General features: G+C 36.9%; 2 protein-coding genes across 2 annotated transcripts in view; both read right to left on the bottom strand.

Moving 5' to 3' along the window:
* Positions 1 to 8267, bottom strand: part of CPED1 (cadherin like and PC-esterase domain containing 1) — a 265972-nt gene extending 257705 nt beyond the window's left edge. Inside the window, exon 1 of the mRNA XM_021699370.1 lies at positions 8019 to 8267. Coding sequence (XP_021555045.1) covers positions 8019 to 8267 — 249 coding nt within the window. The remainder of the gene's footprint in view (positions 1 to 8018) is intronic.
* A 9518-nt stretch (positions 8268 to 17785) lies between these two features.
* On the bottom strand, positions 17786 to 44294 carry ING3 (inhibitor of growth family member 3). Its single transcript, XM_021699326.2, has 12 exons — positions 44128 to 44294; positions 43815 to 43886; positions 40907 to 41007; positions 39042 to 39107; positions 28807 to 28903; positions 27153 to 27224; positions 25975 to 26094; positions 25540 to 25697; positions 24785 to 24978; positions 23260 to 23452; positions 20089 to 20127; positions 17786 to 18338 (listed from the first exon to the last, which is right to left on the bottom strand). The coding sequence occupies exons 1-12, from the start codon at positions 44153 to 44155 to the stop codon at positions 18222 to 18224; spliced, it is 1257 nt and encodes a 418-aa protein (XP_021555001.1). The 5' UTR covers positions 44156 to 44294; the 3' UTR covers positions 17786 to 18221.
* Between the last annotated feature and the right edge of the window lie 17580 nt (positions 44295 to 61874).

The following is a 61874-nucleotide window of genomic DNA, read 5'->3' as shown; positions in this document are numbered from 1 at the left end:
ATAGTAAATGGAAATAGAATGGATATAGTAAATGGAAATAGAATGGAGATATTATACAGAAATAGAATGGAGAGTATATGGAAATAGAATGGAGATATATACAGAAATAGAATGGAGATATTATATAGAAATAGAATGGAGAGTATTTGGAAATAGAATGGAATATACGGAAATAGAATGGAGATAGTATGGGAAATAGAATGGAGACAGCTAGAAAACCACAGGTCTTAGTCTAATCTTATCATCATTATCAACTCCATTTGTTACTCTGAGAGGCATTTCCTTTCCGTGAGCTTCATTTTTCTCACTTATAAAATAAAGATCTTGAACCTAATGATCTCCAACTTGTTTCCAGTTCTACATTCTCATGTTTCTTCATTTCTAAATAATTATAACGAAAAATAGGTTTTATTAGGGATGCTCAAGCACACATCAAGTCATGGAGATAAGGTCTGCCACCAAGAGGAGGTGAAATTCCAGTTTCCAGAATGCTTTAAGAATGTTTGTGAAGATTTCTAGAGGTATCGATTAGCACACACTTGCTGGAGGTGCCTCCAGGCAAAGGCAGAGATGGTGGCATTTGGGAACAACGGTATGGCTTGCTTATGGATTACAAACAAATGCAGAGTGGGACATAAGACCAGAGGAGTATGTTGGAACATACTAGGCATGAGAGGGATGGATTCTACTCAATTTAGCGGGTTTAGTATGACAACTACTTAAGGCTATTTAGGAGAGATGCTATAGGAGTTATACATAGATGGCTTTGAATGTGCAGTAGATTGAAGGGGAACTAGTCAGGCTACTGAAAATAGTCTAGGTTAGTGGTAATGAGGACACAGCTTCAAGATTGTGAAGATAAACTCTAAATATTTGGAATATTAATTAGTTATTATCTGGGTTCATTTGGGGGACTTGGGAAAAACCCACTTTATACCAGTCATACAGGCTTGTTCTAAGGTGATACTAACTAAAATTACTTAGTATAATAAAGGGCCAAATGTGCATCGTGGTCTCAGAGAGAAATCAGAAGGCAGAGCTAGAAAAGGAACAGCATGTCTAAAGGCACTATATAAACCACAAAGAGGACATCTAGGAATAGGCCAGAAGCCAGGGAAATGGAGAACACACTGGGAAGCAATATACAAGTTGAGTTGGGTTGAAACAAATGGTTCTGAATAAGGGTTGTGAACAAGGCAAGAATGTTGTGGCCTTTACACAACATTATAAACATAAATATAGTTAGTACTGCTGAATTGTACATGTAAAAATGATGAAGAGGGTGAATTTTATATTTTGTGTTTGTTACCACAATTAAAATTTTTTAAAAAGGTAACAATCAAAGAGAGAAAAAGAGAAACCTGAAAAAGGTTTGGCCTTTCTAATTTAGAGCTGGCCATATGGATCAGTGACAGGCCTACAGATTTAGTAAGGAGCCAGGCCAGGTGGATTAGGTGGGGGCAAGGTGGAGAGAAAGAGCAAGTAGTATCAACTATAATTCTAGGTTTAAAGGTTTAAAACCTATTCATTCCGGAGAATGGGGGGTGGGGGAGTCCTATTCACGGAAACATAGAGGTCAAGAGGAGCCATTAATTTGGGCATGAAAATTTTGAAAGAAAAACATTTGAGTTTTCATAGTTCTTATCACTCCTCTATAAAAGATAGCAAGAAACTGGAGATGCACACCGGGGCTTCAAGAGTGAGATCCAAGCTAGAAATATACCTGATAGGTTATCTGTACAGGTTGAAAATTAACAGTGTACAAAGTCAATACAATCACCAAGGGAAAGTATAAAACAAGACAACTGAAGGCCCAATACACTAAATTTGGCAATGTCTAATTTTAGCATCAGAGGAAATGCACCCTGAAAGGAGACCACCAGTTATCCATAGAGATCAGAAAATAATCCCATTGTGTCACGGAATTCAAAGTTTCAAGAAAGAGTTGTTGTCTAATAGTGTAAGATGCTTCAGAGAAGAAGGATGTGGACTGAAAATAAATCATTCCATCTGATAGCCAAGGGATCACTGAAGACAAGTTTTGGTAGAAAAGCCCAAATGAAAAGGAGAAGGGATGGGTAGGGGTGGCCAGGAAGTGAATCCAAAGAGAACCAGCCACAGCTTCTCTGAGGGAAACGAGAGGGGAACACGCTGGGTTAAGTGGATTGCCAGGTACAAAGAAAACTTATTGTTATCAGTTATGAGTATGTTTACTGGCAGAAGGCATGGTCCAAAGGAAAGGTCTGAAATAGCAATATTGTAACAAAGAGAGAATAACTCTGGAACCAGTTCTAGAAAACGTGGAAAGGTGTTCAAGAACACAAGAGGAAAGTAAGATTTGGCAAAGAAGAAGCATTGGGAAACAGCCTTGCAACTGGATGCCCTACCTTCAATTCTATTCCCTCCAGTCCATTCTGCAATATGTGTTCTGGAATGTTCTCTACAACATAAATCTATTTATGCCACTTTTTGCTTACCACTCTTCAGGGGTTCCCTATTGCCTACAGGATAGAATCCAGACTCTCTATCATGCCCACATTTCCACATCTAGACCCTGATGAATTTTCTACCTGATTTCCTTGCCTTCCTGCTCTGCTCCCCCCAACACATCACACACACACACACACACACACACACACACACAGAATACCCTGCATCCTCCAAATCTATCATTTAATTTCTTCTTTGCATATGTGGTGTTTTCTGCTTGTAAGACATTTCTCTTTCCCCACCCTTTCTAACTCCTGCTCATCTTTCAAAATGCTCTATTAAAGTTATGGATTCCCCAGCACTGATTTAACTCCTGATCTGTCTCACAATGCCTTTTATTTCTGTGCCACCCGTGCCTCGTACAGTGTCTGGCACAAACTGCTCACCAGATAGTCACTGAAGGAATGAAGAAAATGAAAGAATGAACTGAATTAGGAAGACAAAGGGTAAAGATGAAGTGAGAATTGTTTTTTTTAATTTGGAGAACTCTCAGTGAGATAATTACAAACATTTCACTTAAAGAGAGTGATGCCATTTCCCAAGAGTAAGAGCACATTTTGACATATTCTGTGGCTTTTAGAAAGCAACATTAGCATAACTACTGTATCACATACCCCTCCGGTGGACATTACTTGTGGCATGGTTGTGGTAAGCCATGGACACCATTTTTACCACCATGGCCACCACAGACCTGGGAGTTCCTATGCGCCATACTGATTGAGAAGGAGGAACCACCTTTGCCCTGACAGGACTACACCCACTGAGGCCCTGGCTTGCCCAGTGGCCACCCTGAGAGTCCAGGTAACACTACGTGGAAGTAGCACGGGACAACTCTAACCAATGGAAGACAGAAGAAAGGAAAAGCCAAGAGATAAATCACTTGTCCCTCCTGCCCCTTCCCCACCATGCTTGTTTTGAGATGTAGAATTTAATACAGCCTCTCTGGTTATGTCTCTCATAAATGCACCCATTTGTCTTTGCTGTCCTTGTTCCCTTTCCCCCCTACTCTTGCATCCCTGAGATTGCAGCATCTAATGAAGTTTAGCATGTAAGTGCTTGCCTCAGGTTCTGTCTATAGAAAACCTGGGCTAAACAAGCAATTTTTAGAAATTTTCAAATGTTAAATATATTATGCATTATTGGAGACACAAACTAAGTTAAATAGAGCATATTTGTATGAAAACATTCAATTATTTGCATTGGATTATGGCTGTATACCAGGAAGAGTAGTTGTAGAGAGTAGTCACTTAAGGAGAATGGAGCGTCCAGAAGAAATGGAGAAATGAATAGTCAAGCAACAAAGAACTACTAATTCTCCTTGCGGAGTATCAACAGGAGATAATCAGTAACACATGGCTACAGTGAGTATAAATGTATTCTCCAAATAGTAAAGTTTCCATTAAAGGAACATATACTAAGGATGTATATTAAGCATATTTTCTTCCATTATGTCTGTTCATCATTTAATGTGCTTCCTATGTTGTGAAATATTAAAGTGTTAGATTCCAGGAAAACAAATAAATCTACTGAGTGATCTACTTCAGTGAAGACAAATGGAATTGTCTTCAGCTTACACATTAAATTGAAATGATTTTAAGACATGGCAGATTAGTAGCCAAAATTTAAACAACTAAAGTTGGGAGAAAACCCGAAGAAATGACAAAAGTACAGCTGCTTAGCAAGGTCCTTTGGAAAGTTCAAACGGAAAAAAGAATTAAAATTTGGCCAGAAGAGGGAGAGTACTCCCTCACTATGGAAAGTTGGCATATACTAGACCATGATCTCAATCTGTATTGAAAACAGTTTTAGACAGTGAACCAAGTCCCAGCTGTAAAGGTATTAAGGGCATAGTCAGTCACCCACCTTTAAATATCTGCTACTACAGAACCCTCTGTCGCTAGGCTGATGAAGTACAAAAGGTCTTCTCTTGGAAAGAATTGCAACCAAAGAGACTGGGGAATAGTTACTGCTCATTCACGAAAGTATGAAAACTATGATTCGAGAAAGACTCTGTGAGTGTATTTTAGTTTCTGAATGTTTATCCCTACAGCATTCATCGAAACTCTTTTCCAAGTGTCATCACATGGATTCTTTCATTAAGATTTTGTTTTCCTTTTACAGATTTGTAAATCCAAGCCCAACTTATACTTCCTGGAGGAGCAATTAAAGTTTAAATGCATTGCTTTTTAATCATTTTGTTTGTTCTTAGTATTTCTTTAGGTCTGAATATCTGCAGGGGATCAGGATTTTTCCCAGACAAATGTGTACACTCATATACACAATATTTTGTGTGAAATGTCTGCGTTTGGTAGTCATCTTATAAATCCAAATACTTCCTGGAGTCCATGAACCTTAGGTCAAAATCAGTTATTTTAAGTAACTTTAAAAATCACTTTAAAATGGATGGATATCAGTAAGGGAAAGCCCTAGAAAAATGAACATTTTGGTTTGTAAATAAAAGTAATACCAAAACCTAAAATTTCTAGACAGAAACAATGCTTCTTCTATAAAAGCTAATTTTAGGTCTTGAGGAAAATCTACACAAGCATCTCATCAGTGATTTTTTTTTTATTATGTTATGTTAATCACCATAGATTACACCATTAGTTTTTGATGTAGTGTTCCATGATTCATTGTTTGCATATAACACCCAGTGCTCCATGCAGAACGTGCCCTCTTTAATACCCATCACCAGGCTAACCCATCCCCCCCGACTCCCCTCTAGAACCCTCAGTTTGTTTTTCAGAGTCCATAGTCTCTCATGGTTCGTCTTCAACTCCGATTTCCCCCTTCATTCTTCCCCTCCTGCTATCTTCTTCATCAGTGATTTTTTTTTTTTAAGGATTCTTTTTTTTTTTTTTAAGATTTTATTTATTTATTTGACAGAGAGAGACACAGCGAGAGAGGGAACACAAGCAGGGGGAGTGGGAGAGGGAGAAGCAGGCTTCCCGCCGAGCAGGGAGCCCGATGTGGGACTCGATCCCAGGACCCTGGGATCATGACCTGAGCCGAAGGCAGACGCTTAACTGACTGAGCCACCCAGGCGCCCCATCAGTGATTTTTTTAATGAACTTCATAAGGTAGCTCATTTTGAGAATGATCCATATACACTGATCCCAAAGACATTTGTTTTTTCACTTTAACTATCTTACAGAATATTTAATCCTTAAAACTGGATTATTATTGGATTCTTTTTTCTTGGAACATGTATTACAAGGAGAACTAAGTTATATCTTGTTTTAACTAACTTCCACATGATTCTTTCTAGTTTCCTTTCTATCTCTAATAAAAACTGGCTCTAAACCAATGGCTGACACAAATTAGTTAAAAATAGAAATACATGGCAAATGTTTGGAAATTGACTTCTTATATCCATGGGCTTTTGAATTATAATTGTGAATTTAGAATCTTGTTTATGATTAAAATATTAAGATTGTGAATAATTTGGGGGAAAAATCATGTGATTGGCATTTTTTTTTTTTTGGTGAAGAAAATTCTAGAGTGAATGTTTTACACAAGCAGCCAATAAGTTTCAGATGGTTTATAAGTAGCAGGAGATCCAAAGCTGAAATGGAATTTTCTGTGACAGCCTACAAATAACAGTTAACATATGCCTGTGTTACAGGCAAAAGCAGGAGTCACATAAAGTCAAGCAGGGAGTATGAAGAGCTGTAAGTTAATGAATAAAAAACCTTTTTGTCCAAAATTTTTAGCACCAATTTTTACTCCGTACTTAAAAAGCAAAACTAGCTCAAAAAAAAAAAAAAAAAAAAGGAGCAAAACCATTTCAACTACTTTTAAAGAAACTGTATTTATTAATATTGGGGGGAAAAAAAAACAAGAAGTGACTTTCCAAGTCATAGTTTACACCCATTAGAAATTTGATGTATTGGGCGCCTGGGTGGCTCAGTTGGTTAAGCGACTGCCTTCGGCTCAGGTCATGATCCTGGAGTCCCAGGATCGAGTCCAGCATCGGGCTCCCTACTCAGCAGGGAGTCTGCTTCTCCCTCTGACCCTCCCCCCTCTCATACTCGCTCTCTCATTCTCTCTCAAATAAATAAATAAAAAATTCAATGTATTAAAAAATGCAAATAAAAATTAATGCTAGTACAAATGAAGAAAAAACACAGATTCTTCAGTGATGTTAGAACATTTAGTCACTGACTCGCACTTGCAGTTGGAGTTTCACCTGGAAGTGTTTCTAGTTATATTATCTGCTATTCTTTGTAATGTGTCTTGACACTGTTGATAAACTAAGTCACTCACTTACAAGGTTTTAAATTTTTTTTTTGTTCTAACCTATTATATTTCTTACAGTTGTGGTTTCACCAATTGTTATCAGAGCCTTGAACTCACTTTGATTTCAGCACCAGTGCTGTGGTAGGAACCAGGTGGGTGTATCAGGTCATCCTGCTAGCCCTGTGGTCTGCCTACACACCTCTGAGCAGCGGCCATCTTACCTGTGCATTGATGGCAAGCATGCCCACCTTACTTATCTCACAGGGTTATGAGTCTAAAGGAAGTACATAAAGGAGTTCTTGAAACAAGATGGTAGTCATGCTGGAGGCGTTAGAATTTCAACAGGAAATTCTGCTCCAAACAATAACCACAATCCTAGGATCTACCTGAATTTACTGCATATATAAGATAGTACTTATAGCTTCCTAAATTACCTTGCTATACTTTTTGCTGGAGCACAGAAGTCAGTGGCTTTGCTGCCATGAATTTTTGCATGTGTGTTTTTCTTTTTCAGGCTGGATTATTTTAAAGGTCATCATCTCATTGATAGGCATGAACAGAGTGGTATATTAAAATAGAAATCCTGTGGAGTTTTTTGTGTGTTTTGTGTTTTTTCCAACATTCACAAAATTAGTAAAGTTAATTAGAATAGTAATATTAGTAATAGTATAGTAATATTAATAATAGTAAGTATAGGATAATCAATATTTCCCAAATTCTATAAACAATAAAATGCAGGTATCAATTCTTTTGAGGGAACATATTATACTATTCCTTTAAATGGTTCAGAAATAAATACGTTGCTTTAGAAATATCTTCACCAATGAAAAATCGATTTAATCAATTATAAAATGGCATTCTGGAATATCTTTGAGTCTGGAATGGTCTGGGCACTCATGCTGACTACCTTGTGGAAACACTCAATGTTGATCAAATTTTATGAATCTATGGTTTATGTTCCTGAACTGGAAATCTTCAGATCTCTCAGAATCCTAATCCTTTAGAAAGAATTCACATCACTCCCACCAACTCCAAATTGTCTATTTCATTCAGCTGAAAAGAAGTGAAACTCTAAGAGAGGAGATAAAGGCCAGGACTTTCTGGAAGTAAATAGAAGAAGCTGAAGCTAACATGTGTCTCACTGTCATAAGGTCACCCTCTGGGCCGTTGTATACTCTGGATCCCTTTCAGACCTCATGGAAGTTAATTTTAGTTTTACAGAAAGGACAGAGAGAGGCAGACTGCTATCTTTACGGAAAATGTCAAGGTTAAGCTCGTGACCATCTTACCTTTCTGATTTCCTGTGCATTACCGGAGGGAAGGAAGCACGGTTTGTCCGGGGAGAATCCCTTCTCGCATCTGCCTGCCTGGGTTTCGGGGGGTGTGTTCGGGGCAGCCCCAGGGACAGCGGCTGTGAGCTTCCTCGACCCTCGGAGTGTCAGGGTCTGGTAGAAGAGACAGATTGCCACCACCAAGCCCACCAGGAAGGGCCGGGGACAAAGTCGCCGACGACAAGGGAACACTGGACGACAGACCATGACCAGTTCAGCTTCACTTGGCCCCTGTCCACGTTGCCGGAAAAGTCATAGCAGCTATTTTTTGTCAGCATGAAAAATACAGATCAGCCTTCTTTATCCACAACTGAAATCAAGATTGCTCCATCCCCGCTGAAGAACTTTCCGAAGGGTTCATGCCAAAGAATCATAGGTCCCAAAGTCTGAGGCGGTTAATAAGATCTCTTCCATGGATGACAGTGAAAAGTGGCTGGCCTGGGTTAAAAAAAAAAAAAAAGACATCCAAATAATAATAGTTGTAACTAATAACCTGAGCGTACCCCAGGCTGCCAGACTGTTGCTTCCGGTAATGCCTTATTTCCACAACATCCTTAAACTCACAGCAAAGACTTCACAGGAAAAAAAGAAAACAACCCCAAAGTCAGTCTGGAGCCTGGAAACAGCACTGAAGAGCGCAATAGGCTAAAACCAAAAGCGCCTGTTGCCCCGCGGGATGCAGGCCAGCTCGCCTCAGCGGTTCCTCATTTCTCCTCCGAGTTTTGAGCAGTCCTGCTTTCAGCCTTTCGTGTTTCTTCGCTGCTTCCCTTCCTCCAGTTTTAAATTGCCGCTGTCCCGTAAGCGTTCACGGCTTTTAGCATAAAAAGGGAATGCCCGGTGTGAATGGACATGGTGACTGTTAGGGTTCTGCTTGTACTGGTTTCTTTCCGCGTCAAGTTCAAAGTTCTATGTACTTACTCAGTTTTCATCCTTTTAGCCAGAAAAAAAAAGTTGTCACGATCCCCTAATGGACTGCTGGCCAAAAGCCCTCGTAAGGAAACAGCCAGTCGTGTGACTCCAATTCATCTCCCCCGCGCGGACGCCCGGCCGCAGGCACGCCGCCCCCCGCGCGCTGTGGCTCTCCCGGCCGGGAGCTGGGCCCGGGGACTGCGGCCGCACGCGCCGGCGGGGAGGGGCGGGGCTACGGCCGCGCGCGGTCAGCTCCCCCGCAGAGAAATGGTGGGCTTCCCCAGCCTGGGAACCGCGCCTCTCACTGCCCTGGAAATGTGCCTGCCTCCCCGGAGCTGCAGAATTTTAAATACACGTTTGATCTTTGGCGCGTGGTGTCATCTCTTTTCCTTAATACTGCATTGGAAAAACAAATAGCCCCTCGTCAGATGATGACAAAGGTCAAGGATGAGAGGAAAGCAAACTCCGGGCGTGAATTGGAAGGATCTTTACTCGAGGGAATTGTGGTCACCCTTATGGGGGATAAAAGGGTCCCAGGTATTGCCTGGACCGCAGAACTTGAAAGCCTGAGTATGTACCAGGATAACTGAAGTCATCTTTCTGCTTTGGTACCTAACTCCTATCACTTACTGCTCCTTTCCTGGGCTAATGGCTAAGTTTTTCAAAGGCTGGTTGCCTGATACTTTTTGCTCCTATAATAAGTGGATAGTAGCAGGTAATTTTGCTTTGCGGAAAGGGATAAAAAGATACACAGCAGGCTTTGTCCACAATTCAACTCAACCTAACGCTATACACACCGCCACAAGGACAATTCTGTAGGGCAATTCTGCAAACTCCATCTACTTTTGCTGAGTCAGCGGAGGGACAGCCAAGGAGAAACGCAATCTGTCCAGTGCCTATTGCTCACCTCTTTCCGCGCTTGCTTTGCCAACTCTGGATACCCAGGACTGGCTTATTATAATCATAGCAGACATTCTTCAAAAGCTCTGAACCTAAGTAGGTTTTCTAACGCAAAATCCTTCTTGTGGGCTGAGGTTCTTCTGTGAGCCCACACCCCTGAAATGATCCCTTCCGTCTGTCATGCTCGGGTCAGTCACTTATATTTTGTGAGACGGAGCGCCCCCTAGAGGTGCCCTGCTATTATAGATCCAGGGAAATGGGCATCTATGGTTCCTTACTTGAAAGAAACTACTTTATAAAACAGATTAATTAAAGCTTTACAGAATAAGTATTCACACTAAAGCTAGATTTACCCCAATTCTTGCATATATCCCCTCTGGTGTGTTTAATATTATTTGACTTATAGATTTAGAGTCCTCAATCCCATGACAAATGAAGAAGTATAAAAAAAAATGAAGTGGCACTTGACTTTAAGAAGCCAAGAGAGCTTTAAGAGAAATGGCTGAACAATAATGTTGGAAGGTATAGTTTTAGTGGATGCAATGTGATTTGGGAGATACTAGGAATTATGAGATCTTTAAATTGCAAGTGTTCCTGAGTTGATGAGATTGAGTGAGATAAAGTTCTTTACTAGGAGAAAAGGAATGGACATGCATTTCTATTAAGGCAAAAAGTGTGAAAAACAGAGTTTGAGGAATCTGGAGGGTCATTTTTATATATCATTAAATTGTTGACATAGTGTCTTTGGGCTGGGAAACATGAAAGACAACAGCATAGATAATTTTATAGCTAGACTTTAAGTAACAGGAATCAGAAAGAAAGTGGAAGATTAATGTTCTAGAAATGACACCGGTGGCTTGAAAAACCCAATTCCCTGTTCCAACCACTGAGTCTGAGGGTGTGGGAGAGGATGGCGATAGATAAATAAATAAATATTAGAGTTAACCCAGTCTGGGTAGTAGCATGATGCTGCGTCTTAACTGTCTTTTAAACAAGTGATCTGTGAAATGAGGATACTTATGCCTTCTTTGAAGTGTTGTTGGCATGCCAGATAATATAATGTATGGAAAACACCTAAGCATTCTGTGTACATGTGTTGGAAGAATGCATGCTGAATGCATGTCTGTTATGTTTTGGATGCTGAGGCCGAGCTCAGGCTGGAGTGGTGTCAGACACACAAACAGATAATTATCAAATAATGGACCTCTTGGAACCCAGAAGCCCCCAAAGCAAACATGAGCACTTAGTATGTTCTCTTTCTTCTACTCTGTGACATGGAGGTTGGCGGCAGATGCTGGTTTGGGAGAATGAGAGCAAGAGTGGGATGAGCGTGAGCAGTAGGTGGAGACAAGTAGTGGGTATTCATGGCCCAGTTGTGATGGAAGGCTAAGTAGGAGCATGTGTTAGAGTCCGAAGGCGTCAGAACAGGGAACAATGAGACAGAGTAAGCTGCTTCAGCGAGGGGAGTGGGAGGGTGACATGCTGTAAGACTACGCATCTATGGGTTCTGGCAGTGTTTCAGACTGTTTTTGTGCATGTAATTTCATAAAGTACCCCTTCTACTCGATCATTTCAGTATTCAAGGGTCTGTATTTAAGCAGCATTAATCTGGGACAATAGAGTGACAGACCTTTTAGAGTTCTATCATTTCAAGGGTGGACAAAACAGAACAATCTTCCTCCTCAAGCCTCTCCAACACAAAATATACTCTCCCATCACATGTATGTTCCATTTTGGGTTTTTGGTATGGAGTACGGGGTGAAAGGAGAGGGTGAATTTAGTGATTGTTGAAGCAGGTATTTTTAAAATGTATTTTATTTTTCAAACTGGACTCAAGTTTCTAGATGAATCAACAGTCCAGATAGATCAAATCCTGTAAACTAGATGCTTTTCATTTTAAATTGTCCACTAGACCAGCATTTCTGAGCATGCAGATCACCTGGAGATTCCATAGGACACTTGGTGGTGCCTTTTTAAAATGGGACATATGTCTCTAGCTCTCCATAATTCTCAACTGGTTGCTTTACTTATTTTTCACAATTGCCTTTCTGTATAAGCACTTTGAATTTGCTTGCACTAGAACCAAGATGACTTTTATCATATTCTTTACTGTATTCTAGTGACTAGTTTACTTGGGTCTTTTTACAGTATAAACTGCTTTGTAACAAACTATTTTACTCATCACCATATCCTTACAGCATCTAGTAGTGTCTCCTGGCAAGTGATTTAAAAATTCCTATTTGTGGAGGTTTATACATAATAGATTTAAATATTTTCCATACTATTTCCATTTTTCCCACGGGAAATATTTCACATCTTGGTAACATGAAACACAGCAGGGGCAATTTTGTCCCCCAGGAGACATGTGGCAAAGTCTAAAGACATTTTTAGTTGTCACAACTTGCAGGCCCAGGGGGATGCTCCTGATATCTCGTATGTAGATGCCAGTGATGCTGCTAAACATCCCACGAGGCACAGGGCAGCCCTCCACAACCAAGCATCATCCGGTACAAAATGTCAAAGCACTGAGGTTGGAAAACTGAAATTTAACCAAAGAATAGTTACTGCATAATTTTTATATGTGGCTGCCTGATTGTCTGTTACTTAAGTTAGAATAGTGTGTACCTGTGCAGCTTGTGGTAATGACATTGGGATTTTAACCACTTCCTGAATGTGTAATTATACCACTCCTTCAAATAAATGCAACTTTACCCATATAATTCCCTTTGAGCCTCCCAGATTTGCTTTAAGATTTGCACCCTCTAAAATATATATGGAGGGGGCGCCTGGGTGGCTCAGTTGATTAAGCGACTGCCTTCGGCTCAGGTCATGATCCTGGAGTCCCAGGATCGAGTCCAGCATCGGGCTCCCTGCTCGGCAGGGGGTCTGCTTCTCCCTCTGACCCTCCTCCCTCTCCTGCTCTCTCTCTCTCATTCTCTCAAATAAATAAATAAAATCTTTAAAAATAAATAAATAAATAAAAATAAAATATATATGGAGATATATGTATACACACACACACACATATATATCCATATTAATGTGCACATTCTAAAGGAAGGAAGGGAGGGAGGGAGGGAGGGAGGAAGGAAGGGAGGAAAGGAGGGGGAGGGAGGGAAGGAAAGGGAGAAAGAGAGAGAAAGAAAGAAAAAGAAAGAAAAAAAGAAAGAAAGAGGGAGGGAGAGTGGGGGAGGGAGGGAGGAAGGGAAAGAAAAGAAAGAAAGAAAAGAAAGAAAGAAAGAAAGAAAGAAAGAAAGAAAGAAAGAGAAAGAGAAAGAAAGAAAAGAAAGAAAGAAAAAGAAAGAAAGAAAAGAATCACTTCAATCAGTGAGCACAAGGTGGCTGGCAAACATTTAATACAATGAATTACACTATTTGTTTTACTTTTTTGAGGGCACAAATTTATACCTTGGCATGGAGCCAGAATTCCTGTTTTTATCTATCATTCTATAAAACATGAACAAATTTAGCTTTCATTTGTTATAACATAGTCTCAAATTATGTTCTTTAAATTAGAAATCTCATATCTTCTCTGTAAACCTGCAATATAATATTCCATGGAAACCATAATACATTCAAAAAATTGTTGCAAGATAGTCACATAATTTGGTTTCTTTTTTTAAATGTAATTACAATTCAATCATCCATTCTTATTTTCAGAAAGTGAAAGGTATTTTGAAACTTTTACAGCATCAAATTTACTACCTAAAAGACTGATGTTGTTTAATGGGGGATGGAAGGGAGGTAGATTTTATCTTATCACTCCAAGGAAGGCTGGTAATCATTGAGCTAATCTGGGTAAAGACACATTCATTGATACAGTATGGCTCTTTGGTCACGTATATACCACTTAAATTCAAAAGATTACTCCTGTATCTAAACCATATGATCTCTAATATATAAGCTTATTTTTGTTTGTTTGTTTTCAACAGATAACTGGACTCTTCTTCAAATATTTATAAATGATAAGACTGGTAAAGTAAAAACATCTTTTGGCACATTTGCAAAACCCATTCAAGAAAACAGTCATTTGCTATAGTAAAGATAAATATATAAGTGCTTCAAGGATATGAACATAAATTTTTAAAAGTTCTAATGAGGAATACTGGGGAGAGGTCATACCAAAACTTTCTGCTAGCTAGATATTATGATATTAGCAAAATTAGTAAAATATTAGCAAAATTCTAAACAACTAACTCATATTTATATTCAGGGTTATTCATAAATATTTCTGGCTGGCCTCCTGTATTACATTTAACCTAGGCAGCTTTTTAAAGTAACTTAGTACCTATTACAATTGTTCTTATTTTAATGTATTAGCATAGAGGGTCCCTCTACTGGATTAGATTCTACAATGCAAAAAAAAATTCAAATATGACCACCGTTTTTTTCCTTACCACTGATGTTAAACTTGTGAATGTTTTAAACTAGCTCACCATTAAAGACTAGCAGTTATACGCTTTTCTAAGAAAAACTACTCTTATTCATTAACATAGGTAAGCGGGAATAGGGGATGGGAATAAGCAACATATACAGAAGCCTATACATTCCCTACCCTCATTTCCCACATTGGCTTCTGAGTTTTTAATAATTAGCAGGGGAGAAATGAATGATTGTAATATTCTTTTATGGTCTCTTCTGCCAGGAGCAAAGAAAGTAAAAGGTGGCTCTGGGTTAACCAAAAACTGGATTATATGATCCTGAAGAATTTATTAAGAAATTGTTAAATTTTTTTCAAATAAACATTTTAATAATGCCTAATAATTTATTAGTTAAATACTGACTTACAAAGTATATATACTTACTACTTTAAAATGGAAATGGCCAGAAAGGAGTATACCTCTTCTTTATGTCAAATTTCAATCAAAAAACAAAACAATTCTGAAGTCAGTTCATGTTTATATCACTTTAAACTTTATTTTTCTGTAGCAGAATCAAATCATGAATATTAAGACCCTGGGTTAGAAATTACAGTCTGGGTAATGTAGATTTTATCATCTAAATAAGGAAAACAAAAATCTTCACTAGCAATTCTAATTTGTAGTTTCGAAAACTAGAAGATTCACCTTAAATTTAGAATTTTTTTTTTTAGCAATTTCCAAGTTATAGACTAGTTTTGTCATCCCTACATTAAAATAATAAAAGTGCTATAGTTTCATTAAACTGTAAAAATAATCAGAATGTATTTAGCCAACAATATGTTAAATGCCACCACCACTCTCCTTAACAAGTAATTCTATGACACGGTGTAAATTGCTCGTGTTTAGACTCTTGCTCAGTTTTCTGGCTTTATTCTCTGAACTTCCGTCTCCCTACTGGACGTCCACTCATGCCAGAGTACTTGTAAGTTACCAGAGTGTACGTGGCCCTTGCACAGTCTCTTGCCTTGAAAAACCTTCCCTACTTCGTGTGTCTTTAAGGAATCAGTTCAAAGGAAACCTCCTCTGTGAAGTCTCCCGGTGTCCTCACAGTGCTTTGTGCATCTGCCTATCACAGCACCCTTCCAAGTGCCGCAATTACTTAACACGCTTGTCCTTTCCACACCCACACCCAAATACCTTCCTCTGCAGGTTCAACAGCTAGGTGCTCAATGTTTGTAAAATTATAAAAATAAATGCTTCTGACGGTATTCGTTTTCTCTTAAAACCCATTCATTAAAGATTTCTTTTAAAAATATGAGTTGAAGGAAAACACTGCAATGTCTACACAGATATTTCACCTCTCACAACCCAAGTGTATCAGACTTTTGTTTTTTCCAAGATTAATATAATTAATTAGATCAACAAGCCCATTTCTGAGATCGAAGGACAAAGGGCACTAAGACTGCACAAACCAAATACGGTTAAAAATCTGAAGTATGTGGAATCTGCTTTAAAGGAGAAAAGAGCAAAAAAATGAACTGCCCTTAAAAAGAATGACTGTATGTTTATCAAACACTCAGCTTCATTTAGGCATTTAATTAAGCCATTTATTGCTTCAAATGTGTCACCATGAACATTTTAATGTACACTCCACAGCAGTAAGGCCTCAATTTTCACCACCTATAAATTGTGAACCCACATTTGGACTTTTTTTGTGTCACCAATTGTTACATGAGTTTTACAGAACAAAGATTTATTGGTATTTTGTAATAGCAAAAAATGCTTATCCCACCCCTTGGTGTAAATGTCTCAAAGAATATTAATAGTTGGCCACATTTTTTTTTTTTTTTTTTTTTGAGGAGCCATGCTTGGCCCATTTATATATATATATCTCTCAGATACTAACAAGTTCTACCAATTACTAAATAAGTGAACAAAATTTTGGTTTGCTTCTTTACAGAGGCTTCATAAAATAGTCAATGTTTGAGGTTAAATTTGGTCAAATGTTTCCTAAGTGATTTGGTAAGCAGTGGAATTCACACGGGAAGGGGCTGTAGCAGCTGGAAATAGGGATGTTCCTGACTCAGACAAGGAACTTTCTCTTAAAATAAGGCTGTACATAAGGCTTTTTCCTTTGACCAATTCCTAGAAATGAGTGAATTTGGAAAAGTCATTATATATAATTAGAAGACTAAACAATACCACAGAGCATCTCCAGGCAATGTGCATTAAAGCTAAGTGAATGCTACGTTATATATTATTTCTTTAAGGTTTAAAAAATCTCCATGAAAATACTGAGTGTTACGGAATCATGATACTCATGATACTGTGAAATCATGAATACCCACAAACAAACCAACTTTGTTTTATGGGCTGTCCAGCTATAAAATCAGTCTGCAACAGCTCAGAATTGAGGATTTGTGAAGCTAAAAGAAATCCCCTATCTAATCCATACCCTTTGGGTAGCATTGCATAGATTTTATAGTTTTCTGAATAAGTTCTAAGAGACTCATAAGTGGTTTTGATTAAAGCAGAAATCTAATGGACCCAGTAAGTTTCAACATAAAAGAAATGATGTAATAAGTATTTCTAAAGTTTCAAGGATTTTTCTACCAACCTGACTTGATAGTATACTTGAAATAAAACCTCCACTATGCAAAATTTATAATTTAAATAGCACCTATAGAACAAAACCTTAAGAGTGCTTACAGACATCCTGCAGCCAACATCACCCTGGTTTAATAAGGCCCAGAGCGGTTCAAAATTTGAATTAACTATCACACCAGTATGTGGTAGTACCCAAAATAGAACTGAATTTTAAGCTCCAATCCAGGAGGTCTCTTTACTTAAATTGGCCACACTGCCTCAAGTCAAAACATCTATTACCATTATTTTCATTTTATCTACCGTAATTAGACTTCTTTCATGTCTCTTAGACTGAAGGAAAAGCCAGAGAGATGTTCTAGAAAAATACATTTGCATTTCAAATTTACATTAAAAATGTCTTTCCCTTATTTTCACGTCACAAATGCCAAGCACTGTTAAAAGAAATCACAGATTACACAGCATTCTGTGTCCTGGGACTCTGTCCTTTTTAGATTATGAAAACTGGAAGTTAATTGGAATTAAGAAATTTTCCTTATTAAGTGTGTAAAGTATAAATACAAGTAATTTTTTAAAAACTTTATTTTAACACCTAATACAATTCCAATTTTAAGGATTACTTGCACAAAAAAATAAACACATTTGGTATAAAAATGTATCACTTTAACACCCTTTCCCCTTCAGCCCCTCCCATGTCCCCCCCTCCCCCCCATGAACTGCACTCTATCTGGATGCAGAAACATATAAAGACTAATGGCACAGATTCATTTTTACCTACAGGAGTTTCTGTTTATGTACCCAGGTACTCTAGAGGACACCAGCCCACTTTATTACATGAACCATTTCCTTCAGCCTGCTGAATTTAGTTTCACAAAGAAACAAAGCTTATTATAAAGGCATTTGAAAAACCATTATCTTAAATTCTTTTTAGAAGCACTGACTTTTTTTTTGTTTTGCAACCATTTATATACAGTGTTACATAACAGCTCTGGAGTACAGTACATGCAGCAGAACATACCTGTTGAATATAAAATACTTTTCTTAAAATCTTCATCGTTGGAATTCTCTGAAGTCTAAATTATAGAATGCCCATTACTTTGAGAAAATGGTTGAGGAGTACAAATGTCTGCATATGTTGGCCACTGAAATAATCCAAGGCTAACTGGAATAATATTCATAGCACACCAGGAGTGCATAAATAATTTACTTACATTATTAAAATACAACCCATAAAATTCAAGTTCAAGATCTTACAGGATTGTCTATGTAAATCCTTGAAGTGGTTGCCTGGAAATGCATTGTGTCTTCTTTCTCTTTTCTTCTTTTTTCAAGTCCTATATAAAATGTTTAGTTGAAGTTTTTTCTTCCTCAAATGAAACGACCACCTTTATTTGTGCCGACTGCCTCTTCTCTTCATTGCAGCAGTGCACTGTGGACAGTACCATTTTCCTTTTGGTGCTTCTGTCAACCCAACACATCCATAATGGAACCATTCGATTGGGCACTGGAAAGCAAAATGGCAGAGAAATAGTTTTTAATACCTCCAAAGACTACAGAGTGTAATATGCCCACTAGACTGAATATTAATAATATGATTCATGGAAACAGAACTTTTAGATCTAGGAGCTGATTTACAGATCATTGAATCCAGCTGATAGGTTTCAAAGATAAGGAAATGGAAGCACAGAAAAAGTATGCATCTCTGTTAACTCAGAGGTTCATGTCATCTATTTCCATGATCCCAAGCAATGAACAAAAGTTCACTTATTCTCGTTAAGCCAGAGTAAGCTGATACCAACTTTCAAGGACAAGAAATGAGATGGGTCTCTCACAAAGAAGGTAAATACATTTTACAGATTTTATTTAATATTCAGCCTTATTCACTTCCTCATAAAGTAGAATAACCTGGCTGCAATGAAAAACAAAGGGATGCCCTGGATTTCCTCTCTGGGTAGATCTATTCCGAGATATGCAGAGATAAGGGATTCTACTCTATAACATATTAAGCAGTTCTACGCTTCCACGGAAAATCTTAGCACTCAGAAGAGCGTAAGTGGGAATGAGAGGGATCAGAGAGTATGATGGGGTATTCACAGAAATGCATCATTTTCACTAACTGCCCGGGAGGTTACAGTAGTGGTCTTGGAATGATTGGGCAATACTGTTATACAATAATCAGCCCACAAGTGATTCTAAAGGAGGAAGTGGAAGGACAGTCTTTCTCTTCATGTATGAACACATTGTCGGGACCCTGTCAGGTCAGGAGAGCACAAACTTTAATGTACCAAGCCAACCCTGCTCAATCTTCAGATTGGTTTAAAAAATTTTAAACTGCTATTTTAACCTTAGGATTCTGACATTATGGATTCTTCTTTAGAATTCCTCTGCAGGAAAAGATGAACAAAGGGGGCTGGAAGTTTGTGAAGGTGAGGAGGAAGTGAAATAACTAGAAAAAAGATTCTCAGCATCCAATAAAAATATATCTCTAACCAAAATTAAGCTACCTAAAAAAAAAAAAAAAAGTAGTTCTTTTCTTTCAAGCCTCCTTTACTTTTTATATCAGAAGGGGCTCTTATCAGCTGACAGCTGCAGAGTACAATAGAAGACACTACACTGATAGGAGGAAAATAACCTCATATACCCCTCCCTACGCCCGCTAGCGGCAGGCTTCCTGACAGAATGTACTGTCTTAAAATGCCGGTTTTTCAGGGCACCTGGGTGGCTCAGTCATTAAGCCTCTGCCTTCGGCTCAGGTCATGGTCCCAGGGTCCTGGGATCGAGCCCCAAGTCAGGCTCCCTGCTCCGCGGGAAGCCTGCTTCTCCCTCTCCTGCTCCCCCTGCTTGTGTTCCCTCTCTCACTGTGTCTCTCTCTGTCAAATAAATAAATAAAATCTTAAAAAAAAAAAAAAAAAATGCTGGTTTTTCACCGTGACAAGTGAACTGGATTCTAGTAAACACAGTATTATTTAGCAAAGAAGGTGGAGGATGTTTCTAATTTTCATACAACATAACACCTTTTGAGATTTATAATGTGCACATGAAACCATAAAACTAGCTTTTAGAGAGTTAAACTGGGAACACATGAAGTGACACTACCCTGTTTTGGAGAGAAATATTCTAGCATTAATATAATATAGTTAATGTAACTGCAGACCTATTTTCTTAGACTGAGAGATACCGTAAATAAGAAAAATGTTCAAGTAATAATAATCTGTGATTTTTTTCATTCCTAAATAGAAAAATTTAATACTTACATCTTGGTTATCACAGCCCACCATCTCGCCATAGGATACCTAGTTAAAATAAAAGTAAATATTTTTTATTATGACTATACGATAAGCACCTAAATCCAAATTGTTGATGATACTGTTAGAAAACAGAGGTGAATATACAATTGCATTAAGAAATAAGGTACATAGTTTTTTAATAAAGAGTTTATAAAGATTTATAGCTTTTTACTAAAAGATATTTTTGGGCAGGGGCACCGAGGCAAATACACAGAAATTATGTGCCCTTTGAAAATCTGAAAGAACCTTGACAAATTACCTTTGTGGGTGGTTTCTTTTGTAAAGACTTTAAGTTTCTTTTTTGGTTACTTAAGGTTTTTACTTTTTCTTTTACTTTGCTTTACAAGCAAAGTATTTATAATGTACATGACATTTCTTGGGTCATGTTGGGTCATTTATATTTTTGCAGTCAACAGTTGAAACTTCTAAACTTATAATCAATTTACTATCTGCCCTTTCTCATTTTTCTTTTTGCTGTTCATCACCAGCACTTTATAATACAACTTTGTAATCCCTGAATTAATTTAAGTTCTCAATGGACTGAGAAATGTTTCAGTCAGAATTATAACTAGATAGTATACTACCTGATTCTCTGCATGAGTGAGCATATCTGTATATGGTTCTATACACACGAACAACTTCTCTGGTTAAAAATTTGGGGGGCGGGGCACTCAGATTTTTCCCTCAAAGCTCTACAGATGTATTTCATCAACTAGTTTTTGGTGTTATAGATGGGAAATCTAGGGTGAATCTGATTTTGTTCTTTTGTAGGTAATCTACTTTTACTGCCAGAATCTTTATAGAACTTTCTTAATAACTAATATTAAAAAATGTTTGTCAGGGGCGCCTGGGTGGCTCAGTCATTAAGCGTCTGCCTTCAGCTCAGGTCATGATCCCAGGGTCCTGGGATCGAGCCCCGCGTCCAGCTCTCTGCTCAGCAGGAAGCCCGCCTCTCCCTCTCCCACTCCCCCTGCTTGTGTTCCCTCTCTCTGTGTCTCTCTGTCAAATGGATGAATAAAATCTTTAAAAAAAAAAATGTTTGTCAGGTGACAGGAGAAAACCTAACAAACTTCTAAATGGCAAATTCTTAGCAGCAATGTCCACAATAGCCAAAGTGTAGAAAGAGCCAAGATGCCCTTCAACAGATGAATGGCTAAAGATGTGGTCCATATATACAATGGAATATTACTCAGCCATCAGAAAGGATGAATACCCAACTTTTACAGCAACAAGGATGGGACTGGAGGAGATTATGCTAAGTGAAATAAGTCAGGCAGAGAAAGTCAATTATCATATGGTTTCACTTATTTGTGGAACATAAGGAATAGCATGGAGGACATTAGGAGAAGGAAGGGAAAAATGAAGCGGGGGAAATCAGAGGGAGAGATGAACCATGAGAGACTGTGGACCCTGAGAAACAAACAGGGTTTTAGAGGAGAGCGGGGTGGGGGGATGGGTTAGCCTGGTGATGGTTATTAAGGAGGGCAGGTACTGCATGGAGCACTGGGTGCTACACGAAAACAATGAATCGTGGATCACCACATCAAAAACTAATGAAGTATTGTACGGTGATTAACATAACGTAATAAAATAAAATTAAAAAAAATAAATGGCAAATTCTCAAAAATTCCATTGCCAACTTACACCATTAAACACAATAAACTGCAGTTGGATTAAGTTTTTTTTTTTTTTTTGCAGATGGATTAAAGATTTAAATGTGAAGAAACTGAAGTATATCAAGAGCTAGACAAAGCCATTTGCAAATGGGAAAAAAATGCAAGATGCATTTATATGGGGAAAAGGCAAGGAGGTAAGCATATACCCCACAGCTGACTTCATAAAGAAAAAGACTGACAGTCATTACTCCATAAAACTGGAATTTCAGAATTAAAAACAAAACAAAAAAACCTAAACCAAGCAAAGTATTTATAATGTACATGACAAAAATGACTGAAAAATTGGCCAACACCAATGAGTTAATTCATAAAAGAAAAAATAAAAATAGCCAAAAAAGCATCCAATTTTACTACTAACATAAACTGAAATGATTGTGTGATATAAAACTATCAGATTGGTATAGGGTTTTCAAGACAAAATAGTATCCAGTGCTGGACAGGGTTTAGGAAACAGGCATGCTCATCAGATTTTGCTAATGAACTTCAGAAGGTAATTTGGTAGTCTCCAACAAATATTTTAACTTAATTTTATTTCTAAAAGATTATCTTAGAAATTAGATGTATAAAATGGGTTACATAAAAAATGCCTACCATAATGTTATTTGTAATCTCAAAAAAATTAAAACCACTAAAAAAACCTATAGCTAAATATTGGTTTAAAAAGTTACACACAGTATAACACATAACTGTGAGAAGATTAAAAAAAATTAAGAAAAATGATGTTCAGTACACATGACTTTGTGAAAATGTGTTACATATACTGTGATCCAACTCATCAAATTCACACACATACATACACACACACACACGTGTGCATCTGTGTGTACACAGGTGTAAGAGACTGAATGTTTGCACCTCTCCCCCAAATTTCTGTGTTGTAGCCCTACCCCCCACTGTGACTATATTTGGAGATAGGGTCTGTGAGATGATAAAGGCTAAATGAGGCCACAGAGGTGGAATCTTCTTTCAATAGGGTCGGTGCCTTTATAAGAAGAGACACCAGAGCTCTCTTCACCATGTGAGGACACAGCATGAAGGGGGCCCTCTGCCAGCGAGGAAAAGAGTCCTCACCAGGAATGGATCAGTCAGCACTTTCATACTGGACTGCCTAGCCTCCAGAACTGTGAGAAAATAGAGTTCTGCTATTTAAACCACCTAGTCTGTGGTATTTTGTCATGGCAACCTGAGCAGACTAAGACAACATGCATGTGGGGTATACAGTAGTGATAAATCAAAATGTCTAATTATAGGTTATTTCCGAGGGTTGAGATTATGGGTGACTTACACATTCCTTTATACTCTTTGTATTTTCAGCAAATGTGATTTTATAAGAAGCAGAAGAAAATTATAGAAGAAAGCAAAAGAATTTTAACTGGAGAAAAAGAGCACGTTAAAAAATGAAATCGCTCTCTGTTTTCTATTTTATTCAGACTATGCTTGTATAGACATATCAGACTTTTACCTGATTGCAAATGCAGTATCGTGGTTCATTTGGGTCATAAGTCCAATCGACCTGACTGTTTGAATCAGACTCTGGTACTACTGTTGTTTGTTGAGAGATTTCTTGTACGACGGTTGATGAAGAAGAACATGATGACAAGGAAGAGGAGGAGGAGGAAGATGATGACTGCTGACTTGAAGATTTGTTGTTGTTTCTGAAAAAACAGCATCAGTTTTATTTGCTCAGCATCCAGAAGAAGTTACAGGAGAGTAACTACTAAATTAGTGGTATGAAATGAAATGACATTAAACGTGTAAATTAACGTTTAACATGAAGTTAAAATAACCTGATACACAGATTTAAAGGCACAACTCTTAAGAGCAACAAAGAGCAACTTTTTTCATAACAGTTTATTTTTGTTTGAGAGTTTTGTTTATTTGTTTTCTGGAGAATAAAGATATTCAAAAACTTTCTTTCAAACTATGTTTTAACGATAATTTTTTAAACTGTTACTACTTAACATTGACTTAAGTTACAGGTAATAGTTTTAAGAATTAGTACTGGTTATGCCTTCCTGCCAGACATTCTTTGTATTTCTAAGCAAACTGAATACTCTTCATCAAAATCTAAAATACAAATACACAAGAGAAGTTGATGAAAATGATCATGACCATCAATCAACATGTGAATACTTACCTGTGTAAGACAGGAAACAGTGTTAAAATTCACAAGTAATTTACTAATATTTATATGCTAATTATATTTTAACAATAGGGAAATTTATTATCAGCAGTTATAATAAATTTGAGTCATTAAGAGGAATTACTTTTTAAGATATCTAGCACTTTTGTGATAATTCTAGATTGATCATTCCTTAAGAGATTTACTCACAGGAAATACAATACATTTAAAAATAAATTATGATGCAATTATTAGGTAATCTATTCTGGTCTACCATTTGAGCTTTTATTGTGTCTGAATATCTAGCAAATGCAGATACCTGAAATAGATGGTACTAGATGCTGTTAAATTTTCATATTTAAGATAATGCAGACAATCATCCTAAGAGTCTCATATACAAAATCTAGGGGTAGTTTCATAATTTCAATTTTTGGGGCATAAGACCAAGAATTAAGACAATTTACTTTTAATAAAAATGAAGAGTTTTATTTAAAAAAAAATTCCCAGGATAAAATTTGTATTTTATACATTAATTTACATTGAACCACATGACAAATAAGAGGTTATAAAGGAAAAAAGCTCCATAAAATGGCTTGTCTTAATGAACAAAAGAAAGTAAACAGAAGTCATTTATACCCAATATAAGACTCTAGAAAGATTAAAGACTTTTAACACCTTTTAAAGATGTTACTCCTCCAAAGTATGGCAGTGTGAATGAAAATGTCATGCCTTCCTGCCTCCCCAAAGTTCATCCTGATCCATTATATCTACCTGTTTTGTATATCCAAGCCCAGCTGGATGCCAAGTAGACTGGTACAGGGCATACTTAGTAAAAGTACAGGGCTACTGTACCAATGCAACTTACTTGCTCTTTCTCCCACTACGTGAGTCGGCTGCTGATGAACTGGCGTTCTGTGTTAATGTAGTCATGAGTGCTGAAGATGATGAATAGCCAGCCGCTTCTCTGGGCATTGAAAATTCTTTTCCCAGCTGAAAGTCATTATTCTTAAACGCTTCATAACTGGCTTTCAGACTTGATGTTCTTCGTCCCTCTTTCATCTTCAATAGACATTCATTGATAATATTAATAGGTGTATTATATGCAGCTTTTCTTATTCAGTCCTACTAGTTACAGTGTTATGTTGGTTTACCCAATATTATTTTGTTTAAACCATTAATTTCATCACTGTAATTTAAGCTGTTTTATGTAAAGATTTGAAATCAGTTTTTACACAGGGAGGAGCTACAGAATTGGTAACTTAATTTGGAATATAAACTGTACAGCAGTGAACAAACGTAGGGTGGAGTGAGTTGTGAGGCACCAGGAGGGAGGACGAAGTACTGTCCTTGCAGGTGTGTGGCTCACTGTCAACACCATGCACATCACGAGCCATCACTGTGTGAGGGGATCTGCGTGAGCTTGCACGAATCTATTTGTTACTTTTCATGATCAATCAGGCAAACGAATGCACGTAAGTTCCATCAAAGAAAATGTCAGATATCATAAAACCATGATTTAAAAATGAAACTATACAGTGTAAAAGAACTCCTGTTTCTATTGGAGTTTGCCCACGATTCAGACAAAATGTACCTGCTATTTCCAAACCTTTTCCTTCTTACCTGAGCTGTGGCTTGAACTGCTTGAGCGGCGGCCATGGTAATGGCCCCTGCACCAGTTCCTGAAGATAACGAGCCGATATTGTAGGATGCCAGAGGTTGGGAGGAATTCACACTGTAAGCATTGTTGGAAGAGGCTGTAGAATTATTATTTCGACATCCTATGTAGAATTAAAGAAGACATAAAAATGGTTGGAGAGAACATAATGTTAGTGAGCTTAAAATACATTATTTCCCAGTACAGATATAATCATTAAATTTAACATTTTCATGTCACTATAAAATTTTCATGTCCCATTTTTCCTTTTCTTCTTTCCCCATATGTGGACTTTAACCAAGTAAAAAATCTGTATGATTCGTTAATCCTGAACACTTTCATTTGCCCTTTCTTTAACACAAACAAAAAGCAAACATTCCTATTTGAGATAATAAACTTACCTAGTGTATTTTCCTTAGAGGCATCTGATGTAAGCGTAGATAGAAGAGCTTCAGATTTAAACTTCTTTTCAGGAATATGATCTGTTGTTGTATGGTGAGAAGTCGGATTATATTTCCTTTCTGAATATAAATAAAGAATTTTTGTGTTTTTAAACTTTAGAGGACTATGGACAAGATATGATACTTCCATTCAGTTATAAACAAGTACAGTTATGTTCTGAGTTCTTCATGGAATACAGAACAGTATGTTTTCCTGGAGGACAGGACAAGCAGAACTCTCCGTGTCACCTGTTTTGTTAAGAGGAGCCTTCCTGGGCGCCTGGGTGGCTCAGTTGGTTAAGCGACTGCCTTCGGCTCAGGTCATGATCCTGGAGTCCCGGGATCGAGTCCCATATCGGGCTCCTTGCTCAGCAGGGGGTCTGCTTCTCCCTCTGACCCTCCCCCCTCTCATGTGCTCTCTCTCTCATTCTCTCTCTCAAATAAATAAATAAAATCTTTAAAAAAAAAAAAAAAAAGAGGAGCCTTCCCACACATTTAAAAAAAAACTTCAGTAGCAAAGTACTACAGATAACCCATGATGCACCATGATTTCACATATAACATAAGAAGAATTTTGTTTTCAAAACATTATCTACAATTTTGAATAGTTTTCAATCAACCCTTCTTTCATATCAAAGTGATCTGTCACAAATTACACTGATACAGTCTTCTAGCTGGCTAACACCCAACCAAGCATTCATTTACTCACCAACCTACCAACCATCTGAGGCCTTCTTACATGCCAAACAGTAGGCTAAGCACAGGAAAAGCAAGGAGATAAAAAACAAAGAGCCCACCATCATGTAGTTTATCATTTGGCTTGAGTTATAACACTCTCTAGAGAGAATCAGGTGTCTGTATGTAGGAAGTATATGCTGCTATTAATACCATACATTTGTCCTCAATGTATTCCAGGAAAAGCAAACACTCTACTCCCAAATCAAATACACTTTTCCCAAATGATGAAGGTAAATTTACCAGGAACTGTAAGGAAAAAGTAGATCTCACAAAATAAAAGGAAGGGAAGGATATTTTTTTTCCCTCAGTTGGTTGTATGGAGCTAATTAAAAAGAATATACAGGTAATATAATGAATTTTTAATTGTACTGAAAATTTTAGCTGCCCTAAACCAAACTTACTTTCCACTGGAGTATGTGAATGAGCATGATGATTGTTCACTGGCTGTGAAGGAGTATCTAATTCCAAAGACCCTAAAAAAGAAATGCAGAGAGATACATCTCCATTCAATGTCAACACAGAACTTTACAGGTCAATCAAGTACAGGCACTCTGTACCCTCACCTAGCAGAGGACTGGCAAGCCCTAATGCATATGCCTGTATCATTTTAGTCAAACACGTTAGAGAATCACCACTGCCAATTTCACCCTGAGCCAATTTCATCCTCTCTCTAAATAATATGTAATCCACTCCTTACTATTCACCTTAAGTACAAAACAGCTCAAGGCATGTCAATGTCTATTTGGGGAATTCAGGACAGCGGGTACCACATAAGTGGATGAATGGATATTATAAGTCCATTACCGATAAGATCTGAAAAACTCAAACTAGTTATACTGGGTTGAAGATCTTTCTATGTGAGATCCTAAAGTATCAGGTGGATGGGACATTACTTTATGAAAGAAAATTCTTTGATCACTAAAATAATATATGATAGTAAAGACTTCCTAAAAGAAGTTAGGCACAGAATCTCTACCGCCAAGCATTAAAATACTTTTAAAGAAGTTTTCTGGGTTTATCTTGATCCCTTGAGATGAAATTATGGCAGGGCATAGGGTGGAGCAGATTTTATAACTTGATTTCATTTAGTTTTGTGTGTCTGTGTCCTTACAGAGGATGCTTCATTAACCTTCCTGCAGTACTGAATAGGCATGAATTATGTTATTCACAGTTATTATTAGCATTTCAAAAAAAAATTAGAGTAGCTATAGAACATTTTGTTTCAAAATACTTACTAATCTCGGATAGGGTTTCCTTGGAATAAAAGTATCACAAATAAATTAGATTATCATCTGAAGTGATAGATCTACTTTTGAATACAAAAATGCAACTGTGGATACCAAGATGGATTCATGACTAGGTTGTTCCCCTATCCTAGGGAGTGTGTAAATATACACATAATCTAACGCCATAAAGAAATTTTTCATCAGTATGTAGAAACAAGTACATGTTCTTGCTGAAGAAATGCATCAAGAAAAAAAAAAAAAGAATAAAGGTAAATTATAGCAGGAGATCAAGTAGAACCTTACAAAGAAATATTAAAATGGCTTCTTACTGATAAGAAAAAGTTTACTTCTTTGAGAAAAAGAGGAAATGCTTTGGAATCAACTAAAAGCTTTCTTACTAACACAGTTGAGGAAAAGCCTTAAGGCAGTTCTTAGGAAGAAAAAATAACAGCCTTGCTCAGAGTTTAAGTGTATCCAGCAGGCAGTGCAAAGTCAATACATTTAGTGACAGATGGTTAACTTGTTTCTAGATGGTTATATTTCTTTCAGTCTTCGTTCTCACCACTCATCTTACTAACATATACACATATGAAAAAATGGAATGACTTAACATGTGATTTTAATAAAGAGTGAGTGTACGATATCCTGTATCATCTCTCTCCGTATCCATAACCCAGACAGTTCTAGCTGCTAGAGTCCACGCTGTCCGACCCAGTTGCCACCATCCACAGAAGCGCAGGATCTGAGAAGTCTCCGTGGGACAAGCGTCTCCTCCGTGATTTGCACATGGACTGTCCAACATTGATGGAAAACTGTAAATTTTACTTACGCCTCTCTAATATTTCTGTAATTCCAGCATTATCAGCTTCCAGCTCCATTTTAAACTTAGCCAGTTCCTGATCCAGCTTTCTCAAGTGTCGATCTACCTGTTTCAAAGAAGATCAAAGATAACCACCAAAATTTGGGACACTATTAAAGTGTCAGTTTAATGAGGAAAACTAAATCTTTATTTCTTTTAGTGCCTCTGCTTAGTATCCTTGAGCAAGTCAATTAACCTACACCTCAGTATTTTAATCTATGAAATGAGGGTGCTAGATGAAATAATCTCTCAAGTCTCCCTTAATAAATTTGAAGTTTTAAGAAACCAGAATCACAATTTGTTAGAAAACATTCAGAAGAAGTGAGATGTGAAACTAAACAAAACTGATACTTGGGAACTGCGGGGGGGGGGGGGGGGAGGAAGTGCAGGAGGGTTGGTAACTTTTTATAGTATACCCTGGGATTACTTTCAACCTAATCTCCTCCTACTTATAATAAGGCTATCCACCACACTGCCATACTATAACCGTTACTTAGAATGAAGAATGAAAGATCCTTAGTCTATAAACAAAGAGGCTACTATATTCTATACATAAATTTCTCTAAGGCAGAAAAGTAAACCATTATACTTGTAAACATTTATGTAGAGGGTTCAAACAAAAGCGGTTTTTAGATGGAAAACTCCATTCCCCAAAGAGCCTGGTTTAAATGGTTTTATTGCTAATACTACCGCCCTGGTGAAGGTGGTAAATTTTATTTTCTCATTCAACTAGAGATCTCTTGACTGACTTCAGAAAATTATATAATACCTCAAACTAGCAACAAGTCTTAATTTTTTAAGGTTTATAGTAAATATTTTTTCAATACTTTTTCAAATTTACCACTTTGAAGTGAAACAAAGAAAACAATTTTTTTGAAAAATATTGTTACATTATTGACATCTTTTTTCAAACTCTAGATTCCCAGTGGATCATTGTTAAATAATTAAGAGGGACTTTCTTACAAATATCAAAGTGTCTATGATACATCATGAAAGCAAAAAAAAATTAAGTAAGAATGAAATAATGTGTACCTAAATTGAAGGAGAGAAGTAGCACCTAAAGAAAAAAGTAGCAAACGGCAATTTGTGTGTGTTAGATGCCATATAATGTGCTTGGTGCATTAGATGCTCTTCTATCTTTTCTAGCCCTTGCTCTAATCTTTTGATATAGGTTATTACTGTCTCCATTTCATAAGTGAAGAAACTAAGGCTCAGAAGGGTTAAGTAATATGCCCAAAGGCAATAGCTAATGCATTATGGAAAAGGGATTTAAATCTGATCTAGTTGTAAGAAATTGTTCTTCACCATTTATACCTAACATTGCCCTCTAACTTCTGCATGCAGCAGCCAACTGTTTTTTAGCTCAGAATAATATAATTCAAATTGAAAAGTAAGAATGTTTTCTTGTTACTTGTATTTTGTATATTAACAGCACCCAGTGGGGTACTGGTTAGTGATTTTTCAATAATTTAAAACCCAATTTTCTGTCCATTTTCACACACAACTTATTTTTCAGAGCTTGGCAGAGTGCGTATTACAATATTTAAAATCCTGTAGAGGCACGTATTATGGACAAATGCTCCTATTCAAAGAACATGCAGGTAACTGAGCATCCTTTAATGGAACCTCCCTTCCAATAATAAAGTGTGAACACAGACCTCAGTTATTCAAGAATATCTCTTACGTTGTCAAAATTTAATCTCAAGGGAAGTCAGAAAAAATACTCATATTTAAATTCCAAGACCCCTTAATGCAATGAAAACATTCCACCACCTTTATTACCTGCAATATTGAGAGTTGTGCTTGGCATTGGGTTAAATGGAAAATACATGAAAAATGAGGGAGGATCCCTGCTTTCATAGGATTACAATTTGGCTGACAAATTAAGATTTATGTGAGCTTTTTAACGTAATAAATGTTTTTACATATATATACCCTAGACATAGCAAATAAGCAACAGTTGGAAAAGAGTTAGAAGTAGTACATAAAAAAATACATATATAACCATGGGCTGTGGCAGACACAAAGGAGGTCAATGAGGTAGAGGGTGAAGAATGTATTGTTTTCAAATATATGGAAAGAAAAATTAACAATTAAAGAATGAATAGAGACAGGAAGACAAACAAGATTCCCAGAGAAAAAAGAAAAAGCAAAGTATGGTGTGGCCTGTAACAGTTATATACAGTATAGACAGGCAGAGTGTTAGAATCTTGGTCAGGAGGATAGAGTCAGAGTGAGATGAAGACATCATGTACCCTCCCCTAACTCCTTCCACCCCTGTACTGAAGAACTGCTTCAGTATATTAAAGACAGGACCAATAAGGGTTATTACACATGAGAGCATGGAAAATAATCATGGAATTTCCAATACTAGCAGCTCAGAAAAAGGAATGGAATCCAAAGATTTAATAATTCTAAAAACAAATACATAATTAAAATAAACAAGAAAAGCCTAAACCACATTGTGGTAGGCAGCTTTGTAAGACAGCTTCTAGTCATTCGTACCTCTGGATAGGTAAAAAAAAAAAGATGACGAACTGATGAATATTAGAAGCAATTATTAGGCAACGAGAATTGTTTTTCTTAGAGTCACTGCTACTGTACTAACTCAAATCAGAAGTTAGAAAGCTGACCACATGTTTTAACTCAAACTATGAAGCAGCAGAGTACTTCAACAGTATTAAACAGCCATAGCAAGAGCTCAGCTGGACTTGCCTGAAACCCGCAGAGCGCATCTCCTCCGCCCCCAGGATTCTGAATGGGGGAAGCACCTATTCTGGCAGATTGCCATAATGGCCCCACAGGTATCAGGCAGAGCAAAAACCTACATTGCCCTACTCCTCCACACACACCTCGTAAGACTGATTTATCGTCCTAGAGAGGGTACTACTCCAATTGAGAGTTTCCATTAACCACAGATTCCTAGCACAAGGCTGACCACAGAGTCTAATTATTGATTTGTTCCCCACTTAAGGTCAATAAATACCAACCACAAAAGCTTCCTTATTCTACAGACCCAAATCATATCTCATAACCCCAAATATAACTGCTTTAATTCTAAATCAATTCTCTTTTTTTCTGACCTCTTCAGAGCCAAAGGAAATTCTGTCAACATTATTTGTTAATCTTTGTGATCTTGATGATCACAAAGATAAGTAAGTCACACTTCATGCGTCCTCCGCATGAAACAAAAAAATCCTCATATTTTAACATTTTAGCATAGAGTTGTAATCCTTTATTCTTTCCCTTTTGACTTCTGGTCTCCAATTTTCAAATTTTAACATGTGTCACTGGTGGAACCAAACTGAACTAAATACAGCTTTTCAAAAAGTTTCTACATGATTGATGGCTTCCAATACCATCAAATTCTAAAATTTAAATGTCTAGCTTGCCCTTTCAGAATGAGCACAAGTTATTTTATAAAGTTCTAAGGTGAAATCAATGGCAATGAGAGATAAATTTCTAACTGTGAAAAGATCTGGTAATAGTGAATAAAGAGGGTAAACTGGAGAAGAAAAAGCAACCATGATGGCAAATTATTTCTCTGATAAATCATGAAAATGATTCTTCACATCTCTGAATTATAATAGGTGAAAATTTGATCCACCTTTAGGCTGAATCAAATATTTGAGGCCTTAGCATATAAACTACATCTAATCTTCCTAAAAGACAATAAGGATAGGAGACAAGTCAAAAGGTCAAACTCACATAATATATTTCTTTAACCAGAGTATCAGATGAAGAATTCTCAAATTTATAGGTAAAATGTATACCTGAAATATAATCATCTCAGGTATAGGCCAGGATATAAAAAAGAAGCAAGTTCAAGGGTACTGAGCAGTGTAAGAGACTGCTAAAATCATTCAAGCATTAACTAAAAGCTCAAATTTTATCAGAGTATACATAAATCAACTTTATTAGGTATTGTAATCTAATACAGCCTGATGACAGTGACATCTGGCTGAGAAACACAAATAAGTGTTTAATGACTATGAGTATCAGGATTCTAGAAGGAAATTATTTTAACAGGATAGCCTTTCTTTGGTTGCTCATTTCCACTAAAACAACTACTGAAATAAATTTTCAGTTTGTTCTACTGAACCCGTAATTCCACCACAATCTCTTCATTTGTGGATATTTATGCAATCTGGTTTCTTTCCTTAATAAATGAAGTAATCTGTACAATACTAGTCATAGGTATAAAAAGTGTATGACTGATTTTAAAAGTAAAGTATTTCAATAAAAATAATACAATGAAATACCACGCTATGTAAAACACTGAGGGGCAAAATCAAACATAATTATATACTAAATTACTGTACATTAAAATCTGTAAAAATAATACATGCTTACTTGAAATTACCATAACAACAAAGGCATACAGACAATTTCCTCTAAGGTATACCTCACTCCTCTGTTTAAGGTGGCCTCCTACTCCTTTCAGAAGAAAAAACACACTGTTTCCATTGGCTTAGAAGACCCTGCATGTGGTGGTTCCTGCCTGGCTCCTTCTCAGCACCACCTTTCTCCTTCCTTACTATACACCAACCACACTGGCCTCTTCTCTGCTTCAACCCTCCAAGCACTCTTCCACCTCAGACGTGGCACTTGGTCCACCATCTTCCTGAAATGTTCTTCCTGATGCTCTCTTCCCATGGCTGGCTCTTTCTCATTTTCCAAGTACCTCCTCAAATGTCACCTCCTGAGACTACACCACTCCTGCTGACTACATTCTTAACAGCCTCCCCTAGTAATTCCTTCTTTATCCCTCTCTCCGCAACATTTCTTTTCTTCATAGCACTTATCAAAATCTAAACAAATCTTTACTTAATAGTTGCTTATATTCATTGCTTCTCTGTGTCATTACTGCCCACTTAGCAGCAGAGACTGCTATTGCTGGAGCTCTAGAATATTTGCTGAATGAATGAAAAGTTACACTCTCCCACTATGTAGAAGTATATAAATAGAAGTACCACTGTCTATTGGATAAATTATCTATGATTAAAAATTACTGTAGTTATACATTTACACTACTTCGCACCCACTCACTTTTGAAGCACTTAGCTTTCTAAGCTCTCAAAAGTTAAATGTTATAGGAATTTAATTCCTCTTTCCTATTTATAAAGACTTTCACTTGGATATTTACTGTTGATATTTTGGGGAATATAACTAATATGAGATGGTAAATCCATTTAGTAACCTCCCTATGAACAAGGCAATTAATTCCCTTATGCTCAACTGCAATTACTTGCGAAAGTAAATTTCTTACCCTCCAGCATAAAGTGTTCAAATACCACCAGCCACCCTGCAATGTGGTGCAGCGCACAAAGCACAAGCATTCCATGGAGGCTGTACGTTGTTTTTTAACATTTTATAATTACTTATTTGTGATAAGTAATACCAGTTTTTCATTTATGTTAATAGCATCAGATTAATAAATAAATTTTCCTCTTAAATAAATTTCATTTAAAAATTTACTTAGTAAATAGATGTACAGATGATATGGATAATCTAAAAACCTTGAAGGTGGGATGCAAGTATTAAGGTCTGGGAAACGCTGGACTGGATCACCTCGAAAGTCTTTTTTGTCCTTCTGTTCACTGCTCAACTATCTATTGGGCCAGGCTCTAAGTGTACAGAATGATTAAGAATCTCACATACCCTCAAGGGCCCTGGTTAGGAAATCTAATATTTTTTATTTTATGAAAATAATACGGTTATTACTTTGTATAGTAAGGTCTAATAGTGTTTCCTGAATGTTTTCATAATTTAAAAGGAATCTCTTTAAAAGCAAAGGAACTGAAAATAGCCAAAAAATATTTTGTAATTATAAAGTGCAAAGTATTTAAATAAAAAAGGTATTTAAATAAAACATGTGCCTCACAATAAGTCTTAATATTTAAAAAAATGCCCCTTTCGCTGAAGGCACATCTATACAGCCTGTTTTAGAACTTCCAAAATGAGCTTATGTATCAAAGAAAGAAATCTATCTAAACTAAAGAAACTAAAAAAATGGAGAACAATTTAAAGAGAGGGATACTGAAAAGATCTGAGCAAAGACATAAATTATAGGATTGTTTGGTCTCCTAAAGTGATTCTAAAGGAAACTAAACTAATTTGAATTACATTACTTTCACTTCTCTTGGTTTAAAGTCATACCTTGAAGAGAAGGGGCTATTTGCACTGTAGCCTACCCTTGTTTGTCCATCAAAACCAAGTCAATCTTAGCATACTAAAATGTGACTCTATTTAATCTTTTGAGAAAATGTCACTCAACTACAATATCTCACATAAAGGACACCACTAAACTATCCCTAAGACTCATAACTTGGGAATCATGTAATGCCTTTTCTTTTCTACTAACCTATTCAGGCGATTTTGTTGAACAAATATTTACTGAGAAATAACTACCATAGAGTCTGAAGACACTAAAATCTAAAAAAAAAAAAAAAACATAGTTCTTGACATTTATAGTAGGGGAGACAAACATACAAGCAAAAGGTAAATAAATAATTACCATTTAATTCAAATAATAATAAAATCATGGGGATAACAACAATTTGGAAGCTGGTATGATTCTGTTGAGGGGTAGGGTAAGGCACTAAGTGCTAAGTACCTACTCAATAGCCTCCTTCGTTACTGACAGACCCCCACACCCCTGGGATGGCAATGTGCCCTGTTAAGCAACATTTCAAGAAGCAGCTACAGGGAGCCAAGCCTAAGCAGAAGTCAGTAGGTAAGATTTCCAGAAAGACTCTTTAAAGGAACTGCAAAATATGCCCTTTTGAGTAATCCCTTACTGCAATTCTTCTTCTACCTGTCCAAAAAAGAGGAGGAGCAGATTAGAAGCAGCCCGGGACACTGATGATGTCGGGGTTGTCATACGAGCCCTGATCTACCTCCTCCAACAAATACTTTATATGAGAGGAAAATAAATCCTTTGTTTAAATCATTCTTTTTTTTTTTCATAATATCAGAGTCCACATTAGGATCACCCATTGTAAATCATTCTTGTGTGACTTTTCTAAGTGATCAAATCTCTTCTCCTAGATATAAATGACATGAATATCAAGATTATTAAGGTGATTTTAGTAAAGAGACTGCACATGCAGGATTATGAAAGATGAAGAAAGTTTCCCAAGCAAAGACTGAAGGAAAAGCATGTCAGTCAGGTTTTTTTAAAAAGTTCCTGAACTGTGGCACGCTGCAGAAATGAAGAGGAAGGGGTAATGAGAGATATTTAGAAGATAAAATGAACAAGACGTGTTGATTAACTAAATGTGGGGAGGCTAGGAACAAGGAGGAGACGAGGATGACTTTCAATATCCCAATGTGAATCACTGGAAGATCAGTGGTTCCTGTGAGAGAAGGAAAAGAGGAGACTAAGAGTTAAATCTTAATATTAATACACTGAGTTCCGGGGCCTGAGAATTCTCAGTTAAGATGAATAGGCTCAGAAGAGAAGCCTGAGCTTGAGGAATCATTAATGTATAATTCCTAAAACTAAGAGAACACCCGGATAATTAATGGAGGAATGTTTCACAGCTTGGGTTGTGTGTGGGGCAGGGGGGAAAAACTGGCATTTGACAGAACAGTTCTTCACCATGTGGCATTTGGTCTTCCTGGCCTCTGGAGTTGGGTAGAAGAAGGGAAGGGAGTTACCACTGAGTGAGATCACCTGAATATAGTAAAAAACAATGCAGGTCAAAGACAGTGCCCTGAGGAACAGTAACCTCATTATGAGTGATATCCACAGAGAAGGCAGAAGGTCACAAAGATGGGAGGACAATATAGACGATTAAGTCTCAAAAAAGAATGGATTTTTATATTAAGGATGTCATGATCACCTGAAATAGCAATTTAATATGGAGTGCTAAAAGAGGAAGGAACAGAAGGAGGGAGAGGAAAAGAAAAGTCACAAAAAAAAAAGGGAGAGGGAGGACAGAGGAAGGAATGGGAGAGGGAGGAAGGAAGGAGGAAGAGTAAAGGAAAGACAAAAGGCCATCCTGGAAATAACTGGGGGAATGGGGAAGAAACCGGTGCCACTTGGAAGAGCTGAAAGTGAAGCTGTGCTCCAAGAAAATGAAAAATTCCTCTTAGAGAAGATGGAGAGAACCTTTAAGGAAGAAGTGCGCATCCACCGTGTGGTGCTCTCACAAGCTAAGATCATTTTATAGACATTTGTACACATCCGCCTGTAAGGCACACATTAATATTGCTATTTTATAGATAAGAAAACTAAGGTTTTGGGATTAAGTAACTTATCCAAAGTCCTGCTGTCAGTGAAATGGCTGAACTCATGTCTGTCTGGATCCATTATGGACACTTGCTTTTTATTACATTTCGTTCAATTCATTACATCACCTTCTACTACCTCACTCCCTAGCCTAAAAAAATCTATCCTCCTCAAAGAATTTACTAAGTTTTATTTTCATTCTGTGTTTATCCATATCTCCGAGTGAACTGCTTTCCCCTCAATACAACACCTAATCCAGGCCCCAGAGCTTCTGAATAAATTCTGTTCAAAACTCATCTCATATCCTCTAAGAAACTAACAATACTCAACATGAGTTAGTTCAGTTTTTTACCAGATACTTAATATTTAACTGCATTCATCTTTATTACATGTTTCTATACAGGCTCTTCACTTTAGTTTGTGGGCGTGTCTTCCCAACTAATTTACCAACACCTTGAGAACAGAAGCCATTTACAGTATTTTCATTTTGTTCCTCCGTTATATGCAAATAAAACTCCATTATACAAAGCACAAGAGTGAATAAACAGTGTGGTTCATAAATAATGGATAGATACATACCAAAAATCCACACATATTTAGAAAGAACATACTTATATTATACATATTTTTCTAAATGTATGATATACATTGAAATTTTTTAAATGTATAAAAAGTACTAAAATAACAAAATATGAACAAAGAGCATAGCCAAACAGCTATAAGATTTAAAAAGCAGGTAGTCTCTAAATAAAGACTGACATATATACTCATTAAATATGAGGAGCAATGTTACTAAACAAATTTCTCTTGGATTCAAATATAAATGTCTTTTTCTGTGTTTATAGACATAATTCAAGACCAAAACAATTAAGAACTTTTCTTTCCAATTCCATAGTAAATCAAGCTATAGTTTACTCTGCCTTTCTAAAGGCATTTTATCTTTTATCAAATTGTTTCAAAATCACTGCATGAACAAAAGAGCCTAGGTTATTATAGCCATTAAAAATTTCCACTATATGAGAACAAGGAAACATTTCCTATGGCATCACATGACAAATGTTTTCTAGTTTTCTATAAGCATTTACAATGTACACCATATGTGGTATGTACCTTTTATCTTGTGTCTTACCAATAACATTTATATTTATATATACTTGTTCAGTAATGAGACTGTATCCAGATAAGATTACAAAAATAGATATGAAATCTATATGCTAAAGTTGGCCATAAGTGTCCATTTGTTTTTAGCTTTAACTTGCTTTGAGGCAGAACCAGAAATGAGTATTTCCTAAAGTATATAGTTTAGAAGATCCTTTACATAAAAGAGAGCATCATAATTATACCACTCTGAGAAATACTGCCTCTGTCTTACAGTGATTTCAATCTTTTTCAAGTACTACTACAGCAAAAAAGAACCTTTTTTTAAAGTTTAATCAAGTGTTTCCCATTTTTGCCACCTGAGCCAGTTGGTGAGTGCTATCTATTTGACATCACTTTATAGATAGTTGAGTACTATCTCTTAATACGGACTCAAATGATGCTCTTCTTCATTTAATTAGGCAACGAAGAAGTCTTGTCAAAACAGTAATCTTATGTGTATTTTACCACAGAAACAATCTCAAGATGATTTATCAGGTAAGTAAATATACTACCTTAAGATAAGGATTAGTAAAATAAATTTAAACACCAATTCTTGTTAAAAAAAAAAAAGTCTAACATCAGCTAAAATCTAACAATGTAAATTTGGCTAAAACGTAAGGTTTTTAACTGTTGAGTAAAACTGTGGACTCTGACTCTTCTCCACAAAGAAACCAAAAAATAGACACTGAAACCTCAAATGAAATGGGATCAAGAAAGCAATACTTCAAATTTAGTCTATTCTTCCTATTAACATTTAAGCCAACAAAACTTAAAACATAATCCATAATTTAAGTACTTATGGCATAGTATGCACATTAATTTTACTTACCAAGTCATATATCTGATTTGCCAATTGTACCTTCTCATCTGCATCTTCCAAAGCTTTATAGTAATCCTGAATAAAAACATTTTCATTTCAAGAATAAATTAATAATTTAAAAATGTGTATTCAGCACATATAACTGCATTTTCATTATCATACCTTATACTCAATGTCAGTCATCCTACATTAGCAATAAAAACCCAGTTAAGGATAGGATGGGGATGGGGTAGGATTAGAAATTATGTACAATGGCCAAGAATTAAAGGAAGATGTTCAGCATTCCTAAAAAAGATATAAGCAAAATTAAATACCAGTCCAAGTCTAGCCTCTAAACTAGTAAAAGTTATGTGAACTAATGAATAGTTCTTTTTCTTTCAAAGAAAATGTTACAATTTATTTAATTTATAAAGAACATTTGCTCTCCCCATTTTTAAAACTTTTTAATCAAAGTATAACTACTGAAAAGATTCTGGTCTTCATGTCCCTATTTTCCAATTGTTCTGGAACTCTCATTTTAAGTTAGGGATTAATTCATACAATTCAATCTATACTTTAGATTTCTCCTCAGTATAAAGCAAATCATTTAAGAACAAAAACATGATTCTATCAATTTACATGGAGAACTAGACTGTTAAGATAGACAAGCTGTACTACACCAAAAACTTAATAGATTAAAGGGATGAAGACTGACTTTGGGTTGCAGAGCTGACCCTTGAACAGTGTGTCCCCCATGTGGCTGAAAATCCATATATAAGCTTCTGACTAAAAGCTGAACTACTAACAGCCAACTGTTGACTGGAATCCTTCACTGATAACATAAACAGCAGATTAATGTGTATTTTGTGTATTATGTCCTTATTCTTACAATAAAGTAAGCTAGAGAAAAAAACGTTATTGAGAAAATGTATTTATAGTACTATACTGTATTTATCAAAAAAATCCACATGTAAGTGGACCCATACAGTACAAACCCGTGTTGTTCAAGGGTCACCTGCACAGAGATGCTATCTGTACTCATATACACCAGGCCTCTTCCAAGCCAGGACCAATTATGTGCTTCCCCCCATGTGGCAAAATAAAGAAAAAATTCTCTAAATCTGTAGTTTCAAATTTCTTTCTCAGTTGATTTTTGAACAATTCTATGAAGGCTGGGGATGAGGGAGCCATTATTACTCAGAGATATTAAAGAACCTGTCCAATGTCACACAGAAAAATGGCAGTCACAACCAAACCCAGGTCTTTTATGTAGTTCTTCCAATGTATCCCAAATACACTAGGTTATACATTTAAAGCAAACCTTGGGAAGAGATCTGATACTCATTCTAATCTGGAAGAGACCTGTAAGTACTATAAGACTAATCAAAATTCAAGGAATTCTGTATTTCTAGGCTCCATTCATATACAGATTTATAGTTTTAAACTAAAAGACTTTTTGTGATCCTTTCAACACTTAAGATTGTGTTCTTCTGTGATTCTACCAACTTAGGTACCTAGCAATATGTAAAATATGCTTCAAGGTCAGCTAATTCTCACCCCAGTTTGTGGCCAAAATTGGAAGACAATGTAATATCTGTGAAGACAAGGCAACCTTAATTAGCTGTAACCAGAATAAAATAAAAGAAAAAAATGGACTTTTTTTATGATTCTGTAATTCTAATAAAAGTTGATAATTTTTGAAACAAATTTTAAATTTCCAAAATGATTAAAAATTCCTACATCTGAAGCTCTAAAACACAACAAATTATTTAAATCCTAAAGAGCCACTGATAACTTTCCCTCATTTTGATATCCAGAAAACAATTTCATTTTAAAATATCTTTCTCAGAGGACCCCAATATTTACTGATAGATCATCCAGAGTGTTGAACATACTTTTTTGATGGATGCCATTTGTTCTTCTCTCCACTCCGGTTTATTTTTCTTTGCATTCATAAAGAATTCACTGACTCTTTGTTCTAGTTGATCCATTGCATCTATGACATAATAAAAACATTTCATATTTAGATGACCAAATTCATACACTAAATATACATGCTTTGATTTGGGGAAAGAAAAAAATATCTGACAACATACACTCTTTCACTTGGCCAATAACTTAAATATGTCATGCTTTGATTATGTAAATGCTTTAATTACTCTAGTTAAAAAAAAAGTTACAATTTTCTCTGACAATTTATATTTGTTGTTATGTCAAAATTTTTCCAGTAGTCAAAGTAGTCAACAACATATATAGGTTCTATACCATAGTATTTCAATAGTACAGCCTTTGGGTCAAAAGCTAATGGCATTAAATCAGCCAAATGTACCAAAGCACAATTTCTTATTAAGAGTACTACTAGATAATCCTCACGTTTCTTTTAATAAGAAAAAGTAATAAAAAGATTTTAACCTCTCACTATATGGCATTAAGCACCCCATCATCTCGTATCATGACTGACAGTAGAAAGTACATCATTTGTTCACTTATACACTATATTATTTATTCTAGATAAGTTTTTCCCTAAGTGTGTGCCAAGAATAGTCATCTCATTCCATGTCTGCTAAAAAAGGAAAAGTTAAAAAAAAAAAAAAAGTGATTCTGTTGCTATGTAAGTGAGGGAAAACCTTTCGGAGATTTTTCACGGCAATAATATAATAGGTTTTTAAAGATTCTAAGAAGTCTTACAGTTAATTTTTAAAAAATTTTCCTTTGTTTAAATAAGCAATTTTAACTTATTTTACAAAGAAGTCTCTTTTGTTAATCCATAGTACCTATTAACTTTACAAAATTCTAATTATTATAAAATGTAAGTTTATAAAACCTCTCATTTATACAATCTAAGTACAAATCACAACAGAATTTAAAATTTGTAATGATAATGAAGGAGAATAAAATAACAGTTACCCTTTATTGAATTTCTACTTTGTATCAGATACTATAAATTCTAATTTAACTGTGTTATTTTAAATCCTCAGATGATTTTCATTTTATAGACAATGAAAACCATGGTCAAGGTAAAAAAATAAGTCAGTAAAACTCTAATACAAACTCAGATCTATCTGACATCAAAACCTGTAGAAAACACTACTTTAGCATTTTTTTTTTAAGATTTTATTTATTTATTTGACAGAGAAAGACACAGCGAGAGAGGTAATGCAAGCAGGGGGAGTGGGAGAGGGAGAAGCAGGCTTCCTGCAGAGCAGGAAGCCCGATGCGGGGCTCGATCCCAGGACCCTGGGATCATGACCTGAGCTGAAGGCAGACGCTTAATGACTGAGCCACCCAGGCGCCCCTACTTTAGCATTTTGACTACATTAAAGTTAAAATGAATTTTGTGAGCAAGCTAAAGAAATACACAATTCATACTTCTACACTACAATCCACTGAATAAAAGAAGGCTTCCATATCGTATCAACTTGTATTAAGCATGGCCACATGAAACTGGCAAGAGGCTGAGAAATGTATATTCATGAACAATGGACATGGAAGTGCGTGGAGGGGTAGGGGGGTAGAGAAGCAAGAGGGAGAAAGGACAGGTCCTTAACTACCTCAAGGAATGCTGGTTCTCTGATGTCTCTCCATGATACCCCTTTCCTCCCAATCATACCCCAAAACCCAGATCTTCCTCCACCTCTACTTTTCTAAGAAAACAACCTGGCGCCTTGAGAAACATTTTATGTATATAGCCTAAACATAGCTGGAATAAATGGGACCAAGAAACATATTATCTGGGGATAGACCTCACGAAGGCCAGTCATTACTATCATTTAGACAATTTAATTAAGGAGTACCTACATCTAAACAAAGAGAGTAACATCCAGCCATAAGGGTACACCTAATTGTACATCTTAATTATGTACCATATAATTCATTTTGCACTCTTAATTTTTAATATAGTAGCTCTACAAGATAACTGGAACAGATATATTACATTCATTTCTTAAAGGGGAAGGTTTATGAAGTTCTTTCAGAGCATGGTGGACATATATTTGTACTCATTTTAAGTGTAATTTTGCTCTAAGTATATACCTTCTTATCTCCAAAGGCACTGACTCTTTACTTTCTTTGAACCATAAACCCCTTTTTAGAGACTTCACAGAAAAAATGATCACATAAACCAAATATCACTCTATGAAAGAACAAGGTTAATTTGGGGAAAAAGTAACCAGACTACCAAGCTATCACTGATAGAAGAAAAAGTCAAAATTTTTATTACAACAGATAAGAAGCTTTACAGTAAAATCTATTTCCCTCACGCATTTTGATTGAAAAAATATCATCCTGTTGACAAGTGAGAATGTATCCTATAATGTGTAACTTTTCAAAATGTGACATTCCAAGTTCACCAGGGTCACTAAAGAATCGCATATGACCTATGCTTCTGTATTTTCCGCTCTTGAAAATTTTTGAATAGAACGAACTTTAACAAACGTATAAATGCTGAAATCTATGTTCCATACGTAAGGGCTCAAGTCAAAATCTTCTCAACATTTACACCGATGTGCATTAAGACATATATCTACGTTCTCACTGAAGGTACAAAAACTTTTATTGCAGAGTCTTGAATTCGAGAAAGGAACACATACACGTGCCCTAGTGCCTCCTTCTCTTGTAAAAGCAAGGAGAAAAGCAGCGTGGAAAGCAAGAGGCAAGATTCGGCACTGCCTTTTCTTTTTTACAACTCCTTATGCACTAGCCAGTGAGCCGGAGGAGAGTCAAATAGCAGAGGCGATGAAGTCGATGGCAAGTAAGTCTGGCACTGAACGCGCGCGGCCAAGACGGGCAAACGCGCCGACTTACTCTGCACCTGCAGGTCCATCTCGCGCATCTCCGTGAAGCGGTCCCGCAGATCCATTGGAAGCTGCTCAATCACTGTCAAAGGGAGAGTCCGTCAGAGGGGCGGGGCCAACGGCGAAAGTACGCGCTTACGTCGCTGCGTGCGTGCGTCGGGGGGGTCGAAGGAGCCGGCAGCCCACAGCGAGGCTGCCAGTTACCGTGAGAAAGAAACATCCCCCGCCTCCCCCTCCCTCCCGCCATCCCGCCTGCCCGTCCACTCGCGCTCTTGCCCGCCCGCAGGTCCCACAGACGGCCCCCGCCAGCGCCGCCCACTCACTTTCCAGATAGTCCTCTAGGTACAACATCGCGGCCCTTAGAGCTGGGGGAACGAGGGGGTCCAGGGGTTTATTTGTGTCACTCGCTGTCGCCGGAGTTTTGTCCCTTCCAATATGGCGCCTCCGCTAGCAGCACCCGCTCAGCTTCGGCGGAAAAAAAAAAAAAAAAAAAAAGAAAAAAAAAACCACTTTGGCGCCTGACGGCGCTTGCCTCACTGCCGCCCGGAGCTGTCATTGGTTGGCTGAAGCAATGACGTAGGCCGACGGGAGGCCGCCCCCGCGCCTTTATGGGAAGTGTAGTTTCATTCCGTCCCAACAGGGATTAATATGCTTGACAGTTACCCACGTAGAAACTACAAAAACCAGTGGTCCTTGCGAACGGTGCGCAAGAGAATCTGAAATGCGGTGGCTCTGTTTATTTGTTGATTTTTGCACAGGGAAAGACGGGAGTTGTATGCGCCTGCAGAACACAACTAGGAACAACTTTTCACCTGTTCTTTACTGCTAGGATTCCATGCCCTGGCGTTTGTGAGTCATAGATTTCAAGTAGTGCTAAGCAAATAGAAAGTGTTCTGACGCTAGAATAATCAGCAAAGTTCGGGCGACTTGGATTGTTTAAAACAGAACTCTTTGATGGAATTTATCCTTAGTATCCACTGCTAAAAATATAAATGGAACGTCTGGTTGGCTTCCTTGTCACTAAAATAGTGTCACTAAGAATATGGGGTGAAGATGAATTTCCCATATTAAAAGATATAGAAATAGCCCTCGACAGGCTCTTACATATTTTATTTTGCGGTCTGTCTCATCGTTAATTGTAATGTAATTGAGCTATACGTAGAACCTGCACCCAGAAAAAAAAAAAGAAGAAATAGCGAGAAAGCAGAAATAACGGATGAAGACTTAATATCTAATGAACTATCCTAACAATAACTTTAGATTACGTTAAGTAAATAGCCTGTATTGGCCGTCTACAGTCCTGCGCGGTGTCTTTTTCTACCTTTTGACTCCTCCCCGAAAGTGCTCACCAGTGATATATTTAGTCCCTTCACTGCTCAGTTTTCTTTTTCTTAAAAATGTTTGCACTCAGTAAAGGTTGGGTATTGTTCTTTTCCACCTGTCTTAGCTCTATTCGTTTTTCGGGAAAATTTGTCTTTGGTTCATAATTTAATGTTCTGTTGTTTTTTTTAACAACTTTTTATTTTTATTTATTTTTTTTTAAATTTTATTTTATTATGTTATGTTAATCACCATACATTACATCATTAGTTTTTGATGTAGTGTTCCATGATTCATTGTTTGCAAATAACACCCAGTGCTCCATTCAATATGTGCCCTCTTTAATACCCATCACCAGGCTAACCCATCCCCCCACACCCCCTCCCCTCTAGAACCCTCAGTTTGTTCTGTTTTTATATTTTTCAGATTGGAGTTGAAACTTTTTTTTTTTTAAAGATTTTATTTATTTATTTGAGAGAGAGAAAATGAGAGAGAGCACATGAGAGGGGGGAGGGTCAGAGGGAGAAGCAGACTCCCTGCCAAGCAGGGAGCCGGATGCGGGACTCGATCCAGGGACTCCAGGATCATGACCTGAGCCGAAGGCAGTCGCTCAACCAACTGAGCCACCCAGGCGCCCTGGAGTTGAAACATTTTATGCATTTGAGTTTCCTCCTTTCCCCCTCTGTTACATTTACTTACACTCAAGATTTTTTCCACTGCTTTTAATCAGGATACTTACCTGTCATATTGATGAATGTCAAAGGAAACTTACCTCAATTCTAATAATTACCTAGTTTACTTTCTGTACTTTCATCTAAAATCTAGTGCTTTCAGTCTTATTCCCTCTTACACTCCCTCCCTCCCTTCCTTTCTTCTGGCTGCCTTTAAGATCTCTTGGATATTTTTGCAGTTTCTCAGTGGTGAATCTAGGTATGTAGTCATTTCTTTCTTTCCTTCCTTCTTACCATTCAAAAAATGTCTAAACCATGCTTAGGATTTTAAAGGATTGCTGAATCTCAGGGTTAGTGTCCTGAAAAAATTGTAGAAAATTCTCAACCATTATCTCTTAGAACATCTATGGGACATCTCTAAGACTTTCTCACTTTATCCTCCTTTTCTTTTCTTTCTTTCTTTTTTTTTTTTTGGCCTTTTATGTGGTCCATCTCAATATTTTCAAATAACTTTATTTTTACAAATTCTATTTAGTTCTTTTTGAGCCATTTTCTAATTTCTTATACAAATTAAACGTAATATTAACATAACGTAAACATTAAATGGTCTATGTTCTGTGTCTGTTACATCCAAAACTGAAAGTTTTATGGGTCTTTTGTGCTGTTTGTTGTTTCTTCTAGCTTTTGCTCGTGGTGCCTGTTTCCTTGGCTGTTATGATTTTGGATTCTGCACTTAAGTTTCTGGGGTTGTAACTGTCAGGATTCTCTAAGGCCAGAGTTAAAATTGAGTTTTCCTAGACAGTATTAGAATTTGCTTCTGCAAGTTGCATGGAGGCACCATTAACCCTACGACCAGATTAAATTTTCCACTTAAAGTGTTTGGACTGCACAGATGGATTTCATTTGGCCTCAGATCCAGGTGGCTTGGATTTGATTTTCAGAGGACATTCTCAGAAGAGACTTTTTCTTCCTTTCCCAGATTCCAAGGTCAAGTCAGCCATGTTTCTTTATTGACTTGTGCATCAGATTTCTTTCTCATTCGCCCTTACACTGGGAATACGGCCTTTTGGGGCCTCAAATTTTGCCCCCTATTAGAATCCTCCTTTTGGATGGGTTATTGGCTTTCTTTCCTGATCTTGGCATGCTGCACAGCTACCAACGCAGGAGCTGTAGGTGTCCAGAATTTGACAGATAATCTCTTAGCAACATCCCACTTTGGCCCTCACTTATTTCTTAGGATCCTCTCATTCTGCTTCCTTTCTTTCTTTTGTTCCTCTCTGAGAATTCCTTCATTTCCTACCAGTTCATCAATGTAGTTGATTTTTTTTTAACCTAGCAGTTTTCATTGTTTTCAGCAGGTGGTTATTCAGAGTAGCAAAAATAGCATGCTGTGAGAAATAAGAGTAACAGAAATTGAAGTCTTATCATTTCAGTGAAAACTGAGTTTCTTCAGGGAGATTTCTATATTAAGGAAAATGAAATAATAGATGGATACCAGTTCATTTAATATACATACACACTTTATAGAAACCAAAAAATAATAAAACATGCTATATATTTTAATGAATGTAATTCTTATTCTTGAACCATGTATCAGCTGCAGAAAATTGCACACGTACACACATATGATAGTTTCTTACATCGTTAGGTTGTATAGGAGATGCTACTTGGGGTGGCTGCCCATTTACCCCCACTACCACATTTCTAGGCATCATGGCTCATATGCAGGGATGTCCGTATCTGTAGTACATTACTGTGCTCTCTGATCCTCACTCAGTAATTTACCAGGGACAGACCAAAGCTGGGCCTATTGGATGCACTCTTTTAGGATTGAAATTGGGAATGAAGAGAGTTGGAGACTGAAGGCGTTGTGGCAGATCTGCAGCAGAATAAATACACGGTCCACAAGCTCCTGCTGCTTGGGATTCCTGAGCAACTCTAGGGTTCTCCTTGCCTTTTGCCCCCCTTCTCTGTCACTTCCTCAGAGACCTTGAGAAAGTGATTTTAACACTCTGTCTCCATACCCTGATTTGTAAACTGGAAATGGCCATAGTAGCTAGTGTTAGATCGAAATGATATTGTCTATGCAAAGTGCTTAGGTTAATGCCTGGTAAATGATATGATGCAATAAATGCCAGATTCTATTACCATCATCATTAATACCCTTAAGTCCCCTCCTAAGTGATTCATATTGCAGATACTTCTTTGTGCTTCTCTTACGTTTGCCTTGTGCCCCTGCTTATTTTGTGGCTGGACACCACCTCAAACTCCAGGATTATCTCACCTCCAACTGTTGTACTCCCACTGTCATATGAAATTCAAAGGAGAAGTGATGCGGGGAAGGTTATGTAAGAGGACTACACTGAAGGCTACTGGCTCAGTGGAAGCAATTAAAATGTAGGGAGAAGATTCAAAATGGATGCAAAATATGACTGTTACCAGGAGTCAAAGAAAAAGGAAAATTTAAATCCTTCATATAGCATGTTTTCCGGTGGACCTTTGCCTTTTGTCTTAAGATCCTACTACTTCCCTATCTTATAAAGAAAACCACCATCCTGAAACCTTGCTAGTAAACCTTGAAATGAAATATTTTCTTAACTTTGTGCCAAGTAGTGTATCCTCCCTGAAAGACTTTTGTAATATGGGAAGAAAGCAGCTAAAAGTCTGTCTTTACACGAATGACTCTGATTTTACATCTTTTAAAATCTGTTGAGTCACTCACTGGATCAGTTATAAGCAGCAGAATAATGACCCTCACGTTACATATCTACGGATGCTTCCAGCTTTTTCTACTCTAAGTACCCACTACCAAAGACCCTTCTAAGGAAGTTCTAGTCTCCTGACCTCATTTCTGGGTGTTTGCAATGGAGAATCTGGAGAAGAAGGGAGGGGGAAGAAGACAACAGAGGATGAATGGGAGGAGAGTGGGCGTTCAGTGGATGGGAGAGGGAAGCTAAGCAGTAGGGTGATGGAAAGATGGATATGAAGCTGTTACAAAACCGTTCCCTCAAAACAAAGGGAAATTCTAGATAAAATATAAGAAAAAAAGCTTAAAACTAAGAGGATGAAATCCTCAGGTGCCGGAAGTGAAGAGTCTACTCAAAGTCGCAGTAGTGAACAAGAGCTGGAGCTGAAGGAGGAGAGGGTTGATAGGCCTTAACTTGTGGGTCTTGGGGTTCTGACTGTAGTGAAGACACTACAATGTGAAGTGGACTCCTAGGCCCAGGATGGAGCTGGGGTGCCATGTTAGCAAACTGAGACTTAAATGATAATTTTCATGTCCCTGTAAATGTTCCACTTGACCAGAAATGCAGTATCTCCCAATCAGCCAATCCCCAGATGCCAAGTTAACTCTGGGCTCTATATTTATTTCCTTATTTCTTCTCATGCCAAAGGAGGTTGACTATGTGGCTCCAGCTACTCACATACTTTCTATTTTTTTCTTCCTTGGTCTTTATTCTTTATCTTATAAAAGCTTCCTGCTTTCCACCCCATTTTGTAGTTCTCTGAATGGAGACTGTCCACAAAGTGTTAAATAAAGATTTTGTATCCTCTAAATTGTCTTCTTTAATCTTTTTTTCAACACAAACCTCAGGTCATATCCTTGTAGGGAACTAAAGATAACCACCTTGCAAAAAGCCAACAGTCTCAAAGGACTGCTTCTGTGAAACCGCCTGGGGAAACATCAAAGAGGCCATCCATCCACCTAAAATCATGGGAGAGAAGGCAGCCCAGAGGAATTTAGACATCAGACCTGCACCGTGCATGAGTGTGGAGTCCAAATTCATACTCCTCACAAGGTGCAGGGACCCTTTACCAAGATAGTGAACACTGGCCTGGCCCAGTGAAACATGAGGGAGGCCTATAGGAGACAAATACAATACTCTTTAGGGTTGTGCCTCAAGCTGGGACACAAAGAAGAACTTCTGTTGGAAGTGAGCTCACATTCAAATATTACAAATCACTTGAGGAATACAAGACTCTGAGAGACTTTAGCAGATAGAATAAACAGGGGAATTATAAAAATGCAAGTATTAGAAGTCATGATTGATGAAATCAGTCCAGAAAGTAGAACAAACAAGAAGAGAGAAAATAGAAAAGATGTAAAAATTGGAGGGTCGGTCTTCAAGATTGAAGTTCCAATACCTGATTCATAGGAGTTCCAGAAAGAACAAAAAAAAATGGAGACAGTAAAAACTATATAGTCTCCAATGGCATTGAGATGACATTTCTGAATAGATAAAACCAATCCTTGCTGATAGACACAGGAGAGTGGCCACCTCTGGGGAAAGCAGGTGCTTGACTAATCTTAGAACCCTTACTGACAAGAACTGTTCCTTATGCACTGCTTTATTAATTGCTTGCAGAAGGCACTCAACTCCTACTTGTTGCATGAACAAATAGAAGCAGGGTTGGCTGGATTAGGGCTTTCGAATCAGACAGATCTGAGCTTGAACACCATCTCTGTTATTGTTCATGTGACCTGAACCGAGTTACCTAAAGTCCCTAAGATTGTTTCCTCATCCATGAAATGAGAGTAAGGAAGGGTACTTGCACTGTCAGAGTGTGGGGAGGCTCAAAGGAAATAATGTATGAGAGTACCTAGCACAGTGACCTGTGCAGAAATGTAATCATGAAACAATATTATTTGTAGAAGTGACAGTATCATTAGGTAAATGGTCTAGTAAGTGCCATTCCGAGGGCCTTGCGATGGAAATGTGTGCCCCAGAGCAGTCAAATAAGGGAAACATTGTCTTTAGAATTTAAAAACAATAATAAAACTAACTTTTACAGTCTGCTTTTTATTTTTACTACATGCCAGCAATTCTAAATAATGTCAGTGATAAAATATTTCTCCCTGAAAAAAATGTTTGGTGGGTCTAAGTTCTAAACTATCTCTGAAGTCATGGTTGAATTTAATAAACGGCATTACATATTCCTGTTAAATAGTGGCTCAGAAATAAACATTGAAAACCAGTGACTCATAAACAGTGATTAGAAAGACAAAGACACAGAACTTGAGTTATTTCAATTATATAATGTTGTATGATCACTTGGAGTTTCTCTTTGTATTTAAAATTTAAAACAGTGAAACTGACTATAAGCTAGTAGGTATAATATTTTTGCTCATCAAATGCAAATTTCAGTTCATACATGAAACTTATTACTGAATTTAAATAGTATCTTGAAAATTAAAAAATACATTCTTTTAAAATTGTTATTCTTGTTTAATTGATATTTAATTGCTATTACATTTTAATGTAGTTATTAGTGAAACAAGCCCATATGTTGTTCCCTTTTCAAAAAAAATGCTTGAATATAATTAAAAGGAATTAATCTATTATTTTTTTCCTTTTCACTGTAAAATTAATTATTTATTACAAGCATCATTATGTAATGAAATTTAAATAAAAGAAATTTTATACTGTCTGAGTTTCTTTTCTGGCCATTGTCATTATTTATTTCATATAACGATTATTTTGAAAATAATTTTCTTGTAAAGAAAAGAGATGTATTAAGAAAATGATTTGCTCCATGTGTCAGATATGTTAGGTATGCTTATTAAAGGCTTTTCACAGAAGGCAAGTGTAAGTTTATTTATACACAATGGTATCATTGTCTGTAACTATTTCCTGTGTTTGATTTTTGGAAGACTTAGGCTCTCAAACTATCTTTTTCATGAGACAGCTAATGTAAAGATAAATTATCAAGCATCTTCTCTTTGTGATGAGATATGAAAATGTTTCAGTGACTGGGAAGATTTTTAACATGCTGGAAAACATTTAAAGATTCTACTTTTTCTTTTTTCCTTTATCAGTCATGTGCTCTGTGATATTGACAAGAAGTGGTGTTTGGAAAATTCAAGCTTTTAAAAAATTTTTATTCGGGGCGCCTGGGTGGCTCAGTCGTTAAGCATCTGCCTTCGGCTCAAGTCATGGTCCCGGGGTCCTGGGATCAAGCCCTACATCGGGCTCCCTGCTCAGCGGGAAGCCTGTTTCTCCCTCTCCCTCTCCCCCTGCTTGTGTTCCCTCTCTTGCTGTGTCTCTATCAAATAAAGAAATAAAATCTTTAAAAAAAATTTATTTAAAACTTCTTTAATAAACCCAAATAATGAAGGGCTTAGGAAGCCTTATTTTGCTAGTAGGGGTAAAGTGTTTTTCTAAATTTGGTTAGGGCATTCTTCTCATTGAGGAAATAGAGTGTGAAAATATGACAATACAGTGCATTTTTACACCGTACATAAATATCTTATGAGACTTACTACATTGTGGTATAGAACTTTCCTCCCCGACTAATTTGGAATTCCTCAAAGGTAGAGACTATGTTTTATTTATCTGTTGATCCTCAGATCTGGCAGGTAATATGAGTTCAATAAAGATATAATGAATTATTGAATGAACGAATGCATGAACATCAAACACAAGTTCATAAGTTTCTAAGTTCAGATCAGAGGGGGCAAGATGAAGTTATCATGATTGCTAACTACTGAGATCTGTGACTAAAATAGGATTCCAGTGGTCATTTGAATAACTAGACTGGAATGCTGAAAAGAATTTCCTGAACAGAAGGCTTTGAAAAATTCTCAAATACAGTAGACTCACTTCCAAAGTGGTTTTTAATTAGGCTTGCCTAGAGGAGTAGGCAGAGGGAAAATGAAAGTAATATGATAATTCATGATAGTTTATATTTTTAAAAATCCATTGAAACCTAGATATTAATTGAGGCCAATAAATAAGGCTCCTAGGGAACATGAGAAAGAATATTACTACAGTTCATTTCAGTAAACATTTATTAAACAGCAAGTACCACCAATACAAACATGATCAAGACACAGTCCCTATTCTTGCAGGATGCACAGCTTGATAAGAGAAGCAGGTTAGGGATATCATTTAAATACTATGTGGTAGGTGCTATAATATAATCAAATTTTGAGGAAGGAACTAAGAGGACTTTATATAGATTTAATTAAGAAATGGCTTCTTTGATGAATAGTGAACATATAGATTCAACAAAAAGACAGTGCTGGAGACCAATATAAAGATGCAGTGGATAAAATATCCACATATTTAAGTACTTTGTGATTAAATTAAATATGTACAAAATACATTAAATATTAAGGGTTTTTTTCTAAGATTTTATTTATTTGAGAGAGAGGGAGAGAGCACGAGACAGGGGAGGGTCAGAGGGAGAAACAGATTCCCTGCTGAGCAGGAAGCCTGACATGGGGCTCTGTCCTGGGACTGGGATCATGACCTGAGCGGAAGGCAGACGATTAACTGACTGAGCCACCCAGGCGCCCCTAAATATCAGATTTCTGATTACTATCTAACTAGATATTAAAACACAATATATTCAGGAATGCTAATCAACTGATTTACACTGATATAACTCTAACCAGTTGTTAAAACATTTAGATAAGATGTTATACATCATATGTAATCAGGAAAACGCAAATTGAAAGGTGATACCATTACACGCCTATTTGAATGGCCACAATCTGGAACTCTGAGAACACCAAATGCTGACAAGGATGTGCAATAAGAACTTTCATTCATTGTTGGTGGTAATGCAAAAAAGTACAGCCACTTTGGACAGGGGAATATTATTCAGTGCTAAAAAGAAATGAGCTATGAAGGCATAAAAAGACATGGAGGAACTTTAAATGCCTATTACTAAGTGAAAGAAGCCAACCTGAAAAGGCTGCATAGTTAATTCCAACTATATGACATTCTGGGAAAGGCAAAACTATGGAACAGTAAAAAGATCAGTGGTTGCCAGGGGTAGGGAGAGGGACTGGAGGTATTTTGGAGCAGTGAAAATACTCTGTATGATGTTATAATGGTGGATACATGTCATTATGTATTTGCCCAAACCCACAGAATGTACAACACCGAAAATGAACCATATTTTAACTATGGACTTTGGGCGATTATGATGTGTCAATGTGGGTTCATCTACTGTGACAAAAGTCCCTGTGGGTAGAGGGTATTGATAATGTGAGAGACTGTGCATGGGTTCCTGGGCAATCTCTGACCTTCCTCTCAGTTTTGCTGTGAACTTAAAACTGCTCTAAAAAATAAAGTTTTAATAAAAAATAAATAAAACAAAAAACTGAGATACTTCTACTGGTTGGTGCATGGTAGCTTCTCTGAGGAACTAGAGAGTCCCATACCACCCTGGCTTCCTTGGCCCTTTCTATGGGACTCTCTGGGGCTCTCTCATGCAGTTACTGTAGAGTTGACACATGGCACCAGGATCCTGCTCCAGTAACATCAGCCTCTGCTCTGGGGTATTAATTATTAGATATCACTCTTGGATACATTATAAAGTAAAAAAAAAAATGGGTTACAAATAGTGTGTGAAATATGATAGTATTTTGTTAAAAAATGTGTATGTGGAGGGGCACCTGGGTGGCTCAGTCAGTTGGGCGACTGCCTTTGGCTCAGGTCATGATCCTGGAGTCCTGGGATCGAGTCCCACATCGGGCTCCCTTCTCAGTAGGAAGCCTGCTTCTCCCTCTCCCACTGCCCTTGCTTGTGCTCCCTCTCTTGCTGCCTCTCTCTCTGTCAAATAAATAAATAAAATCTTTAAAAAAATGTGTATGTGGATAGATACATACAGATAACATCTCTCCTCTCTATATTAGAAAGTTAAAAATAGTTATTTCTGAGCAGTAGTAGGCTTATAGGTGACTATATTTTCTTTACAAATTTCTATCTTTCCCAAGCTTTAAAATTATTTTATAATCAGAAATATATATAGGGAGAGAAAGAGAGAGGATGAGAAATGAAAGCAATCAGATTGGTAACTTAGGTAGTGAGTTGTGTCTGTGCCCAAAAATTTTTCCAAGTTCTGTAACACTGAACAAATCTCTCTTAACTCTTCTTAGAATAATCAATTTTGTTCTGAGTTAACTCATGCTGAGTTAATACTGCTATCAGGATCAAAGCGGTGTCCAAGTTTCAAAATACCAAGCCAAGTAATTAAGCAAAAGAAGCATTCAGGATTTGGAGTCTCATTACCAGTCCCATTACCGGCCCTGGGTCGGACACATAAAGGTCAGGATCTGGGGGAAGCAGATACACAAATAGGAAATGAGGTCAAGAATACAAGGAGGAGAGAATTATTTGCCAAGTTAAATCCCAAAACACAAGAAACATGCAAAATGCTAAGTTGAGGTCAGCTGAGGCAGTAGAAACAACATAATTCATGTTTTGAAACTAATAATAGAGAAAAGAGTCTTCTGAATGGTATAGCTTAAGTCCTGCTTCTGCACCTGTTCACGCCGTGCTGATGGCTGGAAGGGATGATACTGAGAAGAGAAGTACCATCAGCATCACGGTATCACTTGAGTTGCTTTCTCATCTAGCTCAGTGTGTTTTTAGGACTGAAATAATGGGGTAAACACATAAGTCTGTATGTCATCCAGACACAGATTTTAAGTGGGTTCTTGGAAACAGGTAACATTCATCATTTGATTCCTAATAAGACCACGTTACAGATATAACTGCTAACCTAGAGACCAGTGGTTCTCAACTAGGAGTGATTTTGCCCCCCTAAGGGACATTTGGAAATGTCTGGAGACATTTTTAGTTGTCACAAGTTGGGGAAGTACTACAGGCATCTGGTGGGTGAAGCCACGGTGGCTGCTAAACATCCTGAAATACACAGGACACAACCCCTGCAACAAAGTTATTGGGCCCAAAGTACCAATAATGCGAAGGTCGAGAACACCTGCTGCAGACAGACATCGTAGTTGAAAAGTACGGCAACATTCTTGGGTCAGCGTTCCACACCTGTTAGTGACATTGCCCCCTTAACCAAGTAGTGTTGGCTTAAGAAAATTGTACAGCAGAGGGCAGTGATAAACAAATTTTTATGTTATATTATGACTGGTCCTCCAATAGTTGTCTTCTTTTTTCTGCTTCTCTAATCCCCAAAAGTAATAATAGAAGCAGAATAAAGCCAAAGAAGATAATTTCGTATCTTTTTTTTTTTAAAGATTTTATTTATTTATTTGACAGAGAGAGACACAGAGAGAGGGGGAATACAAGCAGGTGGAATGGGAGAGGGAGAAGCAGGCTTCGCGCTGAGCTGGGAGCCCGATGCGGGGCTCGATCCCAGGACCCTGGGATCATGACCTGAGCTGAAGGCAGACGCTTGACGACTGAGCCACCCAGGCACCCCAATTTCGTATATTTTTTGAGAAAAAAAATCACCACATTTTATGCAAAGATGTACTAAAAATTTTAAAATATAACTTCCAGAGATATAGAAACCATGACGTTATTGTAGAGGTTCTACGCAGTGTAATTGGATACAAAATGGAAAAGAAACAGTAAAATTGTCCATATCAGTTTGCTAGGGCTGTTATAATAGAGCTCCACAGACCAAGGGGCTTAGGCAATAGCTCTAGGTTTTGATTTAGCATTTGGGATATTTTTCTGCTGACGTAGCAAATATAAGACATAATGTTCCCTATGAGTGCTCCCAACTAACTTTTCTGCATAGAAGAAACTGCTTTCTAGGTGGCTGTGAGGATTTTCTCTCCCATTCACAATGCTTTCTACTTCAAAGCCATGTAGGGTCATCAGGTAGAAAGAGTTCATGTTGATCTACACGTGTCCACAATGTTTAGAGCGGTCTTTGCCTAGATTACTTGTCATGACTTTTGTTATTATTATCAATGTGATTAATAACAGTAGTATTATTATTATTATTACCAGAGGGAAGGATAATAGCACTGAATATAAAAAAAAAGGCTTATCTCAAACTCTCTGACTTTTTTAATGTCATTTTGTACTTTTGTTGACTTCTTACTTGACTTCCTTGTGATCAGATAATGTGTTCTGTGTTGTTTCCATATTTTATAATTTATTGAATTTTTGTGGCTTAATATATGGTAAATTTTTGTAAATGCTTAAAGGGGATTTTTGAAAAGTTGTTTTTGTTTTGAAGATATTGAATGCAATATCTGCCTATAAGTTCTACGGTATTGTTATTTAGGGCCTTTCTAGCCTTACTTGGTTTTCTATCTACTTGACCTATCATGTGCTGAGCTACGTACTGTTGTTGTCATTCTATGTCTACTTGTGTTTTCTGCAGTTTTGGTTTTTTGAATTTTGAAACTGTTATTTGGTGCATAAAAATCCTTGAGAGATACTTACTATGGATTGCATTCTTTGTTGTTTAAAAGTGTTCAATTTTTTAATGCCTTTTGCTTTGCCTTAATAATTGCCTAATACTAATATTGCAAATCCTGCTTTTTCCAACATGATTAGTATTTGTTTGCTCTTTTGCTTTCAACCTCACTTTATTTTAAATAAGTCTCTCACATTTGGTTGGTTATTATTTTACAGTCAATCTAATAGATTAATGTATTCTGTTACACTTACAATATGACAAATATATTGAGATCTAGTTCTAATTGTATATTGCTTTGTTTTTATTGTTTCCTTTGTTTTCTATGATTTGCCAAGAAAGAATGATTTAGAACATAATTTAAAAGATTAAAATTGTGAAAAACTGTTCTCTCCCTAGCCATCAGTTGCAATGATTATTACTTAACTCTGGCTTTCTCTTCTACATTAAGGAAGACAGTAACCATGAGTCTTTCTTAGTGTCAAATCTCCAGTCATGTACAATCTCCCTGGCTTCCCAGCTCTAGCTTTTGAGTTAGCATTTTAGGTATTTTTCTGCTGACACATCACATATAAAGCCTAATGTTCCTTGTGAGTGTTCCAAACTAACTCTCCTGCATGGAAGAAACGGCTTTCTTTTCTCTCTCGCTTGCAATGTTTTCTACTTTAAAACCATGTAGTGTGATTTGGTAGAAAAGGAGTTCATGATGATCTATGTGTGTCCCTAATTTTTAGAGCTATCTATTCCTAGTTTATTTTTAAGAGTTATTTGCTCAAATGGATCTTTCCTCCCATTCCTTTAAAGCTCAGAGCCTTAAAGTCAAGGTTTATTGAATTATTTAGGAAAATCTTCACTTCTCTTAAATCTTGCCACTTACATAAACTTACCTCTAATAGGGACTGTGACTCCTTTCTCCCCCCCCACATTCCCTTTCCAGTCTACATGATAAACACACACTCACACACAACTTGGTTTTTAGGATTATGCAATCATACATTCTTTCCTCAATAGTAAGCATGAGTGTTATCCATCTTCATTGTAAACTCTTAGAGATAGCAATGTCAGTAAATGCAATTTGATGATGATAAATATTGAATAAATAGTGCTTTGCCATGAATATGTCATTTTTAGGAAAAAAATTTACTTTAAACCATGTGTATATTTTCAACTGAAGAAATAAATTTGGGGTGGTAACTTATCTATTTCAAGATCAAGATGATTAATTACTTGATTCATCAACAGGAAAATGGAATTTCCGTATATCTTCAAACTTGACTTTTAGCCCAGATTTGGACAAATACACACCTTCTCTTTTTAGTTCATTTCATTTACAGCTGAATTAGTCATAGTTTCCTCACAGTCTGCAAAAACATCAGCAGCTATTAACCATTTTATTTCCATTTTATCAAAAACGTGTTGTCTTCATGATCTACTCCTGTTAGCACAAAGATCTCACATCTTTAAAAGTGATTAATTCTTAGACAAATGTAAATTTTTTAAAAATCTACTTCAACTTAACATTTTATTTGGATGTGCAGTAAAAACTACAAGCTCTGAACACCCATCTTTACAATTGTTTTATATGAGTTAAGATAATACTATAATTTTACACTGCTATTCAACATAGTACTAGAAGTCCTAGCCACAGCAATCAGACAACAAAAAGAAATAAAAAGCATCCGAATCGGCAAAGAAGAAGTCAAACTCTCACTCTTTGCAGATGATATGATACTTTATGTGGAAAACCCAAAAGACTCCACCCCGAAACTGCTAGAACTCATACAGTTATTCAGTAAAGAGGGAGGATATAAAATCAATGCACAAAAATCAGTCGCATTCCTATACACCAACAACAAGACAGAAGAAAGAGAAATTAAGGAGTCAATCTCATTTATAATTGCACCCAAAACCATAAGATACCTAGGAATAAATCTAACCAAAGAGACAAAGAATCTGTACTCAGAAAACTATAGAATACTCATGAAAGAAATTGAGGAAGATACAAAGAAATGGAAAAAGCTTTCATGCCCATGGATTAGAAGAACAAATATTGTGAAAATGTCAATGCTACCTAGAGCAATCTACACATTTAATGCAATCCCTATCAAAATACCATCAACTTTTTTCAAAGAAATGGAACAAATAATCTTAAAATTTGTATGGAACCAGAAAAGACCCCGAATAGCCAGGGGAATGTTGAAAAAGAAAAGCAAAGTTGGTGGCATCACAATTCCAGACTTCAAACTCTATTACAAAGCTGTCATCATCAAAATAGTATGGTACTGGCACAAAAACAGGTGCATAGATCAATGGAACAGAATAGAGAGCCCAGAAATGGACCCTCAACTCTATGGTCAACTAATCTTTGACAAAGCAGGAAAGAACATCCAATGGGAAAAAGACAGTATCTTCAACAAATTGTGTTGCGAAAATTGGACAGCCACATGCAGAAGAATGAAACTGGACCATTTTCTTACACCACACACAAAAATAGACTCAAAATGGATGAAAGACCTCAATGTGAGACAGGAATCCATCAAAATCCTAGAGGAGAACGCAGGCAGCAACCTCTTCGACCTCAGCTGCAGCAACTTCTTCCTAGAAACATCGCCAAAGGCAAGGGAAGCAAGGGCAAAAATGAACTATTGGAACTTCATCAAGATAAAAAGCTTTTGCACAGCAAAGGGAACAGTCAACAAAACCAAAAGACAACCGACAGAATGGGAGAAGATATTTGTAAATGACATAGCAGATAAAGGGCTAGTATCCAAAATCTGTAAAGAACTCATCAAACTCAACACCCAAAGAACAAATAATCCAATCAAGAAATGGGCAGAAGACATGAACAGACATTTCTGCGAAGAAGACATCCAAATGGCCAACAGACACATGAAAAACTGCTCAAAATCACTCGGCATCAGGGAAATCCAAATCAAAACCTCAATGAGATACCACCTCACACCAGTCAGAATGGCTAAAATTAACAAGTCAGGAAACGACAGATGTTGTCGAGGATGTGGAGAAAGGGGAACCCTCCTACACTGTTGGTGGGAATGCAGGCTGGTGCAGCCACTCTGGAAAACAGTATGGAGGTTCCTCAAAAATTTGAAAATAGAGCTACCCTATGACCCAGCAATTGCACTACAGGGTATTTACCCCAAAGATACAAATGTAGTGATCTGAAGGGGTATGTGCACCCCAATGTTTATGGCAGCAATGTCCACAAAGGCCAAACTATGGAAAGAGCCAAGATGTCCATCGACAGATGAATGGATAAAGAAGATGTGGTATATATACACAATGGAATATTATGCAGCCATCAAAAAACTGAAATCTTGCCATTTGCAACAACATGGATGGAACTAGAGGGTATTATGCTAAGCAAAATAAGTCAATCAGAGAAAAATATGTATCATATGACCTCACTGATATGAGGAATTCTTAATCTCAGGAAACAAACTGAGGGTTGCTGGAGTGGGGGTTGGGGTGGGAGGGATGGGGTGGCTGGGTGATGGACATTGGGGAGGGTATGTGCTATGGTGAGCGCTGTGAATTGTGTAAGACTGATGAATCACAGACCTGTACCTCTGAAACAAATAATACTTTATATGTTAAAAAAAAAAAAAGAAAAGAAAGTAGGAAGGGAAAAATGAGGGGGGAAAGTCAGAGCAGGAGATGAACCATGAGAGACTATGGACTCTAAGAAACAAACTGAGGGTTTTAGAGGGGAGGGGGGTGGGGGGAGGGGTTAGCCCAGTGATGGGAATTAAAGAGGGCATGTATTACATGGAGCACTGGGTGTTATAAGCAAACAATGAATCATGAAACACTATATCAAAAACTAATGATGTAATGTATGGTGACTTATATAATAAAATAAAATTAATTAAAAAAAAGATATACTATAATTTTAAAAGGATGCTTTTAGATCATTAAAATAGTGAAATATCTCCAAAAATGGACTCCTAGTCAAAGCTGTTGATTAGAGATGGTTTATTGCTCTTAATGTAATGGCAATATTAGAAATACATTTTGACTTTAATTTTTCTTAAGACTTTTTATATTGCACTGTCTTCAAAATATACTGTGTTTTTAAAAATAAATGGTTGGTGTATTGATTAGTAGTATGTGCTGAGGAGTTGGACAGCATGGAATTAAATGCCTTCTTCATAACTCACTGACTGTTACTTAAACTCTCCTTACTTCAGTTTACTTATCTGTAAAATAGGGATAATAACAGTTCCTACTTCACAGGGTTGTTGTAAAGATTAAAAGAGTAGATACACGTAAGTTCTCAAAAGGTCTGACATTAATAAGAGCCACAATAATATTAGCTATATTTTTCCCCAATATATGATACATTCATTGAAATCAGGGACACCGGAGCTAAGCAAACCTGGGGACCAGTCCCAGTTCAACCACATGTCAGCTTGGTACTGGCAGTGCCTTTATTTGCTCTCTCCTTCAAGCTTGACTCTTCCCTGTTAAGTGAGGGTAATAACACATACTTGCCGTATTAGAAGAAAACCTTAGCATGATACCTACCATGCAGTAAGAACTCAATTAATGGCCCAGAAACTCCCAATATGTTTTTAGAAAGTCTCTTAAATATTTTTTTAAAGATTTATTTATTTATTTGAGGGGGTGAGGGGCAGAGGGAGAGAGAGTCTTAAGCACACTCCCCACTGAGCATGGAGCCTGACCCCAAGACCCATGACATCATGACCTGGGCCAAAACCAAGAATTAGACCCAGGTGCCCCGAGTCTTTAAAAAAAATTCTTTTTGACAGAAACCAAAGAGCAACTTTTAATGGTAAGGTAAAGAGAGGCCAAAAAGAACAAAAAGAAAGAAAGGGAAGGAGGAAGAAAGAAAGAAAAAGAAAGAAAGAAAGAAAGAAAGAAAGAAAGAAAGAAAGAAAGAAAGAAAGAAAGAAAGA

This window comes from Neomonachus schauinslandi, chromosome 12, assembly GCF_002201575.2.
Source record: "Neomonachus schauinslandi chromosome 12, ASM220157v2, whole genome shotgun sequence".
Lineage (NCBI taxonomy): Eukaryota > Metazoa > Chordata > Mammalia > Carnivora > Phocidae > Neomonachus > Neomonachus schauinslandi.
The sequence above is the reverse complement of the archived record's forward strand: the minus strand, read 5'-3'. Positions and strand labels throughout refer to the sequence as shown.

Bases quoted from the DNA above. Each gene is read 5' to 3' on its own strand.
- ING3 (XM_021699326.2), bottom strand. From the start codon at position 44,155: ATGTTGTACCTAGAGGACTATCTGGAAA. The intron at 28,904-39,041 runs GTAAGTAAAATT...TCTTTGAAACAG, and splicing joins CAAATCAGATATATGACTTG to GTAGATCGACACTTGAGAAA. The intron at 20,128-23,259 runs GTAAAAGTCTGA...TATTTTAACTAG, and splicing joins GATACTGCATTTGCAATCAG to GTATCCTATGGCGAGATGGT.